We start from the raw sequence: 67,809 nt of genomic DNA on the forward strand, positions 1-67,809 counted from the left end.
AGGCATAAAGAAGCCTTAGCAGGCCCCGAGAGGCCCTCTGCCTCTTCCCCAGCCGCATGGCTGACAGCCGCTGGGAGCCCCAAGCATGGACCGGGGCCTGCCGGTGCTGTTGTGAGGCCCCATGACTGCCCGGAGCAGTCCTATGAGGCTGGACGCTCCAGAGGAAGCCGAGCCCAGCAGGACAATTCTCCACCCCGCGAGCCCTCAGCCATGCCCTTCACTGTGCTGCTTCTCTTTTTGCTTCCAGAGAACGGTCCGGTGGGCCTCAGCTTCCGTGGGGACAGACCACCGTGGAAAGGACGCTCTGGATGATTGTGCCTTGCTCCGCCGGATGGAGGCCAATGCTGCTGTCGTGGTGAGGTGCCTGAAGCGCCTCTACCAGCTCCGCCTGCAAGAGCTTGGGCTCCCACTGCCGAGGAAGAAGGCACAAAACAAGCACAAGAAAAGAACAGTCCCCTTGCATACCCTCCGCAAATTCATCTAGAGCGTGCATGCCGTGTACCAGTGACAGGAAAGGCAGTGCAGTGAGTGAGTGCTGCTGTCCATGGGTTTGGGGAGGCTGATGCTCCAGGAGAAGGGGGGGAGAGGCGCTAGGAACCCATGGCTGTGGGTTGCCCCGTAGGAGCCCATGACCCAGGAGAAGGGGCCCATGTCCCTGTAAGATGGCAGTGGCCAGGGAATGCCCATGACCTGTTGGGTTAGCCCTCGGACTTAGGACCTCCAAGGCCCATGCGAGGGTAGGCATCGCACCGGGAAAAGGGGCAGGTGGAAGGAAGTGCCTGGCTAATAATTCTGGCACAGCATTTTCACCCATCTGACAGCCAATTCTCTTCAGATTGACAGCGAGCCGGTGAGGCAGGACACACCTCAGCCCTCCGAAGGCTCCTGCCGTGAAGGCACCTCCCCTGACAACTGGATGCCAACATCGCCCTGAACACCTCCTCCCTGCACGGGCACCACCGACAATGCCAGCTGTCCCCTCCCTGGTGGGCTGCCCGTGCCCTGCCAGCACAACAGCCAGCGAGGACTCGGCATTCATCTCATGAGGACCTCCGAGGAGAAGTCCCCTTTTCCATCCTCCCAGAGGCACCGCTGGGACTGCTGGCATCCCAAAGGACATGGCTCTGCTTTGTTGCTCCACAGAGGACAGCAGGAGCATGCGTGTGCAGCAGAGCTGGCTGGGGGACTCCTGAAATTTTCTGTTGGTAGCAGACCACTTCTCCCAGCTGAATAAAGATCATCCATACAGGAACTTGTGTCCTTTTGGTACCAAGGGGCTTGGGGCAGCAGCCACACGGGAGGCAGTGGGGCAGGTGAGGGCTGCTGCGTGTGGGTTTTAGAGAACACACCTGCAGAGGAATGGGGGAGCTGGGCTGGGAGAGAAGAGCTGCGAGGTGCCGCCCAGGCGCCCATGCCCCAGGAGGAGAGACCGCATCCTGGCAGGGTGCCCGTGTCCCACTGAGGTTTCCTTGGGGGTGCCCATGGCCCTGGGAGGTGGCAGTGGCTGGTGAGTGCCCAGGACCCTGTGAGTCATGTCCCTGGGGGACTAATTCCAGACTAACTCCACTCCTGCTTCACAACACTTTACATTTGAAGGCTCTGCATAGGGACCTGGAAAGTTTGGATCAATGGCAGAGGCCAAGGGGATGAGGTTCAACATGGCCAAGGGCCGGGTCCTGCGCTTTGGCCACAACAACCCCATGCAGCGCTACGGGCTTGGGACAGAGTGACTCGAAGGCTGTGCAGAGGAAAAGGATCTGGGGGGCTGGGGGGGGTCAGTGCTCACCTGAACATGAGCCAGCAGTGTGCCTAGGTGGCCAGAAAGACCACCAGCGTGCCTGGCTTGTATCAGGAATAGCATAGCCAGCAGGACCAGGGAGGTGGTTGTTCCTTGTATTCAGCTCTGGTGAGGCCGCACCTCGAGTGCTGTGCTCAGCTTTGGGCCCCTCACTACAAGAAGCACATGGAGGCCCTGGAGCGTGTCCAGAGAATGGCTAAGAAGCTGGTGAAGGGCCTGGGACACAAGTCCTTTGAGGAGCGGCTGAGGGAACTGGGGTTGTTCAGTCTGGAGAAGAGAAGGCTCAGGGGAGACCTTATTGCTCTCTACGACTACCTGAAAGGAAGGTTTGGGGAGCTGGGGGTTGGCCTCTTCTCACAGGTATCTAGCGATAGGACTAGAGGGAATGGCCTCAAGTTGCGGCAGGGGAGGTTCAGGTTGGAAATGAGGAGACATTTCTTCTCAGAAAGAGCAGTCAGGCATTGGAGCGGGATGCCTAGGGAGGTGGTGGCGTCACCGTCCCTCTGGGGGTTTTTAAGGAAAGGTTGGACATGGTGCTTTGTGAGTCATGTCCCTGAAGATAAGAGAAAATGTTTTTATAAATAGATTGACACGAAAAGGAGGACTAAGGAGAATCTCCGTCCTTTACTGGATGCGGGGGGAAACTTAGTGACGAGAGATGAGGAAAAGGCTGAGGTGCTTAATGCCTTCTTTGCCTCAGTCTTTACCAGCAAGACTAGTTGTTATCTGGATACCCAGTACTCTGAGCTGGTGGAAGGGGATGGGGAGCAAGATGTGGCCCTCACGATCCACAAGGAAATGGTTGGCGACCTGCTACAGCACTTAGATGTACGCCAGTCGATGGGGCCGGACAGGATCCACCCGGGGGTACTGCGAGAACTGGCGGAAGAGCTGACCAAGCTGCTTTCCATCATTTATCAGCAGTCCTGGCTATCGGGGGAGGTCCCAGTCGACTGGCGGCTAGCAAATGTGACGCCCATCTACAAGAAGGGCCGGAAGGTTGACCCGGGAAACTATAGGCCTGTTAGTTTGACCTCAGTGCCAGGGAAGCTCATGGAGCAGATTGTCTTGAGTGTCATCACACGGCACTTGCAGGGCCACCAGGTGATCAGGCCCAGTCAGCATGGTTTTACGAAAGGCAAGTCCTGCTTGACTAACCTGATCTCCTTCTATGACAGTGACACGCTTGGTGGACGAGGGACAGGCTGTGGATGTGGTCTACCTTGACTTCAGTAAGGCTTTTGACACAGTTTCCCACAGCATTCTCCTCAAGAAACTGGCTGCTCTTGGCTTGGACTGGCGTACGCTTCGTTGGGTTAGAAACTGGCTGGGTAGCCGAGCCCAAAGAGTTGTGGTGAATGGAGTTAAATCCAGTTGGAGGCCGGTCACTAGTGGAGTCCCCCAGGGCTCAGTACTGGGGCCAGTTCTCTTTAATATCTTTATTGATGATCTGGATGAGGGGATCGAGTGCACCCTCAGTAAGTTTGCAGACGACACCAAGTTAGGTGCGTGTGTCGATCTGCTTGAGGGTAGGAAGGCTCTGCAGGATGATCTGGACAGGCTGGACCGATGGGCTGAGGCCAAATGTATGAGGTTCAACAAGGCCAAGTGCCAGGTCCTGCACCTGGGGCACAACAACCCCAAGCAGCGCTACAGGCTGGGAGATGAGTGGTTAGAAAGCTGCCTGGCAGAGAAGGACCTGGGAGTATTGGTGGATAGTCGGCTGAATATGAGCCAGCAGTGTGCTCAGGTGGCCAAGAAGGCCAACAGCATCCTGGCTTGCATAAGAAACAGTGTGGCCAGCAGGTCTAGGAAAGTGATTGTCCCCCTGTACTTGGCTCTGGTGAGGCCGCACCTCGAGTACTGTGTTCAGTTTTGGGCCCCTCGCTACAAGGACATCGAGGTACTCGAGCGAGTCCAGAGAAGGGCAACGAAGCTGGTGAGGGGTCTGGAGAACAAGTCTTACGAGGAGCGGCTGAGGGAGCTGGGATTGTTCAGTCGGGAAAAGAGGAGGCTCAGGGGCGACCTTATCGCACTCTACAGGTACCTTAAAGGAGGCTGTAGCGAGGTGGGGGTTGGTCTATTCTCCCACGTGCCTGGTGACAGGATGAGGGGGAATGGGCTAAAGTTGCGCCAAGGGAGGTTTAGGTTGCATATTAGGAAGAACTTCTTTACTGAAAGGGTTGTTAGGCGTTGGAATAGGCTGCCCAAGGAAGTGGTGGAGTCACCATCCCTGGAGGTCTTTAAAAGAGGTTTACACGTAGAGCTTAGGGATACGGTTTAGTGGAGGACTTGGTAGTGTTAGGTCAGGACTCGGTGATCTTGGAGGTCTCTCCCAGCCTAGATGATTCTGTGATTCTGTGATTCTGTAATTCCAGACTAACTCCACTCCTGCTTCACAACACTTTACATTTGAAGGCTCTGCATAGGGACCTGGAAAGTTTGGATCAATGGCAGAGGCCAAGGGGATGAGGTTCAACATGGCCAAGGGCCGGGTCCTGCGCTTTGGCCACAACAACCCCATGCAGCGCTACGGGCTTGGGACAGAGTGACTCGAAGGCTGTGCAGAGGAAAAGGATCTAGAGGGCTGGGGGGGTCAATGCTCACCTGAACATGAGCCGGCAGTGTGCCCAGGTGGCCAGAAAGACCACCAGCGTGCCTGGCTTGTATCAGGAATAGCACAGCCAGCAGGACCAGGGAGGTGGTTGTTCCTTGTATTCAGCTCTGGTGAGGCCGCACCTCGAGTGCTGTGCTCAGCTTTGGGCCCCTCACTACAAGAAGCACATGGAGGCCCTGGAGCGTGTCCAGAGAATGGCTAAGAAGCTGGTGAAGGGCCTGGGACACAAGTCCTGTGAGGAGCGGCTGAGGGAACTGGGGTTGTTTAGTCTGGAGAAGAGGAGGCTCAGGGGAGACCTTATTGCTCTCTACGACTACCTGAAAGGAAGGTGTGAGGAGCTAGGGTTCAGCCTCTTCTCACAGGTATCTAGCGATAGGACTAGAGGGAATGGCCTCAAGTTGCGGCAGGGGAGGTTCAGGTTGGAAATGAGGAGACATTTCTTCTCAGAAAGAGCAGTCAGGCATTGGAACGGGTTGCCTAGGGAGGTGGTGGCGTCACCGTAACTCTGGGGGTTTTTAAGGAAGGGTTGGACATGGTGCTTAGGGACGTGATTTAGTGGGTGATATTGGTAATAGGGGAGTGGTTGGAGCAGATCATCTTGGAGGTGTTTTCCAACCTTAATGATTCCATGATTGTATCCAACCAACAGCCATTTTGGGGCTTTCCTCTTGATGGGGGCTTCCACTTTGCCCCCAAGAGGGGATTTGAGGAGAACCATGCCACGGCTGCCCAGCTTGGATGTGGCTCCGGCCACGGCTCCTTCTCACTGAGAAATCCAGGGCACAGTCCCAAACATGGGGGGCTCAGGCCCACCGCTCTGCTGGTCAGACAGTTCCCCCGTGTGGACTGCAGCGGCAGCAGCAGGCTTCGAAGAGCGCCTGCCCGCGTCCTCCCCAGCCTCGCCGCGGGCCTTTGTCGCCTGCCGGTCTCCCGGCGACAGGCCCTGTGACCTCACACAGGGCCGGGCATCAGAGCAGGCTGCGGCTGGGCACCACTGCCAGTGCTGGTGGTCACTGCCGCTAGTGCTGGTGGTCACTGCCGGAGCTCTGCTCAGCGCGACTGCCATCTCCAGTGTAGTTTTGTGTTCATCAGGAGAGAGCAGCATGAAGTTCGACCTGGCTCTCCTCCTGGCCATGGCTCTGGCCGTGGCTGTGTTCCGCGCATGTGGCCTTGGCCTCTGCGGCCACCGCTCTTGGGAAAGGGTCAGGGTCAGCAGGAGCCTTGGCACCAAGCAGCTGGTCTCCAACTGGCCCTGCAGCCTCGGCCTTTCCAGCTGCCCCAGCCGGATCCGGCTCAGGCTGAACCCCATGGTCCCTTCAGAGGACCCAAAGCAACGTCCCGTCGGCACCGAGCGCCAGCCGTCCGAGCTGCCCTACCCCCTGGGCCACTTCTGGGAATACCTTGCCCAGGGCAGGAGAGTCTGGCTGCTGTGCAATAACTGGGACGCCATCTGCCTCCTCGGCGTGGGGCTGCTTGCCCTCAGCCTCTGGAGAAGTGTGAAGAGACGCTGCAGACAGGTGAGTGGTGGAGACGCAGTGTGCAGGAAAGGGCCAGCCTGTGGCGAGCAGACCACAAGGACCCTGGCCACGAAGGCTTCCCAGGAAAGAACAAAACCCAGCAGGCATAAAGAAGCCTTAGCAGGCCCCGAGAGGCCCTCTGCCTCTTCCCCAGCCGCACGGCTGACAGCCGCTGGGAGCCCCAAGCATGGACCGGGGCCTGCCGGTGCTGTTGTGAGGCCCCATGACTGCCCGGAGCAGTCCTATGAGGCTGGACGCTCCAGAGGAAGCCGAGCCCAGCAGGACAATTCTCCACCCCGCGAGCCCTCAGCCATGCCCTTCACTGTGCTGCTTCTCTTTTTGCTTCCAGGGAACGGTCCGGTGGGCCTCAGCTTCCGTGGGGACAGACCACCGTGGAAAGGACGCTCTGGATGATTGTGCCTTGCTCCGCCGGATGGAGGCCAATGCTGCTGTCGTGGTGAGGTGCCTGAAGCGCCTCTACCAGCTCCGCCTGCAAGAGCTTGGGCTCCCACTGCCGAGGAAGAAGGCACAAAACAAGCACAAGAAAAGAACAGTCCCCTTGCATACCCTCCGCAAATTCATCTAGAGCGTGCATGCCGTGTACCAGTGACAGGAAAGGCAGTGCAGTGAGTGAGTGCTGCTGTCCATGGGTTTGGGGAGGCTGATGCTCTAGGAGAAGGGGGGGAGAGGCGCTAGGAACCCATGGCTGTGGGTTGCCCCGTAGGAGCCCATGACCCAGGAGAAGGGGCCCATGTCCCTGTAAGATGGCAGTGGCCAGGGAATGCCCATGACCTGTTGGGTTAGCCCTCGGACTTAGGACCTCCAAGGCCCATGCGAGGGTAGGCATCGCACCGGGGAAAAGGGGCAGGTGGAAGGAAGTGCCTGGCTAATAATTCTGGCACAGCATTTTCACCCATCTGACAGCCAATTCTCTTCAGATTGACAGCGAGCCGGTGAGGCAGGACACACCTCAGCCCTCCGAAGGCTCCTGCCGTGAAGGCACCTCCCCTGACAACTGGATGCCAACATCGCCCTGAACACCTCCTCCCTGCACGGGCACCGCCGACAATGCCAGCTGTCCCCTCCCTGGTGGGCTGCCCGTGCCCTGCCAGCACAACAGCCAGCGAGGACTCGGCATTCATCTCATGAGGACCTCCGAGGAGAAGTCCCCTTTTCCATCCTCCCAGAGGCACCGCTGGGACTGCTGGCATCCCAAAGGACATGGCTCTGCTTTGTTGCTCCACAGAGGACAGCAGGAGCATGCGTGTGCAGCAGAGCTGGCTGGGGGACTCCTGAAATTTTCTGTTGGTAGCAGACCACTTCTCCCAGCTGAATAAAGATCATCCATACAGGAACTTGTGTCCTTTTGGTACCAAGGGGCTTGGGGCAGCAGCCACACGGGAGGCAGTGGGGCAGGTGAGGGCTGCTGCGTGTGGGTTTTAGAGAACACACCTGCAGAGGAATGGGGGAGCTGGGCTGGGAGAGAAGAGCTGCGAGGTGCCGCCCAGGCGCCCATGCCCCAGGAGGAGAGACCGCATCCTGGCAGGGTGCCCGTGTCCCACTGAGGTTTCCTTGGGGGTGCCCATGGCCCTGGGAGGTGGCAGTGGCTGGTGAGTGCCCAGGACCCTGTGAGTCATGTCCCTGGGGGACTAATTCCAGACTAACTCCACTCCTGCTTCACAACACTTTACATTTGAAGGCTCTGCATAGGGACCTGGAAAGTTTGGATCAATGGCAGAGGCCAAGGGGATGAGGTTCAACATGGCCAAGGGCCGGGTCCTGCGCTTTGGCCACAACAACCCCATGCAGCGCTACGGGCTTGGGACAGAGTGACTCGAAAGCTGTGCAGAGGAAAAGGATCTGGGGGGCTGGGGGGGTCAATGCTCACCTGAACATGAGCCGGCAGTGTGCCCAGGTGGCCAGAAAGACCACCAGCGTGCCTGGCTTGTATCAGGAATAGCATAGCCAGCAGGACCAGGGAGGTGGTTGTTCCTTGTATTCAGCTCTGGTGAGGCCGCACCTCGAGTGCTGTGCTCAGCTTTGGGCCCCTCACTACAAGAAGCACATGGAGGCCCTGGAGCGTGTCCAGAGAATGGCTAAGAAGCTGGTGAAGGGCCTGGGACACAAGTCCTGTGAGGAGCGGCTGAGGGAACTGGGGTTGTTTAGTCTGGAGAAGAGAAGGCTCAGGGGAGACCTTATTGCTCTCTACGACTACCTGAAAGGAAGGTTTGGGGAGCTGGGGGTTGGCCTCTTCTCACAGGTATCTAGCGATAGGACTAGAGGGAATGGCCTCAAGTTGCGGCAGGGGAGGTTCAGGTTGGAAATGAGGAGACATTTCTTCTCAGAAAGAGCAGTCAGGCATTGGAGCGGGATGCCTAGGGAGGTGGTGGCGTCACCGTCCCTCTGGGGGTTTTTAAGGAAAGGTTGGACATGGTGCTTAGGGATGTGATTTAGTGGGTGATATTGGTGGTAGGGAGGTGGTTGGGCCAGGTGATCTTGGAGGGCTTTTCCAACCTTATTGATTCTGATTCTGAGTTTGCCCAGAGAGGTATTGGAGTCTCCCTCCTTGAAGACATTCAAAGCCTGAGTGAGCAGCTGCATCAGGGTGACTGCTCAAGGGTAGGGACCTGCACCAGACCTTCTCCAGTAGCCACTTCCCACCTCCCCAGCCCTGAAATTCTGCCTTACAACCCCACAAGCACTTCAGGATGGACCGAAATTACAGCTGAAGGCAGTTAAGACCCATCTTGCCCTCGCAGTGGAACAGCCTAGCAGTGCTCACACCATCTCCAGCCATCGTTTTTGTTTCCAGCTGCTGCTTTTGTTGTGCTGCTTTTTGTATTGTTCTCTCCCTGCAAGGTTCAGCACAGGCAGGTCTCCTCACTGCCCCCACCCCGGCCACATCCAGTAGGGACAGAGCCCCAGCCCAAGCATCAGAGACGTCAGGCGGAGCCGGGCATGTGGCATGACACACAGGAAAAAAAGGTGAAAGGAAGCTCTGCCCTGCCAAGCCTGGCAGAGGAGTGGGCAGCTGCGTCACCACTCCTCACTGCCTGGCTGGAAAGGCAATTTTTTAATTGTTGCTTCTTCAATGAGCCGTGAAGGGGGAGTCAGGATTATCAGTGCTTCAGATGACGTGAGTTAAAGCTTAGATGTAACCAACTTGGAATGTACCTATAAGAGACTTAGGAGGCAGGAAAAGCATCTGATGGCAGGAAGCGGGAGGGATTTCAGGCACCGCAAAACCCCAGAAGACTATTCAAGCTATCTGGCAACATTTCCCTGGCAATTTTACAGAGTTAAGAGGACACCACCCAAGAGGTTTTACTGCTAACATTTGTGCAGGTACTTGCTTCTTGAAATGCAGTTTTGTCAAAGCAGACACGTCCTTAGTGGTAAGTAATGGCTTTGGAGCTTTTTGCAAGGCATTTTGGATGCCAGCATTCTCCAGAATAAACGAGGACACCTGAGGTTGGAGCAGGATGCATAAAATTGCCTTAATTCAGGCTTCCTCCCAATTCCTTTACATGCTCTAGAAATGCTGAATTCCCTCAGGACTCTCCTGTAGCTGAGCTCTCCCAGACTAAATGTAAGGCTTTGTACTGCTAGCAGTGCATGTGCTGAACCACTTGTAGGGTTGTGGTCAGTCTGTGCCCACCCTGGAGCAGATACCTAGAGAAATGGGCCTTAACTTCTTCAGAAAGGGCAGGGGTAGCAGAAATCTCTGCTGTTGGGCAAGCATCCCCAGCATTGGGTTGTTGTATGATGTGTTGATCCCAGCTCGTGCTGGGACATGTGCGCACAGGAACTTATTTTTGTGTTGAAGTGTTGTCATTTTCAGGAGATTTACAGCTAGATGCTCTGTTTGTGGATCCTGCACCAGTTTCCAGTATCCTGGAGTCGGTCCCTACCCAAACTTCATGTGAAATGGCTCCTGGGTGTCCAACAGCAGGGACGTGGGACTCGCAGCAGCAGCCGGAGGCAACGCTCCTGGCTGGGACTTGGCACGGGCTCTTCTATAGGCATTTTTTTTTTTCTCTCCTCGGTCAAGGGCTTAGCTACCACCTGACCTCCTGGAATCACCCAGCAACCCCAAATATTTCCCTCAGCCAAGTATTTTATGATTTAATCCACTGCCCACATGAAGGTAGAGTGGAAACCCCTGCAGATCAGCTGAAAGTGCTTGGGACAATGCTTCAGGACTCAGCGCCACCTGGAAACCAGGGCTCTCATTGGACAAAGGCGAGGATGCAAAAGCGTGCAGGGCCCCCCAGGCAGGTGCATTGGCAGAAATGGCACCCGGCACGGTGGGCAGAGCTGCTGTTCTCCATGCACTCTTGCCCAAGGATGCTGGAACAAACTTTCAAGCCTCCTGTTAGCACTGGAGGTGTGACCACCACCTCCTCTGCTCCCTGCTCTTTCATTCTCAGCCCCAGTGGATGTTAGGTTGCAGGTGACATCAAGGTGAAGCAGCCTCACAAGGACCTAAAGAAGAGTTTGCATCGACAAAAGCCTCCCAACCCAAATGCCTCCCCTGTGGCTGCTGCAAGCTAAAGCAGCGCGGGCCCCCTCTTGCCGGTGGCAGCACTAGGGGGACCCAGCTGCTCGCTGTTGCTTCGCTCTGGCTCGCTCCGCGGTTCCCGACGTGTTTCTGCATTCCTGCTACGTGCCCTACAGATAACAGCTAATGCGGGCAGGTTTGCTGAGTCATAAGTGAAAATGATCACGAAAAAAAAAAAAAAAGCAGAAAAAAATGAACACTATGTGCTCTCCTGGTTCTGTAGAAGCATAATTTTTACTGTAAATACATTCCCTTACAGATTATTTCATACAAAATTGTGGCTCTAGCTACACAAAGTTGCTTCCTACTTGTGCTGTTTTAAATTAAGCTTTAAAAAGAAAAAAAAAATATTCCCATAGTGCACATGAAGAAAAAAATCTAACCTAAGAAGTTTAGAAAGTGTTACCTACATCCCTTTAGAGTTCTACATAGAACAAAACTTTAGGTCCAAAGAGAGTTAAGCTACTACTACAGTTCTTGCTTGTTCTTTAAAATATGACTGTGCAGAACATGCACCCATTATTAGGTTGTGGCTGGGGAAGGGGAAGTGAAGGGAAAATAAATATGCCCACTCCGGCAGCTGAAACTTTTTGCGTTTTGCTGTTGGCACACCATCTTCGCTGAAAGGAGCAGTGTCAGCTGGGTTCTCGTCTCAGAAAACAAATTCGGTTATTACACGTGGCCCTGCGTCCCTTTACCAAATGTTAGTGGTTTCCAGAACCACATTTTCCTTGGAGAAATGGTTACTCCTTGATGTCCAAAGATGCTGCCAAGTGCTCAAATAAAAACAGTTCTGAAATATCTTTCAGCTCCAGGAACTCAAGGTACTGCAGTCACCAACAGTTGAGATTGTATTTGTCAGGTTTGGGGCTGGTCATGTTTAGTTTGTTCTAAAACTAGGTGGTTTTGTTTTGCCTTTTTTTTTTTTTTTTTTTTTAATGCATTCATTCCCATTCTCACTGTATGAAAAACCTTCTCTGGATTGCAACAGCAATTAATCAAAGCCCCAAATTCTAGTTTTCCTACATTTTTAGCCTTATGTTTCAACATGTCATCTACTACAATGTAATCCTTATTACTTTTAAAACTTTATTATTTTTAAAGCTTGCTTACATGTACTAATGCAAGCAAGATATATTTATAACACACGATTTATGCTAGTTCTGATTTTTTTTCTCTTTTTTTTTTTTTTTTTTCCTCCTTGGACCTTTGTTTGACCCTTGCTTTCTTTAGGCAGTGAAATACCAACTCACAACCCAATTCAATATGCTGGTATTAGGCTTTCCATTTGTGAGTAAGAATCAAATTTCTGCATTTTAGTTAATGCTAAGTTTCTTTTTAAAAGCAAAAAGAAAGCTGAACCATGTCATCTCTTGAAAAGAGCACAGGCAAGGAAGTGGTTCCATCCTAACAAACCACCCCAACACCCAGACAGCCCTCCAAGGAACACTGGATTCACACAGAATATTCTGAGATGAAATTTTGTTTCCCATGTCCAACCAAATTTGAAGACAAAAATGGGTTTCCAGTTTGGACACTGCCCCAGAGCAGCCCACCTGTGTATTTTACAACCCTCAGCTCCCAGATGTGAGCCGTGCCCTGCAAACCTTCAGCCACATGAAGATGCTGGTATTGGGGCTTATAAGCTAAACTACCCGATCCCTTTTTCCAGCATCTATTGCCACGTTGTACACAAGATAGTTGTAATAATCTCTCCCGAAGAATGAATGAACTATAACCAGTACAAATATAACATTTGTGCTTGGTTATATTCCATATTCCTCTCACCCACTCCACGTGCCTTTTATTTTGGGCTCAAGCATCAGTCTCTTCCTGTCCTACTTTACTATTTCTATTAAACTCTTCCTTCCTCCCTGTCATGCTAAGGACTTCAGTTTATCCCCAGTGGGTTGGTGATTTGCATCTCATGTGCTCCTTCCACTTTTTTACTTCCACTTCTATGGGAGGGGGGGAAGCTATGGGCTTTTTTTTTTTTTTCTTTCTCATCTTTTTTTAGGAAATGGATAAATGTGCTTACACTCAGTCATCTTCAAAGCTATGGGGAAAAGCTCAATGGAACGGAGTAAGTGGTTGCAAAAGTCAACACAGCAAATTCTCTGGAACTGGTTTTGTCTGGTAGGGCAGAGGACCTCGAACCCACTTCTCTCAGCTGCTGTCCGCTCCCACCTGGCAGGGTCAGGCAACTCTGATGCAGCAGGCACCTCGCAGAGCTTCTGCAGCAGTGTAATAGCACATACAGGCTTCAGTGCATTTGCAGCAATCGTTCACATTTACTTCACATTCCCCCCAAAAAAGGCTAAATTGTTATTTTATATGAAAGCCGATTGTCAGAGCCCCAAGGTTTCTGCAGATCCATACCCACCTCCCAAAAATGCAGATGAGATCCAAATCCAAGCAAGTCCCATGAATGTCTACAAAGTCTTTGCTGCTGAGTACTCATAAATTCCCACTACGCATTTGCAAGTCCATGCAGCTATCTGCAAGCCTACAGGCAAAGTACATGTGCTAGACTTCCGGATTTTTCAGATTTTGAGTTTGCTTTTGTCATTTAGCAATCTCCCCTCTTCTTCAAAGGATTCAGCAGGCACAAAAGCGGTACTTTCCAGGCTGATTATACTTATCAGCATGACTTAGAGATGTGGTCTTTCCACTCCTGACCTTAGAGTGGCCAGCACAGCCAGATGTTTTACATAAGATACTTGCCTCCCGTGCTCGGGCTGTCAGCTAGCTTCCTGTCAGATTTGCAAGTGGTTTTCTTTAGAGCAACAGCCAAAAGACTTACTTCATCGTTCCCTGGTGTGGCGTTCGACTTTGCAATGCAAACTGATCCCCCTGCATACTGTGCGCAACAATGTGATAATTAAAAATCGCGTCTGCACAAGATGGTTGTGAGTGCTATTAGACTTGTAACTTGTTCAACAGAAAAGAAAGACGGGGAAGAGAGTATTTCAAGAGAACCTAAGCTATATGTCACTGAAGCATGGAAAAGCCTCAATCCACACTGGACCAGCTGAGTGCTGCTGCACTTAGGCGTGAGCCTAGCACACTGACAAAAGCCACCTTAGAGCAGAGCTGAGCCCAGCAGGTATTAATAGGTGTGCCAGAATGTGCACTACGGCTGGCAGACTCATCCAGAGATCCAGGCAACTCTTCCTGGGCCTGCAAGGACAAACAAGGGCACGTAAGAGTGCTTCACAGGAGCTGGAGCAATGGCTCCACTCAGATGCTTCCTTGATTACTGGATAGCCCTTTAAGACTCAATTGAAAACTGTAGGAAAATGGTGTGGCATCTTGTATAGGCTGCCTTCTTGTAGACTCTACTGCTCTCCGGCCATCTTCAGAGGGCTCGCTATTCCCTAGGAGCCACGTAAAACTGAAGAGCTCCCATTAAACCTTACTAAAGCCTATCTGACGGGGACTTTCATTTCCTACCTCTTGCACATATCAGAAAGTGGTGAAAACCAAGAACTGTCTCTGTGTAGGTCATTACTCCAACAGGTCAAAACCTGATGCTGTTTTTGATGGAGAAAGTCCATCACATGAAAACTGATCACCACACCCACGTAATTAGGACAGTTCAAAAAGAAACAGACCCTCCTCTAGAGTAAAACCAACTCTGATTTAAAGCACAAAAATCCATATGCCCCTTTACGCATTTATAAATTAGTTACTATGGAGTAGTTTTTAAAAGTCACATAGATCACAAATAACCACATTGTTTTCAAGAACCTTTATACATCATCTTTTTTTAATTAGATTAGCTTTACAAGCAACTTGAGAGCTCTTTCATAATGAACACTGCTTTTCAAATTACACAACTTTATAGGCAACCTGTAAATGAATCCTGAATTTCTTTGCCTGCTATAGATAAAGGTCTCATATTTTACAGCTGGCTAACATCATGAATAAAAATAGCATTATGAAGCTTTATCTTTAACCAGGACTAGACACATACAGATCATAAGACAGTTTAAAAAATATTTTTAAAACAAGGACCTGCTTGGTGATGCTCAAGACTGAATATTCAACCGACATGAAATGAACAGTTTCTAAAGGACATTGAAGAAATGGCTGACCTGATTTGTTGACCCTATTGCAATGACTTACATGGAGTGAAAAGTTAAGCACTTTTTAAACCTGTCTGGCAAGCTCAAACCTACAGTGTGATTAGAATTTGATACGTTGTGTAACTGCAAAAGTTTGAATTACAGAGGGACTGAAAAGAGTTTAAAGGCTTATGCTGTACATTTCTAAATCAAAACCAACCAAACCTCCATTAAAGTAGTATTAAAGAAGACGAAGTAGAAGAGGTGGCTTTTTTGCTTGTCTCATTGATAGCCTAAATGCACGGCAGACAAGACAGTAACGAAGATTTGCACTCCTTGGCCAGGTTGGCAGAGGCACTTACAGTAAAGGAATCCTGTCTTTTTTTTTTTCTTTTTTCTTTTTTTTTTTCTCTCTCTGGGAAGAAATGAGGAAAGAGGAAGGGTACTGTAAAGGGCAAGAACTTATTAAAGAAAAGGAAAAGCAAAATCAAAACAAAACTGGGATTTCTGTTGGTTCTCCTAAATGATATACCAATACTGAATTTTTCCCCTTTCTGTCAGTTTGTTATTAAACAATTAGCTTTTTCATGTTTTACATGAACAATAGTAATCTTTTTAATAAAAAATTACTGAGCTTTCCATAGAAAAGGTCTCTAATTGAATACAAACTATACAGATGCTAAAATTGTCACAAGTTGTAATATATACAGAAATATTTCTGTACACTCACATTGTTTTGGCTAAGTAAGGAAATAAGGGACAGATAGAAAACTGCAGTGGGTAAGTTGATGAACCCCCAAACTCCTGTAAATATGAATGCTGTCTTTTATAGGTTTGCTTTTGTTTTCTGAAGCTTTTAAAGCTCAGGAAAAAGAAGAAAAAAAACAGTGTCCAAAACATCTATTTCTTAAAATTAAGAGTATCAAAGTTTCTCACGTCATTTTTATTCTGTGATGTCCCCTTCTCCTTCAAAAAAATGAAAACAATGTAAAAGAAAGTAAAGGTTTTCTTACTAAATATATATCTCAGTATTGATCAAAGGCCAGCGCCTTTTTGGGGAAATCCTTCAGCACAGTGAAAATCTAAAGGTGTATTGCACAAGGAGCCTACAGTGATGCACTTCAGCTTCAGTGTGCCGACCATTTCCTTGATACTATATAATAGATCAAGGTGTCAACTTACAGACTGCACAGGACACCAACATTTGGAAAGGAAATTTTGTAAAAAGTGAATTTTAGATATTCTATTAACTTATATACAAAGGAAAAGGGGATGGCAAGTATTCTTTAGAAAAGGGAGAAAGCTCAAAGTTTTCTGTCAAGTACATAAGGAGGTTCTGGGTACCTCTAATAGCCTAGGAAAGCCCTTGTATGTTCTTGTAACTTGATGGTATTTACCAGGTCCCCAAAGCCAATGACAGCAACCGATAGTGTCAAGTTCACTTAGTGCCAGTCACTTAAAAACAAAACAAAACCAAAAAACCCCAACCCAACAACAACAAAACAAAACCAAAAAAACAGAGACTGAAACTTCCCCTCTGTGGATTCAACATACAAAACCACAAACTGAATGTTACTAATAGCAAGATACTGATTTGCTTCTGTTAATAAGGTTCAAGAGGACATAGTCAAAAAACAATACAGCAGCAATTTTTAAAAGTTAAGATTAGTGTGAGATATGATATAAAACAATCAGGTTTTTAGCTGGTAATTAAAGTGCTCCTTTTCTGACTTAAGCTGTAAAGAAAATTAAAGTGATTATCAGTTACTGGCAACCCTTATATTAAATTAGGTCTTTCATGGCAGAGGAGAACAGTATGAACAGTTTTACAAAAATAGATTCATGTTATTTTGGAGAATACTGTAATTTTTTTTCCCCCGTTTTTAATTTTTTTATTTTTTTTTGTTTTTTTTTTTTTTTAAGACTCAATTTTGATAAACTGTACCTGGTCATACAAAAATTACCCAAAATTCAAACTTTTACCATATAAAAAAAGGGAGAGATGAATTGGATTCAGCTGGATGACAGGTCTGGCAAAATATAAGGATGAACAAATTCTATGTAGGGCACTTGTTTATGTCCAGATGCATATGCTGTTTCATACTGATTGCTTATCTTCTTCACATAAGCAGTCACAGGCCTGGAGTCACAATCACATAGTACAATGCTTCAGCAGTCAAAAAATCTTCTATTTGATGCAACATTGAAACACTGTTTGCTTCTTTATTAAAATGTTGGTTTGTTGTTGATTTTCCTTTATCTTGTTATTCACATTCAAAAGTTAATAGATAGCATCAAGATTTATCAGGGAGAATAGCAAGGGGAGTTGCTAAATCATAGACTTATAAAACGTCTTTCCCAACCGAGTCAGAAGGTTTATTAAGTTCAACCCTCACACCTTTTTCACCTGCAGAAACATGAAAAGGAAATCAGTATTATTTTTCAGCATTTATCAAAGTATAGTTTACAGAATTGCTACACCGCTTTCCAGATTAGTTCTACAAAATTATCTACAAGGATTATCTAGCACACATGATCTATCATTTTTGCACATATGCTCTGTATGCTCAATGAGCTGTGATTACTCATCACCTCTGAAAATAGGCAATTATTTGGCTGCCCAAATAGAAAATGGAATACTTCACGTCATATGTGCAGTTTGAAATTCACCATCTCAACGAAGGTGAACTTTAAGAACAGCTGTGTAAGAATCCGAGGATTTGGTCCATTGTTCTTGATCACCATATCCATAGTTTCTGGGTATTTATCCTTTTAAAGAAACTCTGAGGGATTTTTAAATTGCAATGTTGCATTTGACTTGCTCCTAAAGAAAAAATACACCTCTTCTGTCCATTTTTTCCTAACAATTAACCTTAACAACTTCAGGTACACACAAAAAAGTTCAGCTATCAAAACATTAACAGACAATATTCCATATCCATGAAAAATTCACATGTATTATGCATGGCTTTGGTAAGACTGACACTAAGCCAAAAAGTTAATAGCTTTCAATTTTTTATTTTATAACTTTATACTTTCCTATCAGTACAAAATTAAAAGATTCTTGTACAATTCTTGCTATGGACACAGAATAAAGAATGCAATTTTAATTGCCAATGAAACCAAAATCACAACAATATGATAACAGGAATAAGTTATAGAGCAAACCAGTACCAAAACTTAAATTTCTTCCTTCCTTCCTGAAGTGCCTGCAGTGCAGGGGGACACTGGAGAGGGAGGGGAGCAGCAGATACAAGCTCACCTGAGCCATTTCTGTGCATTTCTCCAACAGTAGCAGCTGAAGCTACATGGAGACGACCAAAAGGGCTCCGGCCGTTCTCCAGCTGGCTCAGAAAGCTGCAGGGTCACACGTGGGTGACACGAAGCCTGACTTACAAACACCGACACACTTCACGCGGGGCCAGGCAGGCGTCACCCGGCATTCTCGATGGCCTGCAAAGTGCCACTGCCACCCCAAACGCACGCAGGCCTCGGGGCCAGAGACTCGCTAACAAAGCACTTCAGGCACCAAAAAGACATGAACAGGAATCCGATTTGGAAGCGACTGGCCTAACGTGTTCAAAGTCATCATTTTCAGAACATCTGATGAAACTGTCCAGAAACTGGCCGTCTGTGTATGTGCACCTGCAGTACACCTGATTGTGGTTTATTTTTAAACTATCGCAGCAAATGCAAAATCATGATGCATTTACGAGTATGACAGAAGTCCGAGACCATTTCTACTTATAATGCTAATTTGAACAGGAAAATTAGATCAACTTCCTCTTGAGGGAGAAGCCAGAAAAGGAAAACAGATGCTAGATATGTGGAATTGGAAATAGAGGAAGTCACTCCATTCTTTGATTCCAGACTTTAATTTTAGGCTTTTGTTTTTCCAGTACAGAAATTCTAGTCAAGTTAAGTTGCATTCACCTGTCAGATCACTGTATCCTACCAAAAGTATTTACACGGCTCTCAGTTCTGCAGTGCCTCACAAACTCTGGTGTATTTGTTGTGTTCCACACCTACTGGAGAGACACGAGTAAGGAGAAGCTGTATCCCCCATATGAAAAGCCTGACCAGCCTCAGGTCCCACAGGAAGTGTGTGCAGAACAAGGAGTTGACCTGGATTTCCCAAGTCACAGGCTAGCAGCTTAACCACTGGATCACCTTCCCTGTAAAGCCTATATGAGTTAAGTCTTGCTTTTTCCTCCTGCTTTTTTTGCATAAGGGAGATGAGGTTGGAGTGTTATTATTCCAGGGAAAAAAATAAAGAAAAAAAATAAAGAAAAAAAATAAAGAAAAAAAAAGAAAACAAAAAAGAAAAAAAAAAAAAGGAAAAAAAAGAAAAAAAGAAAAAAAAAGAAAATAAAAAAGAGGAGATATTAATGAGAGATTACCTGTTAGATATTTTACTTTAGCTCGTGCTCTTTCATCTGCATCAAAATACCACACTGTTATTGCGTACCTAGGGAGAAGGATGAAAAAAGAACTCCTGAACTATGAAGGAAAACAGACATACTACAGTGAAGCACTTGACATACAATTCAGACTAAATGAGACAAGATTTCTGCAGTTCAACAGATACAACAGATGAAAGCTTTCATAAAGCAAGCAATTTTTAATTTTTTTCCTGCTAGTAGGCATTGTCTGACCAGTCATTGAAAGGGTGACACTGATGCTTTAAGTGTACAGTTTTTTTTCTTCCCCCAGTGAGTTGTTATTATGGTTCTTGCCCAGGAACTGTAATACAGTCTCTGCCTTGTGACCTCATCTTTGACTTTACGCAACTATTGCTTTACCTCAGCTTTTATTTTACTTTGTCAAGTCCACCTCTGAGTCACACAAATCTTTTTTGGACGTTTGCCATAAGGGAAAATTAACTACCCCCTTCTTACACAGTTCCTTTGGTTTTCCACGGCCCACAGAGGATTTGAATATGAAATGCCAGCTATTGAGAAAAGACTTTAAGGAGCTTTAGTAAATGGCATTTCACCCTCTGCCTCTGCCCAGAGCGTGGAAGGGGGAAGGGAGAGTGGGGCAGCCTTGGGAAAGGCTCTGAGTGCTGACTGCAGTTTCGAATTACTTCTTGCAAAGGTACTTGTGTTATCTCACAGCCCCAGTTAATGTTCAGTGCTCTGACCATCAAAACGTATTGCAACATGTGCAACAGGAAGTTTGGATTAACGACTCCAATGATTTACCTATTAACACTATCTGATAGCATTAGTTAAAATGTCAGGCAGTGAATGCATTCACATTTAGCATCATCTTCTCCCCAAAACAGGGACAAAAGAGGTTTCAAGTTCCATCCGTGACTCAGACTGGAACGAACTCTTGCAATACTCCAAAGAAGAGTTTTGTGTATCAATGGTTATTACCGCCCCACAGCCCTCTCCCAGTTCCCAAACTAAGTCACCTGTAGAGTAAAGAAAAGGGAGAGTGAACGTACCTATTTGCTAACAACTACCTCCTTCCCAATGAAAGCAAGCATAAAACTGAAGCTCCCGGTCAATCTTTAAAAAACACAGAACTGTGCTAATGACAGTGGGAAGGGACCACAGTATAAAGCCATTACACAGAAACAATGCAGACCATTAATCAATATTAATCAATCAATATTAATCAATCAGTATTAATCAATACCGCTTGGCTGTGCATGGTGTCATCCAGCTCTGTGAATTACACGCTCAGAAATTTCTGAGGATTCAAGTACCTCCCCCTATCCACCTTGGCTAAGAGACTGTTCTCTCCAAAATGAGAGATCAGACATTGGTACCAACTCAGCAGCACAGCATAAGTCTATCCAACCATTAGGAAAACAAAACCAAACCAAACCCTTTGCCATAGTGTAACTGGAATTTGGGATGTAAAAAACTAGGATCGGGTTCATAATTCACAGTTTAATACATTTCTTGTTAGGAATCCCTCACCTTTTGATAAAAGAAGCATCGTGCAATGTATCTGAGTCCATGAGCCCTACCTTGTAGCAAATGCTGGCTGTACTTCATGAGGGTTGCGGCGATCAGACCAGAAGAATAGCAGTCTATCAAATTTGGGTTCAATATCTGCGAATTGGGCTTTACCTTCTGGAAATATCCGGAGGATGCCTCCACTTACCTACAAATTAAGTATTTAAAAGCAGTGCATTAAATATAATGAAATATTATTTTCAAAGTACTGAGTATCATATTTAAAAATATTTCAGATGTATTGAGCTGAAATAAAAGCCTTTATCTTTATACATGCTACAGAAATAATGATTCTATGGCTTTCCTGTAAATGCACTTCATGTAGCAAGTTTTACATATTTTTCACCAAGTAATTTCAAAATGCTTGCAAATATTAAACCTCCATTCCTATTTAAATAAATGGCATGGTTTTTAGATTGGTTGGCTTTTAGTTGTATCACCTACTTGCAAAAAATAAATGAACAAAACTGAATGATATGATGCAGGTGGCTAAAAATATGCCCATACAGTACAGAAACATTGTATTTCACATCTGAGTATCACCCATTCCCATTAATGGGATCAATTCATTTAACAGCAGCAGAAGCAATAGTTTGATGTCTTATTTCTATAATTAAGATGAGGAAAGACTAGGGAACTACAATTCAAAGCTAAAACCTGTATTACTCCAATTTAGATCCCTTACAGGCTTTGAAAAACAGTTGGAGCTACCTATACACACCTAGAAAGTATCACGAGATCAGACTGTTTTTAAGTCACGTTAACTTCTTCCTACTGACAGTATTGATGTTGTTAAATGCAAAAGAGGTTTTGCAGGAAATCACATACCTTTGTTCATAAATTAAATAACCAGCTAGTAAATTTTTAAAGTTATTGGGAAAATGCAATCTGTTTTAATTATAGAGTTTGAAATGCATCCAATTGTTCCAGGAGAGAAACTGTAATCCATGCACGTTAAGATGTTCTGTCCAGCCAGTACACTTGTGAAATGTACAGGGGAAGTACACGTCAAGATGCTGTCATAGCAAAGAAAGTTAACAATTTATTTCCTAATTGAAGGATGAAATTTGACATTTCAAAGAGCAGTCAAAAAGATTCAAGTGCACCCATTTCTCACTCAGCTTTCTGATCTGCAAGTTTTATGTGAGTATGTTCTTGGTCTCATTTTCTCATCCAGCTCTTGTAAGAAATGGATTGCACCCGTAAGGAAAAAAGAAAACCTCCTAGCTGCAACTTGCTATCTATATTTGGTGCCCCCGATTCACACAGAAACTGAATGCTCAAGCGCTCTTCCACTTTTTATTTCCTAGGTATTATGACAGAAATATCACTTGTTTTATTTTTTTTCCCCATATACAATGAGAATGAACTTCTGTACAGCTGACTGCACAGCAGTCACAGAACAAACAAAGCTATCTTTGCATTACTCTCTCATGCCATCAACACACCCAGTTAATTATATCCCTTCTCCAAATCTACCTAAACCACTGGATTGCAAGGATAATCCTTATTAAAAAGTTAGTCATCACATCTATGGAGAGTTTTAAACCGATGGCAGTAAATTCTTAGACCACTCTAACTGTTATAAATGCTCATCTATTCTACACCTTGCACCCACAATAACATTAAGACTTAGGCTGATTTGAATTATACTGATACCTTGAAAATAAATGCCTCATCTATAAAGCACCTCACTAACTGCTCGATCAACAAGGCAAAGGACATCCACAAATAACAAAATGTAAGAACAGTATTAAGCACAGACGTTAGGAAGGACATGAACAAAAACCTACAGCAAAGATGCATTAGCAAGTACATTTAAAAAATTATAGAAAGAAGTTGCATACCTTGGCATCCCAGTCTTTATTAAGGTAATATATACATGTAACACATCTTCCATCTCCATTTGGGTTATCAACATGGCGCACATATCCTGTTCCATTGCCTGGATAACAAGCCACCATAGCCTAGAGTCAAGGAAGCAAAAGTGATAATTACTTTCTCTGTGCTGGGGGAAAAGTCTATATTTTATCTGTATTGGCTCCTACATAATCCATACATAAGCAACACAAAATTTAGATAAAAATTCTTTTACCGCTATTTCTAATGAAGTTTTCTTTGTAGTTAAGAATAGCTTTTGAACACGAGCAGATGTCTACAACAAAGGCGTGAAACACATTGTGAGGAACACTGTTAAGGTATTGGAGGTGAGGTTGCTCCCATGTTGCTCAGACTTCCCTCCCTTGACTGAGATATAGGAGAGGGAAAGCATCTTGTTTATAATTTAGTAGCACACGCTTCTTCTTGTGATAGAGGTACTAGTTCTCCAGACTCAAGTTCACAGCTATCCTTTTCATGTTTTTTTCTTTTTCTTCTGTTTCCAATGTAAAGAGTTCCTCCTCAGAAAGTAGTGCCAAACTTTATTGTAGGAGACTTGTTAGACAACACAATTAGCCCATCTTACTCAATCACTCCAAGTGCATTCTTTGGCTTGTCTTTTGTCCTGTACATAGGAGGTCTTTGAACCTTTGTTGGAACAAGTCTACATGTACAACAAAAACATATCTTTCAGTCAAGTGAGAAATTGAAAATAGACACTGAACAGTAATATCAAATAACCTTAGAACATCAAACCATTTTCAATACAGTAGTATATTTAACTTCCTATGCCGCACTTATCCAAGGTGACTGAAAGACCCCTGGAAGGTGGTTTAGCTCGTTAGGACTTGGACGTGCAGATGTGCATGTGCAACAAACTGGCCGTCTTGCTCACTCATGGTCTGATTAGCTTGATTAGCTGCCTCTTCATGAGCATGGCCGGTTGTGACCAGCACATCTGCACATCTTTATAAATTTCCTGGAAAAAGTAATCATTTCAGGCTTTTGAAAGAGATCAGAACAAAGTTTTCCAAGCCAAGTTATTTCATGTATTAGTATTCATGTTATTTCACTGCCACAATACCCAAATGTCTACAGAGACAATGCAACTTCTGCAAAAAGTCATAACATGAATTTCAGAGAAAAGCAAAAAAAAAAAAAAAAAAGTGGGTTTCTACCAGCAATCCAATACATTACGAACCTGAACGAATGTGTGTTGCCAAAAAAAAAAAGTTTTAGCACAATCATTACAGTACAAATTTAACCTGGTTTCCTTAGAATTTGAAGTCAGACCCCCAGATGTTCAAAATTCAGCTACATTACTCTTATGTAAAATATCAAAAATAATTTTCCCATTAGAATGTTAACTGTGAAAATGTAACACACCAGATTAAAATAATTTCAAATACACTGTTTCAGTGCATTTTTTGCTTCTTTATACTGATTTACTTTTTTTCCCTTTTTAAAAAATTGTAATAAAGTGAAGCTTTCCACAGTTTCCAATACTTGCAAGAAACTTCTTTGAGCAGGCTGAGAAGTAGTTTAAAGTACTTGTGTTTCAATCAGGAAAATATCTGTATATGATATGCAAGTAGAATGTATTTTGCTATAGCAGTAAACTTTTATAAACTTTATTTCCAGATACACTCTAGTAAGGGAAGAAGCAATTTTTTACTAAATCTTTGTAGGATCTATGAGAACATGTTTTTTCTAAAGAACAGCATAGTGGCTATAAATAACAGTAAAAAAAATAGGCCAAACTATTCACATGAAATGGAACTAACTACCCTGATTGGGCCTTGCACAAAAATTACTCAAAAGTATAATATTAAAATATATTTGTAATTTGGAGATTAGGCATTTCAGCTTCCAAGTCCCTTTACTGTAATCATAGCGCAGTCATCATTACAGGTCTCCCATTATGTAAACATATTACATATATCAAATAATGTGACCTAATATTTGGCAAAGCTATTACTTATCAGCTTTGCAGGAAGATAAACCCACAAAAATCAAAACACTGAGTTAAAGATACCAAATAATGTAATAAGCGTTCTGTAATTTCCTTTCTTAGGGAGAAAAAGGGAAGAAAACAAAAGCGAAGCTGGCCTGGAAGAGGAAGATATTTGGTTTCCACTGTAAGCCAAACCTCTTGAAGAAAGGCCCATGTACCACAGAGCCCATGCCAGGCTCCCATGGCACGTATGCGGTGCTGAACACAGATCCTGACTTTTCCTGGATCCAAGCCTGTACCAGCATTCCTAATAACGTGAAAACTTAAATTTAAAAGTTCTGCTGTGAAGTATCACGAAAGTTAAACACTGACATTCACTGCTCCTCAGCACCCGTGTGAAACAGCTGCTAAATCTCTTTCAGAACGAGGAAAAGACTGAGGCCAAGCAGCCACAGCAACTTCAACTTTCACTGAAATCACGAGTTGGACTCAGATATGAAAACATCTCCAGGCATGTAAGCGACCTCAATATCTGTCCGCGCGTTAAAAGACCCTACAGTAACAAGTTTAGGAAGCACTGTTCCCAGGTCACCCTACTCGACACCATATTTTTTCCAAAGGGCATGATTGCCTGCCTTCTGTTTCTCAATAAAGTTAATTTTGCAGCTAGTTGAGCATAAATTTGCATCCTGTTTTTCTCATCTCCTTCCAAGGAAGGCACTGTTTTCTTCACTTCAGGGAAGTCCCCACCTGCATCCCCCAAAGCTGAGCTCTGCCCAGGAAAGCAAAAGAGGATCTTTTAACCTCAAACCTGCTGAAGGGAGAGGACTAGCAGCTCTTGTCAGAAAGTCTGGGGCAACATCAGCTGCTGTCAGCTTAACATCAAGATCAGCCACAGAGATCGGTGTTAGAAACGTTTCGTACCATTTGAGTCTAAAATACAGTCACTGGAAGGAAAAAAAAAGCACTTGTTTTTGACTTTGGAGCCTGAAACTTCTGCTATCGTTAACTGCAAGAGAGGAGAAGCAGTGTTGCAGCGATAAGTTAACTATATGTGTTTGTTATAACAGTAACAATGACTCAGCCTTTAGCCAGAAATTGGAAAGCAAACAAATTTGCACATCAGCCAGTGCAGCACAATATACATGGCGTTGTTCTCCAGCTAGTGCGGCAACTGCCTTTCCCCAGTTGAACTGTGATAAGAGAAGCTACAAACTTAACAATTTGCAGGACGTGAGAAACACATTGCTTTGTGAAACAATGCAAACTGAGCTCGTGTCAAACTGTCATGGACTGCAAGATTAGTCACGTTTCTGTTCTGTGGGAAAGGACAGAAAAGTTACCCATGTAAATAATGATACATTTTTTAAACCATTTTACAATACACATAAGCGTGCAAATATGTATGTCAGGCAGAGAGAAAATTTTGGTTTTGTGGCTTTTTTTTTAAATATTGTTAATGGCAGCCAAAAGAAACAGGCATCTGAGACCAGAATGTCCAAAATTCCTTAACATTTTAGACTATGAACAATACAGTTGTTAGCTCTCTGAAACAAAACTACCTGTCTCATTCGTTCTCCCATAAAAATAATTAGCAAATTTAACTTAAGACATTACTTCCATTTTTATAATTGACAAGGTCTCCCCTTTTGTGCTTCTCAGGCATTACAGCTTTTAATTGTTCAGCAACCTTAACTTCTGCACAGAATGTATTTAAGTCACACACAGGATTTGTTCACCCTCTGCAAAACACTTCCAGTGTTAACCTTCTTTAATCCAGCAGCAGCATTCCCTCTGCCCGAGCACTCATGCCTAGCACATGAGCGCTGTCCTAAGATACCCTCCGGAATTCATGAGTAATTGAAAAAGTATGGAAGCACCCTAGCAGCTCTGCGATCAGCACAACTTGGGTCTGTCAAATGAAATTAATCACACACTTAAGCAGCTGTTGATCGCTCATTCACACACGTTCTGCTTCCAACTGTTCAGCTCTGGAAAATTAACTTTAGGCTTTTACCCCAAACAAGCAACACTAAGTTGTTACCAGAAGAATTAATTGCAACCACTTTTTTTTTTTTGCAAAGCATCTTTATCCTTAGTGTGTCAACCCTTACTGTAATTAGGGATTAAATGAAGGTAACAGAGGGAATAACCCATAGTCCATACAGTTTTTGTTCACTACATAAAGAGGCATCAGCTAAGACACCCAACCCTGGCAGGCACAGCACATCAATTCAGCAGAGTTCTGATGAAAAAAATGAAAGAAACGTGAAGTTGAGTTCAAGGGGAAGCAGTCTCAACCACCTTCACAGAGAAGAATGAGAGCCTAACCCATATAAAAAGAAGGAAGAGTTGCAGGTAAACAGACTGAAGCTTTTTCTCTCTCCTCTCCCATTCCTCTCACAGCTGGATACTGACACGTTTAGATACTTGCTATTCCTTCCTTCTTTTAAGGAACAGTATCAAATTCTTAGGAAAGGGATGAAAATACCAGTTACATGACAACATTAAATTCTTCCAGGAAAACAAACAAACAACAACAACAAAATAACCCACAATAAAATGAAGAGCGGATGTGTGTTATGTCACATTAATTTATTAATATAAAATAACTTTATTGTTTAGCTCAGATTAAAGAAAGCTGCATCAGTCAAGGAGATGTCACTTTTGCTGTTTGCTGGAGGAACTGCAAATCCCAGTGAGCAAAACAAGATGTCTAAATGCAAGACCGATGACTTCCTAGCAAAATTTATCAGACGCTCTCACAAAGACTTCACTGGAAATCCTTGGCGTGGGTAATTTGACAGATTATTCGAAGAAAAAAAAATACACCACTGGAATGAAGAACCAAAGTAAAGAATAAAACATCTGACTTGTCTCTTTGTGGTCGATCTAATGCATCTCTAGTTCAAGTATTTATTTGTTCATCCTGGAAAAACAGCAGTCCCAAAGAAAGACATTTCAGTTTGAGCACTCGTCAGTCTGAGATTTTTCACAAGGTGCACAAAGTAACAACTGATTGAAAGAAAAAAGACTGCATTGGTACTACCTGGTGTGAGCACAGTCAAGATTACTGTTTTAGCATGCTAATGTGGTACAAACTGGCTTGAATTCATAGCTCTTCTACTGCAGGTTCTTCACAATCTGAGACGGAAGCTTTCAACAAAGACAATATCAACTGGAGAGAAACTCCTACCAGTTCTACCCAAAACAGAGGAAGTTGAAAGTGGTAAAATAAACTCTTTGGGTCACAGCTAATCCAAGTATTTCAATACTGACTTTCATCCGAGTAAGACTTTACGCTGATATACTCCATGTATTGCAAGTACTCCTGGCAAGTAAGGCCGGGGCACCAGGTGTTTACAGAAGTCAGAACTGTGAAACCAGAAAAGCCGGAGAGAAATATCAACTTTGGCAAAGATTCCCTCAGTAAAGATCTACACCTTTTAATCACTGTCAACCGAAGAACCTAAAAGAAGAAAGCAATCTTACATGTTATGGGCTTAAAAAATAAATAATGGTGGTTCACATATCCACAAGTGAGAATGGGAATCTCTAGATTTGAGTTAGAAACTAACAAAAACAAGAGATTCACCCACTGCAGCAGCTTTGAAGCCCTCACTGCCTAAACCACCAGCTATCTGGATCCTATTCTGGCAAGCGCAGAGCAAGCTGCTCTTCTAGGAAAAACCAACTGAGGGTAAGGATGAGAAGCAGGGGTCACCCCAGGCCACAGGGACGGCTCTCGGGTGGCCGCAGAAGGCGGTGGCAGCAGCAGTTTTATCAGGAAAACAGGCTTGGCAAAGCTGCCAGCCCTTCAGCTGGCACACCGTAGGCAAACCGAACGGAGAACAAAGTTGAAAAAACAAACTCAGATAGGTGGGGAGAGAAGGAAAACAAGAGCTGAAATAGCTTCTTGCTCTATAAATAGAGTCAAGCACACAGCTATGTGGGAGGTTTATATTTTCCGTGAACTTCCAGGCAGTCCAGAAAGTAATGGCAAGCTGACCTGTCTCACCCTTCCCCAGGCCTCTTTCGGTGCAACGCCCATTGCAAGCTTTCTAGCTGCTCTGACAGAAGCATACTTGTAAGTAACTTTGGCACAACAGCTAAATGATTTTACCACTTCACTTATTTCTCGCTTTCTAGTCATATTACAAAGGCACATGAGGAATCATATGATTTCTCAGCTCAGAGAAAGCTTTGCCCAGTTAGCAGTATGTCTCTTTAGCACCAGACTCCTCAGATTCTCCTCAAGTTAACTCACTGCTTTACTCATTAAAATTGCCTTCAGTTTTAAGTGACAATTATGGACTTAAAACATCCACTTCACCCATCCTAATAAACTGACACAAATCAGCAAGTAGAAATGTTCACGCTGCTTAACTGGCCATGTTCAACTCCCCCACACCTACTCTGAATTTACACCAAATGCCTTCAATGTAAGCAAGATGCTGCTTAGCAAACGAGCTCAGGCATCTTTTGGGGTACTTTCATGAAGGTCAGTGGTACCCCCTCTTCACCGTTCAATAAAAATCACACAAAGCTGATTTCCAAATATCATCCCTTTCATTCATGCATGTATATAGGCTCTAAGAAACTTTCATAGGCTCTTAAATTGATGAATAAATTTCCATACAAATTTGTATAACTCAGCATTTTTTCCAAACAGCACTGGAAGAACTGACGTTGCTCAAGTCTGATATTCAGGAGTCGACTGTGAACACAGGATGAGCTCACACTTTAACGAATAAATCTAAAATAAATTTTTAAAAAAGCATACCTAGGAAAGAGAAGCTCCCTTAAAACAATCAAACAGGAGCCATTAACCTTGGGGAGATCTTGAAGGTTCTTGGAAGCTTCGACAGAGAGCACTTGGACAGAGCCCTGAGGAAACCAGGGCAATCAGAGAAACATATCTCCAAAGGCGAACTGATAAGCAACTGAAACCCACATTATAGACAGAAATAACAGGAAGACCTAAAATACGCTTCCTACCTCCCAGACAAGAATTGTAATGTTTTACAGCCGCCAACTAGTCTACTACTTAACTGAGATAACAGCATTGAAACATTAACAAGGTTCTCTCTGCTCTCGCACACCTGAGCTTGGAAAGTTACTAGTCTCAGATCTCCAAATGCAAAGAGAAGAGATCACCAAGCCAGCTTACAAGCTTCAGGGGAAAAAATACAGATGGTATCTTCCTTAATAGTTAATGCACTGGCACTTTCCAGGCTGCTAGCCAAGTCAGGTAAGTCTTGCCTTTTCTCAAAATTATGCCAGTTTAACCAAAAGGCATTGCTTTAAAACCAAGTCAGTGAAGTGAGTGCAAATACCCTTGCAGTCCTTCAATCTGATTAAGATCTGTCTTCCATTAGCTTAATCTAACTCCGTATTAGAAAAATAAACTGGTTTCAAATCTAATTAAGAAAGTCTACAAATAATTGTGCATTGACTTAAACAGGATTTTTAAAAATAAAATAAAAATGTTTATCTAATGCAACTCTGAACATAAACAATGTCTTCAAGCTTAAAATGCCCATATCCCCTTAAAAAAAATTACATCTGAGTTGTTATTTTCTGATGTGCTTCAAAACACTAGTAGTTTCCTTGATGTTCAACATATACATTCTGAGTTTTAATACTAGCCTACTACAAACTTAAAATTCAACAACCTAGAACAGACAAAGAAAAACTAATTGAAGCTTCCCAAAGAAGGTAGACGAGAATTGCTGTCACCAAGGGCAGAATGTTCTCTTTAAAATCCTAGGCTCAAACACAAAATTCTACTTTGCAGCTGAGAAAGGTGTTTAAAGCATACTCTGAATGGTAGTAGCCTAAATCTCTCTACAATATGGTTAAATAAATTGACCAACAGACTTCAGATTCAAACAGCTGGTGAAAAATGTAAAATGCGTTTCTTCAATTGGCTGGCCTCCATGGATAACTCCCCATTCACTCCAAGAGAAGCAGACTAGTGAGTCAGTGTTTTGGCGCTATGTAAAAATTTGACAGAGAAGTAAGTCAATCAACACAAATGTTAAGAGTCTGCTTTTAATTTAACATCATAATTGCTTTGAACAGAATAATACCATCCAAAAAAAAAAAAAGAAGAAACTTTTGAAACCACTTTTTTCCAAGAAGAGGCAGAACGTTCTGCTCTTGCATGACTCCAGTCAACTTAATTCATCACTAACCATACAGAAAAACTGCAGGAAAGCAGCATCTTTATGAACTAAAAATAACGCAACACTAAAACCAATTATGATAGTGCACTAAAATAGTAAGAGGTTGTCTCATTCAACTACATCACTTAAAATATATTCTTGCAGTGTTTTGTGCAGACCAGATTTTCAGATCTAACCACATGACACCAGCAGACACACTGATGACTTCACGTCTTACTTGAAACTATCAATTTGTTTCCACTTTAAGGAGCAAAATAACCATGAAACAAACTCAGCTTGTATGAAAGATTTATTTATATATGTAGATGAATAATGATTTAAAAAATCTTTTTCAGTGACACTTGCAAGGGGCCATACGGTATTCAGCAACACCCACAGTATCCCAACTTGACAAAGTACACTAAAGCATTCACTTCTACGTTTAAGAGTTCAGACTCATAAACTATTTATTAAAAACAAACAAAATAGCTATGCAGTGAAATGCTAATAGACAAAGTGCTGCTTTAATTCGTATTAACCTTCAGTAGAAGCCTTACTGAGGTTTACAGCCAAATAACAACAAACAGCCCGTAACATGCTCTCAAACCACCTACAACTGAAACCCAAGAAATGCTGACTCTGTCCATACTGGTTTTTATGGGCTTTCACACACAAACTGTCTTTACCCAAGCTCTTCTTTACAGTCCCAGCATCACAGCGTAACAGGGCCTCTCTCACAACTGGTATAAACAATACTTAGGGTTTTTTTGGTTTTAACCAGATGACCCAGTGTATGCAGCTCAAACATAAGCAGGCATCATACAGATCCATCTGTGCTCAACTCCCACTAGTGACGGTGGAGAGTCTTGAGAAATAGCTATGGCCACACAGAATTAAAGGCTGATCACAAATGCCACGAGCAGGACTTCTGATGTTAACACACACGTCATTATTTCAGCTTCAAGAAGCGCTCTGCGGTAGCAAATCCAGCCCTGACTGCCTGAGAGATGATTTCCACACGAGAAATCAAAGCAAAAGGTAGAAACACACCGGCCACAGACACCAAGACACGCAACTTGTTTTTCATTACCAGTTTCAGACATGGAGCCAAATGCCACAAGCCACACCTGAGCACACAGCGCTAGGCCCACCAGGCCTCACATTCATTCACGGCGTTTGCTTGCTGCCCTACCACCAAGCCCACACAAGCGTGTGTTGTGACGGGAAAGTTAGGCAGGCACAATGCAACTCCCGGACAAGACTGTCTCAGGAATGTGATTTATTTGCTTTACGAGTACATGTCCGTGTGCACATGAGAAAGATCTGAATGTACCAAGCACTGACTCCAGGCAGCCAGAAAAACTTGAGAGAATTGCCTGCCCTGGCCTGGTTGATACAAAAGCCCCACCATTTCCTTAAACTCCAATTCAGCTGACTCTACAGTAAATTTAAGTTCACAGCAACAATAACATCTCTACTTTAGGAACTGGTGCTGCTCGAACAGGATTTCCCAGTCCTCCTGAAAGTCACCTCCCCAGCCGCGGCAACCACTTCTGCCCCAAGAGAGCAAACAAGCAGCGTGGTGGAAAAACACATCACCCTAGTGCCTTGGGAGAAACAAAATGTGTTGTATTGCCCGCTATCCATTGATTAAAAGGAACCCATCTGGCTTGTTCTTTGTCCATTTATAGATAGCATTATGAAACTGCTAGAAAAAAAAAAAAAAAAACAATCCATGAAAAAAAAAAAAGACAACTTTCCTCCTTCCCACTATAATGATAATGAAAATAATATTTCATATCATCATCAAATTGAAGTATTTGCCCTTCCTAAAAGGCAAGCAGACTCCTCCACAGATCTGTCTTTCTCTGTAAACAACAACTAAAAAAAACCCTGCTGATTCTGTCAAGATTCCCATCAAGCACCATTGCTCTGACTGGATCTCCACAAGCACCGTGTGCAGAAGCAGGGTGCTAACCTCAAACTCAAACTGCATTTTCCACTCTAATACTCAGAAGGTAGCCGAACTGGAACTCTGCATGAATGACAACGTAATAAGTAAAGCTATGGTGTACAAAACCCAAACCTGACAGGAACAACAAAAAACCTCCCTAAAACAAGTTATCACTGAGATTTTTTTCCCCTTTCTCAAGGCATTCAGAAGAACCCAGAACCAGAACCCCTCTCCCTTTCTGCCCCATATTACCATACAAAATGTTAGAAAAGCTAACACCTGGCTGAGTTAGCACATAGCCACTGCTTACTTTACACTTCTTAAAAGCACTGCATTTACTAAAAAAAGGGAAATACATTGTTCCAGGTTGCACCCAGAAATGATGAATTTCAAGACAGAACACATACCTCTATCCTTTCAAACTGTGTGCTTCTGCAGAAAGGTTTTTATGTGTGTCCCAGAAATCCAACGAGTAACATCTTTTTTGGTAAACCAAGTGACAGTTATGGTTTTACAATATCCTGTACTTGCTGGGGAAAGATTGCAGGGACTAGCAGTAATAGCCAGAGGTATCACGTCAGCCCACCAGAACTGATCCGTACGATGTATTTATGCAACCTACATGCAAAATCTGCAAAGCACAAGGTTTATTTTTCAAAGCCTGGTCCCAACTTTAAGCTGTAACTAAGAAAAGAAATCAAAACTGTATTTAAGAATATAAATCTGGGAACATCCTGAAATAACTCACAAACTCCCCATCATCTTAAGAAACAGCAGTGGAAATTAGTGCTGTAAAGATGTACAGTGAAGCAAAAAGAGCTACCAGAAGTAACAGCAGCACTGCCACAAGCAGTTACCAGAAGGGTGAAAATAATGCTGAGCACCACAAGAGCTAAGGAACAAGTGAAACAACAATCAGTTCTGCAGAATGCTAGATTCCAGATTTCTATACAAGAAACAAATTTCCTGTCCAAGTCAGCAGGCAACCAACACAGATTTCAGGGTTGGCAGAAGTGAACCTTTCAGACACAGACCATATTTTACAAGGAAATTTCTCCATCATTACTGAAAACGAGCAACAGCTCTTTTAAAACGTGCACGTATTATTTTACACCACTGGTGAAAACATTTCAGGAAATTTCCTGCTGACAGCCAGGTGATTTACTAACTTTGGTAACACATAGTGATGGACACATATTTTTATAACAATGCTAATACAGCTCCCAAAACTTCACTTTGCATCCTCTCCAGGTGTTCCTTTGATCCAGGGTACACAACCAAAGAAGAGCAAAAGCAATTTCAAAACTAGAGCATGACTGAAGGGAAAGACAGGGAGAAGGAGGAGCGGGACAAGAACTCGTGGAACGCGGTGGCGCTTGCCAAACATGCGCTGCGATAATGAAAGGGAGCAACTTCCAAAGCGCGGGGTTTAATTGTGACTGCCCTGTTACTAACCCCATGAAATCGAGTTGCAAGCACTAACAACTGAGATACCCCAGAAAGCCTCAGCTGTAATTGCTTCTCTGCGTCCTCCAGCCCCTTAATCAACCGCACTACAACACAACTTGGATATTGGAGGTTACTATTAGCACACAGAAATGTGATTGAAAAAAAGAAAAAAAAAGCCACCACACGCCTAGCACACTACTGTCATGCTCATACCCACCCACTGTATGCAGAAGGCTGTTCACGTAATCTGTCTGACAGATAAAATGTTCTGGCCTTGCAGAAAGCTAACTAGAAACAAAAAAAATCAATTCAAGTGGCAGGTGCTGTAACAGCCGATAAATGCAGTGTTCCTAACAAAACTCTTCCATTAGTTTTAGCTGAAGCTGACTTACTTAGTGTTCTAAATAATTAATTAGCTTTTGCTGGAGGCTGGGTAATCACAGAACTGCTGTATGTAAAGACTGAACTAACACTGAATTACAAATTCTTCAGGGAAGCTGTTGCTTTTGTATGGCAAAATAAGCAAAATGGGATTCAGGCCTATAGGCAGTAACACATAGCAATGCTAACTAGTTACTAAAAAACATTTTAAAACTAAATTCTCCAATAGGAAAACAGAGCTCAGGATGCCATGTGAAAATGACACAGCCCAGGATGCTGACCAGGAGCCAACAGCAGCCATGGCAGCGGGGAAAGACAGCATTGTATTTTGTTCCCAGAATCAGCAAGCAATGCTATGCAGTTACCAGAAAGACTGCTAAAAGTTGCTCCAGAAAACAAGAATTTTCTTCCTCTGTAAAGACAACCTCAATTTAGGGTTCCAAAGCCAAGATAACCCTTTCCTGGAAATCAAGGAGACTGGAGGGTGGGGAAGGAAGTATAAGATTTTTTCAAGGGGGAAAATCTCACAGGGACTGCATCTTCCTATCACTGGCCAATTCTGTTCCCCGCTGAGTCCCTGAAGAATTCCATCACTTCCTCTGGAAAGCTGTCCCCAAACGGAGAAAAAATGTGCTTCGGGTTTTTCACTCCCTCAAAGGCTATTTTTTCTCTGGCGTTTATACCATGCAGCTATTACTAACTGAGCTGTAGGAGCTGAAGCCTTAATGCTGAGGAAGGGCTATGTGTTACTAGCATTGTCTTTCCATGGGTGTATCTTCAAAGTAGCAGGATGTGTGTTTACAAAAAGACACAGTAAAAAGTAAAACTCAGAAACAGCACATCTGCAACATTTCTCTTGAGATGGGATAAGATTAAACTGAAAATAAAGCTAGTTGATAGTATCTCCATCTACACTTCTTGACCTGGAGAAGTGTATTTATTTCCCAGGTTTGCAAGGCTCCTTATAAAATTAAGGGTCTAGATGGGTAAAAAAACAAAACCATCTTAACTCATTAATACCAACATAACTTACAATACAATTTTGGCCTAGCCTTTGGCTCATGAGAAATTACCACTCCTGTTTTCTATTTTCTCTGAGGAAAATGACAAAGTCAGGACTCCAGTCTAGGAACTCCTGTGTTGTTCTTGAGTCTGTGCCAAGTGTTAGGAGGCCTCAGGGAGTCACTACTTGTCATTTTCTCCGAGCTATAATGGAGATTTACTCAAGGCATTAGCTTTAATGCAAAAATTAGAAAATTTTAGGTATAAAGCACTTTAAATATGGCCCTTACTCCCAAGGCGTTCCAAAATACTGGAACAGGCAAATGCAAATAGCAATAAAACAGTAAATTGCAGTAGCAATTTCATCAGAGCAAACTAACCTCCGCTCAGTGAAAAAATGACAGCTGCCATCAGGATCCCTAAGGGGTCTGTACTTTTCACATGACCTGGGAAGAGGGGGGCGAGTGGCGAGCTGACAGTGTTCACATGCAATACAGAAATACATTGCAGAATCCTTTCTAACACCGACTGCAGAAAGGTGCACAGAATAGGATGATACCAAGCACCAGGATGACAAAATGGCAGGTAAAATTCAGTGAAGAGTTAAGTGCAAAGGAATGCCCCCAAGAGGGGAAAAAAAAAAAAAAGGCCTTATACACAGTGCTATCTTGTAAGCTGGATACCATCACTTTAGAAAAAACTGTAGTAAATACAGGCAGAATATAACCTCAGCACAGTGGCAGAGGCAACTAGTGTCACAAAACAGAATACAACATTATGCCACTATGCAAATTCATGATTTATTTGTACGTTAACAATGCAATCCTGGTTGCCTTACCTTAAAGAAGGGTTAGCAGAACCAGAAGAGCTGCATAAAGGGGCAATAGGAACATTCAGACTGCATGACGCAGTACCCAACTGAAACAATACTAAAAAGACTATGATTCTTCAGTTTAGGAGGGAAAAAGTGTCAGCTGAAAAATGTATGAAAGCAATTGTCAGACTTCTTAAAACCATGAAAGATAAAACTACTGGGAAATGAGTTCTCACAATAAAGAATCTCTAGGACATTGAAATCATCAGGCTGTAGGCTTTAAACAAAAGGAAGTTCCTTCCCCATCTAATCAAACGGTGGGACTCATTGTTACAGGATGTCGCAGAGGCCAAAAGTACAAATGGCTGTTACAACACGATTACATAAATTTAGAGCAAGTATGTCCATCCATCTGTGGGCACTAAGAGCAGTGGTCCAGATGCAACCTCTGGCTCAGAAAGTTCCTGAATTGCTGGAAACTGGACATATATAGGAGCATCGTTTTGTCAGTATTTTGAAGCTTTATCTACACGCTGATTATTGATTAATTACAACAAATGCATAATGGCACAACGAGTTCACATACTTATGTGAAAAGGAGACATCTGGTAAGGAAGAACACGAGAAGTTAAGTCACTAGAACTTGAAACTAGATCACTCAGCCCGCGAGATGGGGTAAGATCTGAGCAGAAGGGATTGCCAGCATTTGAACACTAACAACGGCTGTTTTTAACCTCTTCACAGGAAATTTTGTAGCTTCAACCTACAGCTCAGGGATGGTCTAGCATCGACTGTATATAAACAGTTCCTTCAGATGAGCACAACTCCATCTGGCTTCAATTTACGGATAGAGATAGGACACGGATGGTCAAGTGGCACCTCACGAGAGGCACGCAGCTCTTATCTTCCCCACGCAGTCCTTGCGGAGGACAGCTGGCAGGGTGTCTGCAACTGCTGAACACCCAGCAGAGCCCAGGAACTGAGCACAGCCTCGTCCTCTGCACCCAGGCCGGGCAGCCCTGCTTGCGGCGCCTGCTCCTTCTCCACCCATTCACCAGGCAGGGGCTCCATCCTGACTGCCCTGGGCCTCGAGGGGATCACGGGCAGCAGCAGCATGTGTGGGAAATATAGGAGGACAAAAAAATGGCTAGAAATTACAAGGGGGAAGGGTGGAGGACCGGAGCTTACAGCAGCATAGCAAAACACATGAGCCTGACTCCTGTCAGTGCAGGGGCTCCCTACGCACGCTTCTGCAAAACTGCTTTTTATGTGAAGTGGGTGCCATTTTTCTTAGGATAACTAAAACAGACTGAAAAAAACCTTTGTCTAGATGTTTGTTACAAGTTTACCGCACAAAATAAAGGTAAGTAAAAATATGGGAAATAGAGTTAGTAGAGTAGAGTTGATAGTGGCTATGAGGCAGTGTTAACACAGAGAAAATCATGAAGAAGCAGCAATAGAGACTACAGCACAAGTGACCACCTCCATAACTAAAAGGATCCAAATCAGGAACATTTCAGACTGTTACATTACTTAGACATCCAACAACATTTCTTTAAGAAGCAAATGACAGCAGGAAGACGGACTTCTGGACACTTCACTCCAGCAGAGATGCAGTAGGCAGGACTTCCAACTGGCCGTACCATTGCTGGAAGAAAACTACTCTGACAGACTAAAAGTTGGCTTGCTGAGGCCGGCAGGCACCTCTGGAGATGTCCTGGTTCAGCCCCTGCTCAGAGCAGGGTCACTGGGGCAGGTCGTCCTAGGTTTTGAAGACCTCCAAGGAGGGAGACTCCAAAACCTCTCTGGCAGCCCATCTCTCTGTTGCATCACCCTTCCATCGAATAAGTTTCTTATACATAACTGTAATTTCTTGCATCCCGATGTGCACCCTTTTCCTCTTGCCCTGTCACTGGGTGCAACTGAGAAGAGCCTGGCACCATCTTCTGTACTGTCCGCCTCAGGTACCTGTACACACTGATTTGGTCCCCCCGAGACTTCTCTTCACCCCAGCTCTCTCAGCCTCTCTCCGTATGACCTGAAAAAGTGACTCCACTATTACAAAGAAAACTACTTTTGACTGGATGATGCTCTCTAAAGGAGTCAATAACAACGTTAAGCCCAAAAGAGGCACAATTAGCCAACATCTATTTCACAGGGCATCATATCGTATCATATGCCTGCTGAAACTGAACCAGTTTGAGATGCCCTTATCAACTGGCCACAGTTTCCTTTCTCACAGTGGCAAGGCTGTGTGCCAGCTGCTCAAACAACAATGCAGCAACCAACAGCAACTAGGAGGGCCTGACACCTTCAGCTGAGCGCCGACCGAGCGCTCCTCACACACGGCAGAAGCTGTTCACACAGGCTGGTGTCCACGGCAAAAGTTCGCTGAGCAGATGTCTGAACAGGACAGAAAGCAGCGACAGGAAAAGTACATTATTAGTCAACTGAAAACTGCTCTGAAATCCTTTCGTGTGCTACATCACTTTGTCTTTTCCACAGTGCACAGCTGCAGAGAACTTTAATATATGAGGATTTCTGCCTCAAACTGAGTATAGACCAAGTTTTTGATCTACAGCAATTTAAAGTACACATTATCATATCAGTCAGGTTATTCTATTATTATAAGTTTTTAGTTTAATTTCACTGGTAACTTCAGGACAGTTCTAGATACCTATCTGCTGCTTTCTGAATGATGGAAGCACACAGATAACAGACCCTGGCACACCAAAAGGTCAGCAAGTCACAGGAAGAGTATGCCCAACAGAGAAGCCTCCATCCTCTGACACTTCACCAAGAATTTTGGGCTACCAACAAAGTGATGTGAATTGACGATACAAGCTCTTCCTGTAAACAGATTTTAAATATATTTACATAAAAAGAAAAACAAGCAAACAACAAGAACAACAACAACAAAAAGTAAATACATTAAAAAAAATCAAACCTTCAGCCGGTCCATTGCATATTAAAACCTCATACAGTCATCTGACAATCATATCACCAGTTCCTTCACCCTATTACATCCAAAACAGAGACAGGCTTCCTGAACTCCCTCAGTGCCTTCACCTTTGTATTCTTTTCAACATGACGCCTGGTTTTGCTGCAACAAGGCAAGGCAGTTTCACACACAGTGCACTGGGGCCTCATGGCACCATCTCCTCAAAATACTAAGTAATCTGTAGAGTTCAGAAGGTCTTCATTCATGGTCAAAGTATGTGCTCCAAGCTGGTCTAACACTAAATTAACGCGTAAAATTAATCCTTGGGTGGAAAATTGTCTTTTTTTTGTAAGGCCTCATTAATTACCCTACAGGTATGGCGTTTGCGTATGCGTTAGGGCTCTGTGCATACAACACATATATCCCTGCCCTACATTCACACACAATGACCATATAGACAGGCAGGCACTCACATTCCTACCCAATCCCTATTTATAACATTATGCACGAACAAAAATACTCTTGAGTAATTTCAAGTTAAATACCAAAGAACAAGAAAGTCTTCAAGTGCAAGCAGCTGTTACGTGCATGAAAGCATTGCTCTATTTTTGACAGACGCTGTTCTGGAACAGCGAGTGAATTAGCTTTCAACCTGACGCTTATGACTGCAACTTACCAACCAGCTCTGGCACAAGCCTGCACTGAAAATGTGCTTGATCAGCTTTGGCTAACCAATAATCTCTGGAAACAGTTTACAAGGACTTAAAGAGCACCAAATGACTTTTGAAAAAGGCCACAAAGATCAGCACTGGTATTTCTTATACCCTTCAGAAGGAGGAAGCCGTGAGAGTGAAAGACAAAAAGGATATCATAAATAATACTTACTGCATTTAGGAGTGGCTGGGAAGTCAAACAACCCCACTGCTCTGTTCACTAAAAATACTGCTTTCGTTCTTCGATTTCATTAGTGCAGTGTGAAAAAAACATGCCAATGACTAAAAAACTTAGATTGATATATTCAAAGTAAATTTATTCAAAAAAAAAATTACTTGCAGAGTCCTTAGATTGTCCACAGTCACTCCCTTACTGTACAACAATAAAATACAATGGCACAAGAGAAAGGGACCCCACCAGCATCCCACTGAAGAACTAACTAACCAACCCAGTCAGACAATCCAAAAATCAGTTTTGAATCAAAAAATAAAATCTGATTTTGTAGTAGAGGTCTCCAAGTGGCCTAAGGAAAATTGATTTATCTAGTTTCTGGGTGAACAAGAAGCTGATTGCTCTATACAGCTTATCTATTTCCCCTTATTAAACAAGTTCCTTTCTAATGCTGCAGAAAAGCCTTCCTCTAAGCTGTAAGGTTAACTGTAGCTTAACTGGCAGATACAAGTACGTACATACATACATACTGACACTCAGCAGAGGGCAACAAGTAGCGAATTCCAATAGCAACTAGCCTGTTTAAACCAAAAGCTGTCAGAGATTAACTGCAAAACACCTCAATTTAATCACAAACCTCATGAATGCAGGTAACCACCACGAAAGAGAATAATATGCTGTTGATTTATTTGCAGGAAACAGCTGGCAAACTATTCAGAAATTAAGCGTGAGCTAGAAAATGGAAAAACATCTCCCAGACACGCAGTCAAGGTCACAGACGCAACTGACCAAGAAGTTTGAGGAGAGCTGCACTCGGACGGCCCCACGACTTGGCAGGACACCGCTTTCAAAGAATTCCAGCCCCAGAGGCCGCTGGCAAGGGAAGGGAGCTCTTCCTCTTGAGCTGCAGAGCTGCGATGCAGAGCACTAGATTTTGGGGTGGAACTGCTGCACTGAGCCCCTCGTGGCTAGGACGGGCAGCATGGTACATGAAAGCAGCAACACTGTCAGAAAACCAGTGATGCCACTGAGAGGAACAAATGCCATGCACAGAAAGCACTGATGTGCACAAACCTCAAGGCTACAGGCGCTCTGAAACAGCAACAACTCGAAATCTAACTGCAGCCGCACGGCCCCAGGCAGCTGCCGATGGGAGCAAAGTGCTCGCAGCACAGGGGATGCCAGCCCAGCTCCGTCCCGAAACAGGGAAACCAGGACCTTCCTTGGTGCTAATAAAACTCTGTGATAAAGGAGAGGGGCAAACGCTGAGCACAAGGAACCTAACTAGCAGGTTGGCTGGCTTTGGAGTTTTGTGAGTGTGTTTGTGTGTGGCAGAGATGCGGGGGGATCACGTGGAGAAAATACTTTTCCTTGTGCAGGTTCCATGGGGTAGTTCAGCAAAGCTTCTGCATAAAACTGTCACAGGGAAGATGCCAGGAGGACAGAACAACACGTTTCTGCTGGCAAAAACAGCCTCACGCTGAGCATGGGAGAGCAAAGAGAAGAAAGCTTAAGAAAGAAAAAAAATTACACAGCAAGCAAAGATTTCTTAACTGTTATTCAAATTTTCACAGGCGAATTTTGGGATAATCAGTCCCTAAGTGTTAAACTAAGGCTGTAGTTTGGCGAATCCTTTAAGCTGGCATAAATTTGCATTGCTGCTGAAAGAAAGTCTCACCATCTGCCAGTCCCCTGTGCCAGCACAAACATCCGAACACTGAACCAGGAGCACTTCTTTTGCCAGTTTACTTTTTCAGATGGATCGGTTCCCCAAACCAGTTCACAGGATGGCCATGTAAATACTTGTACTGGCAAAGAAGTGTGCCTACTTCTCCAGCAGCACCAGCCTGAAGTATTCACTGGGCTACAGCCTAAGTCACGTCTGTACTGAAACGCTGGTAGGAGTCACAGGCAGCGCTCCCCACCCTCAGACACATTATATTTGTGCCACACTTTACAGTTATAATCACCAAAGAGAAGGGTGGGAACTTCCCAGAACCTCAGAAATGCCCATCTTTTAGTTTTCACTGGCCATAAACAAGCATCTTTTCTGGATACTCTGCTTCTCAATCAGAAGATCATTTGTATTTAGAAATAACAGGCTTCTTCTGATCGTTTGCTCATTTCGGGCCCCAAAACACTCGTACATGACTGGAAAATGAAACCGTACTCAGCTCAGAGCTCTACCCCAACAGGAATGTAAAATCTGTGGGCTGCCCTGAGTATCCGTGAGTCACCACACAATCCTTTGCTGAAGAGCACACACGTCTAGAAGAAAATGCCATTGCCAACAAAAACACCATCAGGAAAAATCCTTAAGCGTAACTATCTGTAATACTCTATCTGGTTCGAGCAATTGAAGCAAATACTGAGAGACTGAGAGAGACCTAGCCGCCCTTTCCTGCAACTCAGGGACAAATTCTAGCCCAGGCAAGCACGCACGATGAACCAGTTAGATCAGCAAGTTGTATTGCTCTTGCCTTGAATTTATTTCTGGGTACAGAGCGATCTCTACAAATGGACATGCCACAGGCAAACGGAGGGGAAGCTCCTCTGCTTCACAGCTGCTCCTCAGGCTTAACCCCAGCTGCAGCTCTGGGCTTCCTCGGGGCTCATGCAGGCAGCATCTGAGCCCCGTGCCCACCTCTGCCCTCGCTCCACGCTGTCAGCACTTTTTGGTACCGGCACGGTTGCCGAGTCCTCAGTCTCCACTTCTTCGTCCGTCGCCTTACTACTGCACAGACACCCACTGGGATATTCTGCAGAACAAGATCGAGTGGAAAGAACATCCAGAAGTCTTGCTCCAGTTTCCTGTACACTGTTTTAAACAGCATCTGCAAAACTCAGAGCTGTGTCTCCTTGTGCCTGCCCCCGTTCAGTGCTTCACCAGCTGCTGGCAGCTTCAGCCGTACCAGCTGATTACCTCTTCCCAGTTAAATTTCTACATCCTTGGCAACGTTAAGCCAGCATGTCTGTAGGAAAGCTGCTACACAAGTGTCCAGAGCAGAGAACCTCTTCTCTACGGTTTTTAGAAAAGCTAACTGCTGGATGCGAGAAATCCGCTCACTGTTAGAGGATTATTTTCTAAAGGAGCATTACTAACTCTGAAGGAAGCTAATTTAACAGGACACAGTCAGACTAGCCCAAATCCACAGCACTCTGGGTCTTCAGGAAACTCCAGGACATACTAGTATGCAGCATCACGTTGAAAATTGATCAGTACCCAGGAAATAATAAGCAGCAGTTAAAGTAGTTACAATTGGGTGAGTTTATTTTGAGATCAGAGGTGGGGAGAGAATTAAGAGAGAAGCACTTGGGTAATTCAATAATTTCAAGTAAAAGCACAGGTGCAGGTTTGCACCACATGCAGCCTGTACAGAAAATTTTTAAGCCACCAGTTGCCGAGAAGCAGTGGGTGCCACTGGCCTATTGGTAGAGACAGAAGAGCATTAAAATCAAGCCGTCTGAGTTCAGGTCTGAGTTGCAAGCTCTTCTGCTCGGTTACAAAGGGGTGGGAATGACACAAAGCCTCAAGGAATGTAACAGGGACTGTCAAACCATCTGTGTGCTCTCCTTTCAATAAAAGGCACAGGGTAGGGTTAGGAGACGTGGTGCTGGGGGAGTGGAAGCACGTAGGAGACGTGGTGCTGGGGGGAGCTGAAGCACAGACAGTTGGTGGATCAGATGCCTGTTTATACGGTGATTACTGGGTCCCTGTCTGTGGCTACGATCTCCCAATATTACTGCAGCACCAGTAAAGGAAGCAAGCTTCTGATTTATAAAAGGCTTGAAGTTTTAGATAATCAGCAGAGTTCACATGAGAGAAGGCAGACACGTAACAAAAAAACGTAAAATCTCTGCTTGGGACGGAGGAAAAACCTCACCTGGGAGAGATTCAGGAGTAGTTCACTCCCAGACTTTGGCGAGCAGGTTTATACCTCCAGTGGCTATCTAGGACAGGACAGGCAGGAAACAGAAATAAGCGCACGTACGAGTGTGATAACTGATAAGAGAAAGGAAAGAGAGTTAACATTTTGGGAGAAGATGGAAGAAGTAAAACCAGTAATAACAGGAAGTGGGAGAAAGACAGTACAGCTCAGGTATGCTGCTTCTGTATGCTGCTTCGTGCCATGTGCTGCTAGGAGAAAAAAAAAAAGCCACACAATCTGGAAAGAAAGAGAATAGCAGAACAAAAGCAAGGAATGTAGTAAATCAGGCCTCCTGAGATGAGTAAATAGTTAGCCATTGTGTTATACCTGCAACTGCACTGTATACTCATGCCAAAAGTAGTTTATACCTATTGCTATGCAGATACCTTTCAGCCTGGAGAGTAATCTGCTGATGGTCCGGTCTAGGCTGAACCACATCCGTCGAAGCAGACCAATTTCAGGTAGCCTAGTTAAGTCTAGAGAAAATCCCTAACAAGATGTTTTTAAATGTAAAATCTCGGATTTCTCACACTTAACCTTTCTTGGTGTCCTTTACCTTAAAGACTACCACTGGAGAATGTGGATCAGTTTAAAATAAAATAAATTTCATTGAAACAAGTAGCTTTTCCCCACACAGATGGTTTTACAGGCTAAGAGTGGAGGGTGTGTACTAAGACCTTCTTTTCCCCTTTCATAAACAACATATCTAGAATCAGTATAAGCAATGGCAAGTTCAAGGCCCTAATGCTCACAGGTACAGAAGCCGAGCTATAGCTAAAGGTGAAATTATAACCTACGTATCATCTCTTCCATTTTATCCACAGATATTTTTCCACCACTGTCAAAAACAACCCATGATCAACAGCGTCATTAAAACCTTTGGCCAACAATCCATCCATTCCCGTGAAAGTACCCAGCTGCCAGTTGAGGCTCGGAGAACAGAACTCTTTACAGGTTTATTTAGTTAACAAAAATGCTTTTGAATGCTCAGTCCAGAAAGAGGTTGGGAATTTCAGCGCACTGTGGAGTGGATGTATTTATGATTCATTCCTTCTGATAGGATATGCTTGTTTACAGAGCTTGAACTAGACCTGGTAAAGGCTGAAGATTCACTCCTGTGACTCCTAGGACATAATGTCAACCCTTGCACAACATCCAAAAACAAAGCTAGTTTTCCAAGATACTGCAGTGAACACAAAAAAAGTATTTTAAAAAGCAGGCTGCAAGTGGTCTTTTTTTTTTTTTGATTGTTTTTGCTTGTTTTACATACAAAGGCCCAATAAAATAATAACAAAAAAAATAATTTACACTTAACAAACAGCACATCCCCAATTGCACAAGGCACCCAACCACAGAGGGCTTGCACCGTGCTGCCCCCAAGCCGCTTCTGCCCTAACCCCCCGCCTTCGGAGACAGCGGGGGGGCCCCAGGGGCTGGATTTCTTCTGCTGGTTTGGGTGCTCGTGAATTACCAGTCTCACCAGTGACACTGCCAACTGGCTTATTTAGCGCCCTCAGTGAAACTGTACGCCAAGTTCTCCACGCACCAGCTAAGCGAACTACAGGGTTATTGCAACATACGCTTGCAGGAGTAGTAAATTATTCGGTAGAGCTTACTCAGTGCGTGCGACATTTCTATCTGGTTTGGTCCTATCACTTGAAGTAACACCAGTAAGAATGAAGATTACACGTGGAGCATTCCTTTAAAAAAATGTTGCTGTGAGTGGCAAAATCTGACATACCCATAAAGATTTAGAAAAGGGCTGTACTTGACTAAATGAACTGAGCAGCTCACCACACAAAGTGCACCAACAGAAAAGGTCCAGAGTAACCTGTTGTGGCTATTACAGTATCTCCACTGCATACTCCTCTGTACCGCTAAGAATAACACCCACGTACACTGCAACTCCTGGAGGAATGCAATCAAACCAAGATCCAGAAAAAGCAGGGGCAAGAAGCGAAGACAAAAAATGACTTCAGGTAACCCACAGGTGTCTCCACGTTCACTCCTCTTCCTCCAGCCCCCTACAGAGGGCCAGGAGCTCTGAAGGGACACGTGGAAGAAGTTTGGGCTGACAGACTGCTGCCCCCTGCCACAGCCCTTGGCCTAAACATACAATGACAGCAAGGGCAGAGGGAAGGTACAGCAAAAGGAGAGAAGGTGAAGGCTATCACATTGCTGTTGTCCCTGCAGACCTGATGAATCAACACTGACAAACCCAGTAGAATGCTACAAGCTCCGACTTTGCTGGGAGATCAAGGGAACACGAGAAGACAAAGTGATGCATTTCTGTACCACTGAGCAAAGGACTGCACCTGTTCTGATCCCTGAAATACACGGGAATTTCAGCAGTGACCGAAAGCCAAGCAGTGCTAAACAACCTTTGTTACTTTACCGTTGCTCCAGAAAAATGTAGAGCTATCTGTACGAAGGGATTCATCCCCATCCACAGACATTCTTTGACAATTAGCAAAAGTATCAGTCACCACTTAGAAAGGCAAGATGCAGCAGCTCAGGAATCACGCGCGTGATCCGGCATTACAATGCCAAAAGTCCTTTTCTAAAGCCCTGGCACGTATCATTTACAGAAGCATACCGCTGCAGATAGAAACACAAGCAGTATTCCTCTTTCCTGCATAAAACTGAAACCCAGTAAAGCCACAGATATTTTTAGAGCGCAAGTTTCAAGCGCTGGGGCCTTAAAGAGATTTAGAACCGTCTGAAAGATAAGTTGGCTTAAAAAAAAAATCCAACCTAACGGGGATATGGGGGAAATCCAGACCACGTCCCTGCTGAGAGTTTTAGCACTGTACCGGTTCAACCAGAGGTACACAAAGACCTCATTTCAAAAAGAAAAAAAAAAAAAAAAAAAAAAAACCACAAGAAAAAGGAAATTCCCACCCACTTTTCCGTATCGGAGGAGCTGGGATTTAGCGCACCCAAAACAAACCCAGGGCTGTTCCTTCTCTCCTCCCTGCCAGGCTCCCCAGCAGCTGAGGTCCTGCAGCTGCAGCAACAACAGCCTGTCTGTGGCCGGGCGGCCCCGGCGCTGGGATGGTGCTCAGCAGCTCACTGCCTCCCTTATACTGCACCGGGGGTAGCAGCAAACTGTGCAGGGCTCCCCCCCCCCCCCCCCCCAATCCCTTTTTTAAAAGTGAAAAGCTACTGATGAATATTCATTGCTGGGCCTTTACCAAGGGGTGTGAATTTCATTTTCAGGGCTCGGGGAGAATTGCAAATTAGCCTGACACAATGGGCGAGCTTGACTGGCTTCTCCGGCCTCAAGACACGGCTACAGAGAGAAAAAAAAATCAGACTTTGGCAGGAAAAAATAAAATAAAATGAAAAGCGTGCTAAGACCTTTCCAAAACCCATCCCAGCTCCAGCACCGGCTGGGCCCCGTTTTCGGGACCCAATGCGTGCGCTGCTTTCGATTTTGTTTTATTTTTCCCTTTTACACCCCTCCCCCTTTTTAGGGGGAAGGCCCAGCGGGCCCCCCGGGCCCCCCCGTGCCCCACTCACTTTCGTCCTGCCGTTGATGCGGTAGTTGCCCAGCTTGCCGCTGCAGTGGCGGATCAGATCGTCCATGCTGTTCATCAGCAGGCGGATGGTCTGGCAGCCCGGCTCCTTGCCCTCCACCCAGGTGATCTTGTCGCCGCGGATGTCCTTGGACGAGTCGCTCTTCTGGCTGACGAGCTGCCCGTCGGTGAAGCGGCCGGTGTGGTGCAGGGCCCGCACCTCCTGGGCCACCAGCCCGCCCAGCTCCTTGCCCAGGAAGTCGTCCACCACGCAGATGCCGTGCTTGTTCATGCAGGGCACGATGTACTCCAGCGCCAGCCGCTGCGGCACCAGCGACTTGGTCTGCCCGTTGGGGCGCAGCGCGGCCCCGCCGGGCCCCGCCTGCACGCCTCCCGGGTACAGGTTCGACTTGTCCCGGTACAGCAGCACCGCCTCCCCGGACGGCACCGGCGACGGGGCCGCCGCCTCCGTCTCCCCGCCGCCGGCAGCGGCAGCGGCAGCAGCAGCGGCGACGCGGTTGTGGCTCAGCGGGGCGGCCTCGCCGGGGGCCTCCGGGGCCGCCGCCGCCGCCGCCCCCCCCGGGCGGCCGCCGCCCCCCGCCGCAGCCGCCGCCGCCCCGGCGCTGTGCGCTCGGTGCGGCGGGGGGAGCCCTCCGCGGGCCTCGGCAGCGCCCCCTGCTGCGGCCGCCGCCGTGCCTCCGCCGCGGCAGATGAGCTTGTGCTTCTTCCAGTCCTGGCGCTGGTGCTCCTTGCTGCAGTAGAAGGAGCTGCGGCAGCGCCCGCAGCGCAGCAGGTTCTCCATCTTCCCGCACAGCTCGCAGTACTGCCGGTCCCGCTCGCTGCTGCTGCTGCTCCCGCTGCTCCCGCTGCTCCCGCTGCTGCTCCCACCGCCGCCGCCCTGCCCGGCCCCGCCGCCGCTGTCATTCGCCATGGCGCTGCTCGGCCCCCGAGGGGTTATGTAAGGAGGCGGGCCCCCGGCCGGCCGCGCTGGGAGGCAGCGCTCACTGCATCATGGCCGCCCGGCGCCGCCGCGGCCCCCGCCGGCCCGCGGCCTCCTCCGGGGCGGCCGAGGCGCGGGGCTGCCGCGGGGGCCCCCCGGCGCCCTGCCGCCTCCTCCTCCTGTCCTCCTCCCTCCCGTGCGCCGCGATCGCCGCTAGCGCCGCCTCATCGCCGGCCGGGCGGGTGCCGCGGTGCGGTGCGGGGGGCGCCGCTCGCTGCCCGCCGGCCGCTCGCTGCTCGCTGCGGCCGCCGCCGCCGCCGCCTCCTCCTCCGCCCGCCGCGCCTCCGCCGCTGTGTCGGGGCGAGGAGGAGGCGCCACACTCGCGGCCCGCTCCGCACGTACGCCACTTCCAGCCCCACAGCGCCGCCGGCGCGTCAGGCGGGCGGGGCCGCAGCGACCGGGCGGGCGGAGCCGAGCCGAGCCGGGCCGGGCCGGGCCGGGCCGGGCCGGGCCGGGCCGGGCAGGGCCGCGTAGGCAGCCCCGAGCCGCTCCGAGGGGCGCCCGGCTCGGCCGTGCACCGGGCGGCCCCCCGAGGAGGGGCAGCGGGCCGGGCTCATGGGGGACGGTGGGCGTTTTGTCGCTCCTCTGTGCCCCAAAATACCCCTGCCGGGTAAATAACGTGACTTCTGTTCGACCTGACCAGGCCGGGGGCAGGAGGCTTAAATAAACGCCGAGAGCAGGAAGAAGGAGCGGGTGATGTGGCCGCTGAAACCTCAGGGAGTGAGGAGCTAGGGCCACGATGAACGCGACAAAGCCCCTGACGGGGAAAAGGAAATGGGTTTGGCAGAGCAGCCAGGAACCTCTAGAGGGTGAATGGGGAGAATGGCAAGTGCAGAAGCCACCGAATGAAAGGTGTTAATGCAGTCACATCAGTTATCAGAAGCCACGAAAGGACCTCTAAGATGACATATAAGCTCTGATCGATCCAGCTGAACCATAGCTGGTAGTAGGCATCAAGTAAATGTAGCATATTCTGTAATTTCCTGCCCAGCCCGGGGTGACAGTGTTTTATCCAGCACCTCACAGTCTCGTAGTAAGCTCCCAAAATGATTCCTCCTGGGCAGTGGGGGTTGCCGTGGCCACCCCTGCGAGAGCCAGTTCGCAAGCAAACCAGAACTGTTCCATCCATGGGTTTGCCTGGGCTGGGCTGGCTGGTGAGAGGCAACAGCCCTCAGCTGGTACGCACCACCTTTCTGGTCAGAAATCCATTCTAAAATCCAAAAAGTGTCAAAGAAATGAGTCAATATCTAGATTTGGAGGGAGAAAGGTGAAATTAGTCCTCTGGTTGGTAACCCAAGATGAGTAGCTTGGGCTTTCTACCTCTATGTTGCCACAGGCTTTCATGTGATTTTGGACAATTCAGTTTTTCTTCACCTCTAGAAGAGAAATACCAACACTTTCACTCCTCACAGGCTGTTGTGAGGCCTAAGACTGTAATATAGTCTAGTAAGATGGCTACACTTATGCTATCAAAATGGATCATTCTCACCATCTGTGTATAGAGAACTAGATTTAAAATTAACTGACATATTAGTAGGACTCAGAGGAATGTTAGGCACCGCGTGTGCTATGTGAAGGATGTCAAAGGAGAAACAAAGTGTGCCAAGGCTACAAATGCCTGTGGTACATACACAGAAAAAGGGAAGGAAAAACAGGGTGAATTATGAGGAAGGCAAAAGGAGGGACTGAGAGGACAAGGTCATGTCATGTCCATGAAATCTCCTGAATGTGATCAGCAAGTGCCAAGGCTGAATTAAAAAAAAAAAAAAAAAAAAAAAAAAAAAAAGAGCTGAAAGAACTGGAAAAGCTGGGAACTGAAAACAGAGTCACAGGTTAGTAATTTCTTTGTTCATGGCTCTTAAAGGAAGGAAAGTATAATGGTAGAGGCAGAAGGAAATGGTTTAAAAAGATGTTTTAAGTCCAGAGCATAAAGGGGACAGATTTTTAATCTAGGCTTAATGGGAGTTGTTCTTTGACTATAGCAATATGAGGTACGTCAGAAATACTAGGCATTCCTCTAGCATGCTTTAAGCTGAGATTAATACAGCTAAATTCTTTGGACTTAGAGCATCGTTAAACCAGGCTAAATGAGAAAAGAGTCAAGCCTGTTATTTTCAAAAACTTCAGAAATGCAAACAATGCCAGGGAGAAACTGAAGAGTTAAAGACCTTTTGCATTTGTTGTGTACTCCTTCGGCAAACATAATGGAGATGAAAGTCACAGGCTCAGAACTCAGTAGTCCAACCACGAAACAAATAAGGACCAAGGCACGAATATGGTGTCTGGCTAAAACCAAACGATAGTTATTAATTCGTGGGCTAATTTGGCTTCAAAACGCCTTTGTTCTTTCCCTCTTTCCCACATGTCTTTTGGGATGCAATTAAAGGTTTTGGTCTTAATTTTTACGGTTACTAACGTGCTGAACTACTTCGAGTTGTCTTGATGTACTACTGTGTTCCCAGCGTGGTCAACAGAAAAAAACAAGATCAACAAAATCCAACTTCAAATACGCAAAACATTTGCCATATTTTATGGTTATAGCACGTCACCAGGGGCACAAAACAATTCCATAGAGGTTGTGATCCAGTGACAAAACTGAAGAAAAGAGCGGTGGTAGGGAAATTCTGAAAACAATGACTATTTATATCACAATTGTGTCTACAACGTGCTAGAAATGTTTTCCAAGCATATAAAGACTCTATTCATTGCCAGAGAGCTTGTTCCTTAAAAGACAGCATAAGGGCAAAGCATGACAGAAAGGAACATACAGTATACAAAGCAAAATGACCAACACGAAGGTTGCCAAAACAGAGGGGGAGGGTACTGCCTCCTCTCTTGCCTGTGAGTTACTCTCCACTGGCTCCCTAGCTTGGCATTTCCAAGAGAGCTAATTTCTTGTGTGTGCCAGTGGAGGCTGGAAAAGAGCTTGAAGGGTGACTAGGCAGTGATGAGACATAATTGATTCGCAGAGAATGCAGATAAAAAGTCTCTAAAGTTGTACCAGTCATGAGGAGGAGGATGTGGGATAAACTTAATGCAAGGTCAGAGGGTTTTGTTGTTCTTTTTTTTTTATCACCACTTAGATATAGATCTGATGTGTTTATTAGAAATACCTAAAAAAAAATAGGTTGGTCAATGAATAACTTTCCTGTTTTCGTTAAGTAGTAATAATAGCTGCATTTATCTATCCTTACATGTGCTTTATATAGTTCAAGTGCTGCAGTTGTATGGTTGTACAAGCAACCAAAAAGAATCTTTGAAGCCCAGGGGAAGGGAAGAATGCAGGACAGCAAGACTACAGGTGTTGAATTCACAGAACAAAATCAGCTTAGAAATAAAGTTAAATACATCCCATTTTCAGATAGTTTTGCCGTGACAGTGTCACAGTTCGTATTTAGGACTGGTGGGCCTGTAGCATTTGCTCTGTCCCCCCCAGACCACTCCACTGTGTTCTTCAGCCTGGCTGCCCTTATTCCACGTAAGCCATTATTCATTGATCTCGACAGTGGCATTTTTCAAGCTAGCTTTCATACTAGCAAGTGAACTGTAGCAGGTTTGCAGCTTTTCCAAATAAAACCAGAGAACTGTTTGTCTCAGTTGGATTCTCTGTTAAGCTCACTTCCTTTCTAATCAGCACAAACTGTACAAAGTACATCCACGAGGCTGTGCAGGTGCTCCTCTGCTGAATGCACACTCTTTTTCCGAGGCCCTCAAAGGGTTAGCGTGGTTTATTCACCTCTCAAGTATTGCCCCTGTTTCTGCAGAGCCGGGAAGGGTTCATGCAGTCGTGTTGGTGCTGAGCACATAGGGTGCTGCCTGGCTCTGACCCGTGCAGAAGAGCACACCTGGTTTCCTTCTGTGACAGCTGGGACACATCAAGGCGCTCTGCGGCCAGCCCAAGCTCTGATACACTGAGGGCTCGATGCTATGCTGTTGCAGGTACCGTCCCCTTCAAGCGGAGTACCAGGTGCTCCTGCACTGTCCTGCACCAAACGCACGCTGCTCAGCACCGTGTAAGGTGGCACACGGCCCTTGGGACAACGCAGGGTCGGGCTCGCAGCCCTGGGAATAATCCCCAGTACTCTGGGCCACGTTGCACCCAGCCTTTTGCTTGTTGACACCATCACAGAGTCTCCCTAAAAGTTTTTGCTGAAATTAATGAAATAATTTGGTTGTTTATCACCGAATATCATAATGTTGTAATGTTGAAAGGAAAAAAAACCTTTCATTATAATCTGAGATTATAAGGGTTGGGCTAAATTATAAGGAGAAGTATTCTCAATTACTTTGTGTAAACCTGAAGTGTTTAATACTGCGGGATTCCTCCAGGCTCTTCAACCGAAATTGTTTTTGCTGTCCCTGAATCTGTCTGAAATGATATGCATTTGCTTCTCTGGGAATGTAGCCTGTTTTATTACACCAAAAATACAGTTGGGGTTGATCAAGAGAGATTTATGCAGATTAAAATGTTAGACTGCTTTAATAATTGTATTCGTATTTAAAGAAAAGCGAGTTACAGTAGTGAGTTACAGTATAAGACAATGTTCTTTTCTTTCTTTTTTTTTCTTCCGAAGATGCTGCTACGAGACATCTATTTCTGTAAAGCTACGGCAATGCAGCAGGGCTTAGAAAAAGCTCAAGACTGACTTATTCCAGTCTTGTCTTCATTTTAAAATTTGTACCATGAGAAGTTCAAAAGCTTTTTCCACATTGTTTGTGAGGTTTCTCCAGAGGGAGTATTTCTGGCTCTGGTTAGAAAAGAACTCCCTGTCTCCCTAAAGATTGACAATTATGTACATTTTTGGCCTCTAACTTAAGCAAGCCAGCAGGCCCTCGGGGTGCTTAAAGCCCTGTTATGGACAGAAAGTTACTTTTAAAGAACATTTTTTAAACGCTATTTGAAATCTAGGCTCTGATACAGCGATAAGCAGTTTTGAAAACAGAATTCATGTAGGTCATATTTATCTTAACTGCTCCACACGTTGTTCTCGATTTTGACACAGGCACGTCTCCTAGCTTCAGAACAAGGGACTCGGAGGTAAAGAAAGTCTCTTCGATGTTTCAGAGGGCCACAGCCATTACATGACCTTTTTACTGTGCATCTGATATGTGCTTCCTGGCCCTGTGTCATCACGGTTCAGCATCGTGACATGCTGAAAGATCATCACGGTAGAAACAATGCAGAGCAGCATTCGGATGGTGTGGCGGCCTGCCCTGGTTATTTTGTGTGTGTACCTGATTTATTGCACATCATATTTTCTCTTTCCTCCTCTTCCAGCTGCCAGGCACGTAGTTCTCTCTTCTGCCAGTGCCTTGCCTTGTACTTGGAAAAGGGAACAGGGACGCCCTGGGGTGTGGGCAAGAAGGGCAGTTCGCTTTGTGCACCTGGGGAGACCCAGAGAGCCTCAGCTCATGGGTTACAATATATGCTGCTATTAGTCTCCATGTTTTTCTCCAGATTGCCTAGAAACTATTATCCAGTGCACAACAGAGGAGCTCAAGAACTGTCCCTGGAGCCACAAAGATGTGTTTTATTAAAGGACTGGACATTTTATCTCTGGGTGGAGATGCAGTTTCTTTTCCCTTTCTCCAGCTGGCTAGCACAATTTTTGATATCCTCCAAGTCTTTTTCTTGTGAAGGCAGTTGTACTAGCGAGAGAGATTCCAAGAAAAAGCTTAGGACACTTGGTGCTGTGAGAGGAGAAACCTGCCTCGGCAATTTAAGAGAGGAAGGAAAAGACAATAGTGAGGGAGTTTTTGAACTGATAACACCAACTATTGAGGTGTTATTCCTCAACAGACTTTGGGTTCTGATTTTTTTTTTGGATGAGGCAATTTCTTGAGAAGAATGGGGGTACGCTTCATTTTTATTTGTTTTCTAAGTGAACAATGGTGTCCTCCCTCCCCCTTTTATCAAACAATGGGAATATGATATAATAGTTGATGTTTTGTTAAAACTATCAAGCTTGCACATCTGTCCTGAAGAGCTCACCTTTGCCAGGGCTGCCTACATATGTGTTCACGTGCATAAGCATTGTGAGCCTGAACCCGAAAGAGTCATCCCAATTTAGGTGAATTCAGCACAGCTCAGGACTTTGTTCTCCTGCACTCTGTTTCCCCTTGTCCCAGGACTGCCTGGGACCTCTCTGATGCATTGTCAGGATGTCCTATTGCTCTCCTACATTGCCCTCCTCGCAGTCCCCCCTATCCCAAGGGCTTTCTGATGCCTTTTCTTGCTTTCCACCCTTTCTAAAGACACAGGCTTTTATTCCTTGCCATTCTGTTTTCTGTCAGTGCTCCTCCTGTGCCCTCCTGCTACATTTTCTGTAGTCTGGGCAAGTTTAAGTCATGGCGTTGAGTTGCTGCCCACCAAAAGAGGCTGCTTCCAGCAGCATCTTCCTTCACCCTGCCTTACTTTAGCACCACGCTCGTCTAGCCCTTTGGTGAGTCAGTTGAAAGAGAATAGTTTTCTGTTGGATTAACAAGTTGGATCGGCTTACTGTGTGGTTTGATGTGGTGCAAGAGAGGGTGTGGACCAGCAGGGCCAGGAGTTAGGGAGGGAAAAGCAGGACCACCCAAGTCAGAACAGTAAGCTGACTCAGTCAGGTCATGAAACTTCACCCTTATTTACTTCGTATTATATAACTTGACCCATTTCTACTCCGTCCGTAACAGAGGGAAGTCTTTCCAAGTGACCTGTTAAAATTGTATGGAGAGAATCAGCAGGTCCAAAGTGCGGGATATTGTGATATACCAGGACACGGTAATGGCTGGCATCAGCCAATTCGTCTGTCTGAGAATGTGGGGAGAGGTGCTTTGTGCTTTTGGCTCTGTGAACAGCATGCCAAGGACTTTTACAGGTTATTTTACAGGTTATTTTTCAGATTTTAGCAGTTGAAAGGTTCTGTCTGTTGATTAAAATAGTTCTTAAGATTTTAGAACTGAGCAAATAATGGTATTAAAAATTGTGATCCTGATAAATACTCAGTATGTTGGTGCTTCTACATCTCCTTGTCTCCTGTGTTAACAAGCACGACCCTCTGTGCAAATACTCCAAATCCAATATCAAAGTAGGAAATTTCAACTTGTTTTAAAGTACTTCCTGAGCAACTTAACTTATACCAAGAACAGATATTTACTAAAATAGGAGTGCAATGGATGTGTGGTAATTTAAATTCATATATTACTATGAAAATTTGTTGCTTTCCCCCTGCACGATCTAAATTGACACTATTCATTTCATCTCTGTCAATGGGCATGGTGCTGTTAGTGACTAGTAAAACATAACGTTGATATTGTGTGCATTTATACAAAGTGGTACCTAAATACCAGGTCCCGGAACATTAAACTTAACAGGAGTTCCTGCAAACACACAGCTGAATATGAATTATTAACATCTTTGGTTTTCTCTTGGAGCAGTAGCATGCGTTACAGAGCTGTAATTAGGGCTGGGTTGCGTCTGAGTCTTCCTATCACGCTGCATTGTTTTGTCACTGCTAGAAGTATTACCCCTGAACCTGTTCCTTGCTCACCCAGCTAGCTAATTAGTGACCTGGAGATAAGGTGGCAGTTATTGGTAGTAGAAGAAATGGCCTTTCATTTTTATGCAGAAGCAAAAAGCAGGTCAGCAAGCGATTTGCACATTCTTCATCCACCCACAGCGCAATGGAAGACGATAATGCTTATCTTTGCAGGGGGCAGGTTTCACTTTTTTCCTTACTGTTCTATTAGGCTTACGTTTTCTCCCCGGCATTATTCTTTCTTTTGGTTGTTGTTGGGTTGGTTGGTGTTTCATATGTTTGTTTTGCTTTGTTTTTAATTTCAAGCTATGTCCAGTGCTAGGGCCTCGTTTAGGAGTTTTCATTAAAACAGATTCATAGAAGAGTTCCTCAGATTACAGTTTCCTCACTCTGGGATATAGATGGAGATTCGATCGGAGGGAATAGGCAGAGAATAGATAGCGACTGCCCTCACCTATTTACCAAATTGTAAGCATTGTCAAAATTTGGGTGGGAGGCAAAGCTCCTCCCTTGTGCAAACACAGCCTCCAATAAAAGCCATGTGCTGTGGGCAGGAGTAGTTAAGGGCTTTCATTTTAGTTGTTTTGTTTTTTTTTTAAACAGCAACTTATCAATGTGGGAGGCCATACGTGGCCAGCTCATATACACACAAAGGCTCGTGTGTCTGCGGATATGCCTGCTCTGCACATCCAGCCTGCTCCTTACCTTATTTTAGCCAGGGTGACCATTTCTCCCCTATTTTAAGAAATATTCCTCATTTCGTATGTCACGAGTAAAAGAAACGCTGAATCATATCTCTGTAGAGCAACATTTTGCACTGCATTTTCTTTTTAATTGAACCTTATATTTGATTTAAAAATATTGGCCTCGAGAGACTGAATCTTTTTCAGAAAAAGCTACAGCATGAAGCTAAAAATTCTCGCTCTATATTATCTTAAGACAGCACTGAATCACAGACCTAGAATAAAAGTTAATTGCAAATGCGGGCTCGTGTTAGAGGGTCTGATTTTGCATTTGTGATCCAGATGTGGAGGAGGCACGTAAGGAAGAAAACGTCTTTGAAGGTTCATAAATGCCAATGCATAACACTGAATGCTTGCCTCATGCACTGAATATTTCGCTGCAGAGGTCTAGTGAACGCTCCATGCAGGGCAAAGCTGTGAAGCAAGGTAGCAAACTAGTTTCCCTTGGTCAGCTGTCAGCACAGCCAGACGGGAGCCCTTCCAGAACGACCTCTGGAAACACTCATCTAGCCTCATCAGCGGTCTATAAATAGAGGAGGTTTTCATCCCCAAGGAGGTTCTGCAACGCCATGCCGCGGCTCAGCGCTGCGCTCCCATGGAGGCAGCAGAAGGGGTGTTACAGAGCCATGTGGTGGAACCGGCGCCGGGCCCTCTTCGTGTCAAAGATGAGGCCTGCTGGCAGGTGGGGAGGAGAATTGGGCTAGAAGGCTCTTCCCAAAAGCCTCCCAAAACGGGAGAAATTCACTTAGGTCCTACACAGAAACTGCTGCCTGCAGAGTGACAAATCCAGCCACCGTGACCTTCAGGGGAAGTGACAAAGACACCTGAGAAAGGAAACTAGAAGTAGCTTCCCTTTCTGAAAGATGTTTCATTTCTCGTGAAACAATACTTTACGTTAGAACATTTAAGGCAGAAGGAGCAACTTGGAAAGATGAAAAAGTGGGAGCTGGAAATACATTTCCAGAGCAGCAACTTAAAATAGCTGCACCACTATGTGAGCCTTCCTGGTACTGAAGGCAATTTTACACCATGGGCATAGGTAGGGCAAGACTGGCTTGCCCTGTGCAGGGGGAGTTCAGAACCAGCAGTTCCTCTCCTCCTGTACGGATCCAGCGGTCAGGAAGCGCTCCTGAAGAGGAGAAGACATCTTTCGCTATCCAGAATGAACAGAGAAGTGCTTTCACTGGGATGAATGAAAATAGCAATAAATGCTGTAAGAATTATGTAGCATTCCCTACTGCGTTAATTACCACGTAGATTTTTTTTTTTAGTTGCTCATGGACTGTCACGTGTGAGATAATACACCGACAGGGTAACCACAAATGTAACTCTAGAGTAAGTTCTGAGAGCAAAACACTTAGAGCTTTGTGTCTAAAACATATGTAAATATCAAAAGCTACCAGCTAGCTGCTACAGAACCAAGGGAAAAAAAAAAAAAAAAAAAGGTCCTACTCATTTTCATCAACATAGGTCTCTTTACTGAGACAGCAGATTAAAAAGTGTTGTCTTACAAAAGTTAGTTACACTATGTCTTACAAGATTTATCTACAGTTTCAATGGGGACAAAAATTTGTTGGGGTCAAGCTTCATGTAGTATTTGCAAAAGAAGTAACTTTAAAATTGTGATTGAAAAATAAAATTTGAGTCCGACTTCTGATACCTCAGCATCACCGAAATATCAGTATCTCTATTATGCATCTGAAAGAGGAATACTCTATTATCTGTTAGATTATTTGGAGGGAAAATCTGAAAATATAGGACAAAATGCCATATTTTGGAACCAACATAGCTAATTTGGGAGACAATGTTCTGGCTACAGAAGAATGAAAAATGAAAAATCATTTTCCTGCTCACAGACTGCATATTGAGCAAAGTGGGCTGTAGGTAAGTTAGTATTTGAGCCCAAAAACCTTTGATCTACAATCTTTAAACCTTTTTTCTTTCTGCCAGCAGAGTTTCAGCATTAAAAGAGATCTTTATTCTGTTGTTATGAAATGGTAATGTAGGAGCACTGAGCCATTGCCCGGCAAGATTGTCATCCTTCTGCCTTCCTCAAAGTGTCATCCACGTACAGTTTCTTTACAGGCATGGGAGATGTGCTGTCTGTGTCAGAACTGTACTTCTCTCAGTGTGCTAAGGTTTTATGGTAGAGTTTTGAGATCAGAACAATCTGATCTTACATGTGCTGGGGTGTACGATGTGTACTAATTAAATGGTAAATTGCAAAGGAAAAAAAAAAAACAACTGATCACAGAAAACTTGGTCATGTTTGTGGCTTTTAAATACACCATGACAAAACATAAAAAGCGGAAAGGGATTTCATGCAGTAGTGTGCATGAGCTCCAAACCCATTCCCTTTGCTTTCTGATTCCAGCAAGCAAAATGACCCTAGCCTGCTTACCTGAAACTAGGCTGATTTTTCTGGGAACACTTGGCACTGCTGAAGGCCTACACCTTAACAAAAGTCTGGATTATGCGTATTGAGGGATTCGGGAGAGCCCACGCTCTTGTGAGAGGAGGTGTTCTAGGACACAGCCTTAGAGTCCTGGTTTTCTGCCTTTCTCAAGATGTGTGGTTCCTTGTCTACTGTGATCTCAGATGCCAGAGTGGGAAGAGTTTATGTAAACAAACCTGCTTACATGCACAGAAGAGTAGTCACCCTGAAGCTGGTGTAATCCCTCCGAGCAGCTTCACAGAAACCTTAAGGCTGTACTTTTTACGTGCTGCACACGTAGCTGCGATGTGTACCGTGCGTGGTTTTCAGAATATTTTGTTACCCTTTTGCTAAGTGCTGCAACGCGCTGCTCAGAAGTTTGTCTGGCTGCACACTCTGTCGTCGGGAGAGTGCCTGAGAAGGAAGGGAGCGGCCAGGACTTGCTTCCAAGTGGTTTATTGACGATTAAACTCTTATAGCCAGATAAAAGCAACAGCAAATAACCTGATACGTGTGTTACAGCAGTGCACCGTCTCACCGTCTCCCTCCCTGCATCGTATTTCCTATCTAGGTCACCGTGCAGCGTGAGGCTGTTGGTTCACCAGATAGTGTTTCCTCACGGCGACCCAGACGCAGCCACGACAGGCACATTTTCGGTCTGTTTATGCAAACTGCCAGTGTCCTGAGCCTGTTCCTGGCACGTATTTCACCTTCTTCCTTGCTGGTTCAGTGCCTGGTATAGCTTGCCCAGCCTTACGGATGGAGTTGGCTACACTGACATCTAAACAGCTCTGGAGATCGAGCCATCTTTGCCTGTCAAACAGAAATTCCATCACTGTCCTGCAACTGCCGTGTAATTAAATCTTCTCCTGCTAAGCATACTCTGGTTTAACGAGTTTAATGAGTCATGGCGGCAAAGGGAAAGGAGAGTCCCCAAAAACAAGAATGGGCACAAACACCCCCTTGATAATCATCTTATTTAGAGAGAATAAGGCTCTTGCCTTTCCAAAGAAGCGAACACCAGATTCCCTCAGATCCTTCGTCAGAGTACCTCATGCTGCTGTGCACCAGGGTACCTGGAGAAAGTGATTCTGCACGTCTGAATTTCATAAGCTGTTGTAGCGTAGATGCTCGCAAGGAAGCGGTTTGGTTTGAGCGTGTGGCATACTGGTTTGCGAGTGCTTGAGAAGGAAGGAAGAAGTGAGAACTTGCCAATTCAGGTGTTTGCTCTCATTAACTCAAACCCAAACCAGTCTGTACCACAGGACACTACTACGTGAGTGAGGAGAGGATTTCTCCTTTCCATTGCCAACGCCCAGCAGTCAACATCCCAGCACTTAAAGCAGCATCGAAACGACTCCTTCCTAGCTGCCAGAAACCAGGTGCATGAAAATGGCTGATGCGAGGATGTCGCTCAGCAGCACCACTCTCTCGCCCTTGCTGAGGCAGAAGAGTGCACACTGTGCATCGCTAGGACCACCTGCACCCTGCCCTGCCAAATTTTGTTCCAGCAGGGAGAGACTGTGCCCCTGGCAGTGTGCAGTGGGCGGTGTGGCATTGCCCCCAGCAATGGAGGCAATGAGCACGGGTGCGCTCTGGCATTCACCCCTCCAACTGCAGCTGGAAGAAGACGGGTCTCCGGCCTGGCCACGGCCATGCGGCCAGGTGCAGGCTATGGCAGCCCAAGCAGGGCTTTCCGCAGGGCTGTTCCCCCTCTTCCTTTGCGATGCTGCCCCAGGAGGTGCTGCAGCTGCCCCAGCAGCCAGCCTGCTCCTCCTGCGGCTGCCCTGTGTGTCTGAGGCATCTCCAAGGGCCAAGCACTGCATCCTCCGTGCTGAGCCAGCTGGTGTCCTGTGCTTGTATTGATGCTCAGCACCAATGCAGGGCTCTGCCATCCCCCAGAAGGGACGAGGACCGGCCTCTGCTGCAGCTCCTCTGCTTACCTTGTCCTTTCACCTTAAGCTCTTCACCTCTCTGGGTCCCGTTGCAAATGACGAATTAAACCCTTAATACCCCTGAGCAGGGATGCAGGGTTAAATCAGATGAAAGATTGGAGCACCTGAGCAGGATTTATGCTGAATTATGGGTCCTGAGTCTACAGCCGGGATCCCAAATGCCCCCCAGCAGGTAGCCACACCGCTGGTGGTGCCAAGCCATACATGGCACCAAGTCAGCACAAACTGCTCACATCTCGTTCAAGAACCAGCCGTTCTCTCGCTGCACACCTCACTTGGTGGGCATCCAAATCCATTGGCAGGAGAAAGTGGCACGGGAAGCGCTTTGCAGAGCCCTGCAAACCTGCGACCTGCAGAAAGCAGTGGGATTCATACACAGCCTGCTCCTCCGGACACAGCTGGCTGCTTGCTTCTCCCCTTTTCAGTCCTACGGGTGTTTTTTTGAGGTAGTCATGAAATCAGGTGCTCGAGGTGCTGGCTGAAAAGAGAGGCCTGTGCGAGCAGGAAGCACGGTTCGTACATGAGAAGGTCTGGCGTACAGCGCCTTCAGTTTGCACATCCCAGGAAAAATGAAAAAACAGTAAATAAAACTGTGCTTGTTTTGGCTCGGGTGCCTGGAGATTGTGATGAGGTAGTAGGATTTAGTGTAATTCACTTATTTCTCTTTTATGAGCTGTGAAGTTCAGGCTGATTTTCTCTAACTCATGACTTTCTCATTCTTCAGAGGCCTGAGCCCTGATCCCTTTTTAAGCCCTGACATCCACGCTATTTTTAGTCTGGCAGACTATTTTCGGACAGCATCTACAAGACATGGTCTTTTTTCTGGCTAGCTCCACAAGCCAAACTGTGTTAAGCTCTCCTTGTCTCATACCTTGGTTGCTGCAGCATCCTTCCTCTGGCTGTGAGAGGCACGCACATGCCTCTTCCTTGACATTTTCTCACAGGGCTGCTCTTTCCCCCGACACCCTTATCTCAGTAGGAGAAGCTCTCAGCCCGCGTATGTTGTGATGAACGTATGCAAGCAGGTTGACTTTTTGCACGCCCAGAGCAGGCCGGGTGGTTTTGCTGCCCTGCAGGTTGCTGCAGGAAGGAGCACGGCCCTCGGGGCTCCGTGTGAAGGAGCCGTGGGCCATTGAATTGCTGACGGGGGCTGTTTGTCACCAGCACCACCTTTCCCTGTCCCGTGTCCCGTGGCTGTCCCGGGGAGGATGCGCACCACTCCCACGAGGGAGCAAGGAGCCCTGGGGAAAGGCGGCCGCAGGGTGCCAGAAGAGCCTGCCAGCCCTCATTAAACTCCTCCAGCCTGCAGCCTAATTGCTGTGAGCTCCAAGTCGCCTCAGGAAGCAGGTCGTCCGGGGGAGGCTCGTGGCCAAATGACCTGATTCTCACTGGTGTAATCCATGACTGGCTGTGCAGAAGCAATCTGCATGTTCAGGTAGCTCCGAGCCCTTCTTCCCTGACAGTGCCTGCCTGGAGCCTGCAGAGACCCCTTCTTCTCCTGCACTCCTGTATCTGCTGTGATGCTGTGCGACTTATCTTGGGGCTTATTTTCAGTAACAGTACAGCACCGATCTGTAGTTTTTATAAAGTACATCTTGTATGTATAGAAATACCATAAAGCTGCTCTCAGCAAGCACAGATTGAGTTTCCCCTAATCTTAAGCCATCAAACACAACTAACTGCTTGCCTTTGCTTCCCCAAACCTTCAGAGCCCATCTCCATTCTCTCACTGGCAAAACACAAGGTGAAGTCTCACCTTTGAGGAGACATTGACACGAACCCCTGTGCCACCTTTGATTTTATCCCTGCAACATCATGCTCTCTGGCACACTGACTTCTCAGGAGATGCTCACAGTGAGCATCCTCTTCCAAAACTTCTTTAGGCTGTCCACAGCCAAATTGATGTTGGCATTGCCCCTTGGGCTGGCAAGGCAGTGACAACAGTGACAGTGCTATAACAGTACGTACCACAGTGGTGATGTATTGCTAAATGGGTGTGATACCAAGCAGTATCACGTGCAGAATATCACTCAATTTCTCTGCATGCTGTTAACAAGATTAGCTCAGATCTTAGAAATTAGAATAGAAATACATGGGCTTTGGCTTCATGCAGCTGGCTATACATGGAGCTTATGAAATAAAGACTCCAAGCCTGGTAGAAATAGTGAAAAAATATATGAGACTTTTTGTGCCTAATGTTTTATTGACATCACACAGAATTTGCCTTGCAGACTAACCTAGGGTGTCAATCTATTATATTTTTTTTAAGATAGTAGTTTCTTTCTTCCCCAGAACATGTTCTAATGTGTTGTCTAGTGTTGTACAAAATATAGCAATCGTTTAGATGTTTTATCTTGCCTGTGGTAGAAAATGGTGCTGTTGTGACAATGCAGAAGTGGTCATCCCCACCTATTGTGCAGACAGCATAAAGACATTTTATAATAGAACAGCAACTCCCAAATAAGAACTGAAAGAAATTTAACAGCGTAAGTCACGTCTATCATCCAAAGCAGGGCTTTTGCCAGTATAAACTAGTTTGGTTACAAAACATCACAGTTCTTACTGCAATTATTATACTAGGAAAACTAGTAGATCCAGACTGCCTACAAAAACATGACTGCAGCAGCCACCGATATCCTGAGGACTTGTTGTGCCAAAGCCAGTGCAGTTGTAACTCCTGATTTCATTGAAAGTTATTCCAAGAATGAGTTTGTCCCACTAGACTGGAATCCCTTTCAAAACAAGAGCGCAAAATGCGCTTCAGGTAAAATCGCACATTCTGGGAAATATGTAAAAAGTAGAACTTTTTTTTTTCTTGTACAGTTGGGGGAGGGGTTGCAGGATGAAAATGAGTCATTTATGAACTGTAGGAATTCTGCCACTCTACCCAGTACCCAGCCTCCCACGAGCACGCTACCCTCAGTATGATTTTGCAGCTCCAGGTGGCCTCTTTTTTCCTCCGAGATAGTGCAGCCGGGCCTTCCAGCCAATAAAACAGCTAAACAGAACTTTTTTTAGCTTGATAAATATATCTGCTGTGAAGGTATTGCGCAGTGTATGTGGATCCAAATGGGGCTGAGGTGTGGGCTAGGCACTGAGCAGCTCAGGACTTAGACAGTCACATGCTCGGCAGGACAACTCGCTCCCTCCGAGCACGTAAGCAGTGGAAACTTACAGCACGTAGGGCACAGCAGCTCTAATCCCTCTCAGCTACACAAGTTCCCAGCCCCGTGCTTTGGTTTCCACAAGTGCTCAGGTGGCCTTGCGAGGGGCGTGCAAGGTGACCTGCCAGTGGACAGGCTGGGGGCATGCTGGGTGCCCAGCCCTGTGCTCAGCCCCACCAGTGCCCTCTTTGTGGGTCTTAGCTATGGGTGGATCTGCTCTGCTGTGGGTCTGCTCTGCTGTGCTGTGGGTTTGCTAAGCCTGGTAGAAAAGTGAAAACGCTGTCTTCATTTCACGAGGAAGAATGGAGCTTCTTCTGGGCACTGAGATGCCAAGGCACAGGGATTGTTACCACAAGTCAAGTTTGGCTCTCACCGGCGGTGAAGGAAGCAGCTGAAAAACGATGATGGCTTTGCTACAGATTGTAGCTACACCAGAGCTTGGGAAGCAGGCTGGGTAGCAATGCTGCAAGAGAGATGCTGGGATGGGAGGGTAGCAGCTACTGTCCCTGCTCCCACCCCTCCTCCGATGGCAGTGGAACAGCATCCCCGATGCGCCAAGGTCTTCTTCCAGCTCCCTGCTTCCCCTCAGCCATTTGTGTTTTCCCATGAGTGGCGTGAGCCAGCCCCAGCCCTGACCTTTTATCCTTGGAGTGCCAAAAGTCAGCCAGAGGAGGAAGTGAAGCGCAGAGCCCCCGCTGCGGCAGGACTCGACCTGTGTGCATGGGTTAAGCTCCTTTGCCTGCTTTTCTACAACACTGCAAGGGTTATGTGTTTCGGAATCTGCCCTATGCACACATTAGTCATTTGTCAAAAGCCTGCCAGATACTCATTTTCCTTCTTTATCTGTTGCACCAAACTGCTGTTTAGCTTAATTTGGCATTTGGAAAAATCTTGTCACCCAAATCACATTAGCAGAAGGTGAAAGTAAGCACAGAGGAAACAAGGACAACTGCATTTATTGCATGTGGGCAGATTACTTGTTCTTTTCCGGTGGAACAACTGTGAATGTTTTTCTTAGTAAAAACAAAAGAAAAGAAAACCCCAAACCCTCTGGCTAACTACCAGCTTCAGCTGTACCAGCTCTGCCCAGCTGTGTGCGTGCAGCTGAATGATGCCCCACAGAGAGGACATGTTCCTATTACTTGGCTCTTCGGGATTAACTGTCCCTTTCATCAAGTTGGCTTGGACTAAAGTTGCTGCTGATCAGGTAATGCAAATCTTCCTGAGAAAGACTCTTAGGCTATTGATTACAAAAGATAGCCATTTCAACAGCCATTACACAACGCAATTCAACCCCTAGATGTTGCAGGCAGTTGCTCTAATAGTTAGGAACTGTTTATTGATCACGGCCAGATATGAAAACATGCATCCTTTACCCTAAGTGATGCTGAATATCTAGTGCAGCGAGATGAAAGTCGTTGTTTATGCCAGTTGGGGATGGAGCTCTGCCAGAACGTGGGAGGACGTACATTATCTAACATCCTACCTAGCACGTAACAGCCGAGAACGACAGGCAGGAGGAGAACATGCAGTGCTTCTGCTTGTGAAATGCAGTGCCTGAGAAGCAGAAGGGCATGGACTTGCTCCCACCTCATGTCAGGTGTCTAAATGAAGCATCAGCGTCAGGAGCACGGGCATCCTGGGTGCTCTCTGAGAGCTGCAGTTCAGACATGACGAGGGATAAGTTGCTTTCTACAGGCACCCCCCTCCCTCTCTATCACAGCAGAAGAGCAGCCTCCAGGGACGAGTCCAGCTGCCGAGAGGGAGGCAGAGGGAAGATACAGAGGGGACGAGGGACACCCTGAATGCTGAGCTCAGGATTCCTCTGGGGTAGAGCCGCAGCCAGCAGAAGTCAGCATGCAGAGGAGATCCTGTTGTCTTCAGCCCAGAGGTGCATTCGAGAGGAAGGTTGTGCTGGGACAGTCCCCGTGAGATAAGAACCTCCCATGATGCCAACCCTGAAGCTATGCTGATTAACACTGGGACGAAAATAGCCCTCGGAGGTTTTACGCTAGCAAAAGGTCAGCCAGACTAGGACATCAGGACTAACATCTAAAGGAGTGTGATAAATAGCACCTTTTCTCCCTGCGTGCTGGACTTCTGCTCTAAAAATAGACTTCTGAACTATTTATTGGCACAATTGTGTGTCCCCTCTGCCCAGAAACAGGTTTACCTCTGAGTGCCGTCACCATATATATGGGTATCAGAATGTTTTGAGGAGGCCCAGGCTCAGGCCAGGATTGTACTCTGCTGACAGAGAATTTAAAATACAGCCCTGCCCCACATCCCCTTGCTCTCGGTCCGTCCCTTGTGAATGCTCCCTGTGAAGACCCACCAGGTCTCAAAGCCCACAGAGGGCCCCAGGCCCAGGGCCTCCTCCACACCAACAGAGCTTACATCCAAGCAAGCCGCAGACAAAAAAATTCAGCACAACTCCTTGAAGCAAAGGTGTGCTTTTACTTTCCCGGCAGTGGTTGCTCTCAGCGGGGCGGGGGAATGCCCTGCAGCTGCCCACTCCTTCCACTGACCGCAGAAAGCGGCAGCCAAGGAGCAGGGAGAGCGAAGGGGGTGGCTTCAGAGAGGCTTTGGAGACGCCCCAGCTGCTGCAAGGCCAGAAGTGTGCTGAAGGAAAACAGCGGGCGGTTCAGTAACCTGGTGTGGCTGTCAGTGCCAAGGTGACAAGGGGCGTTTTGCTGGTGGTCATCCTCAAGCCTGGGGGGAGCCAGTTCCGTGTTGAAGCGGTGGAGGTGGAAGAGCACACCTCTGCTAGCACGGGGACAAAGCCAGCCCTCAGGAGGTGACTGATGCCTTCGGAGGTCTGAGGTCCTCCGGCTGTGTGGGCACAATTGGCAACGCTCACAGTCCAGTGACAGGAGCCATGCTCTCCCCTGCCCCTTCTTCCAAGCACCGGCTTTGGGGCTCGTAAATATGGAAGAGTGCTCTGTGATGTGTATTAGCACCTGGCTGCCCACCACGGCCAATGTATTATTTTTAAAGCATCCAGGTGTGGAAAAGACTGTACATTAAACTGATCAAAATACACGTTCCTTTCTCATGGTGGTGACTGGCCCACCACGAATGTGTAGCCACAGCATGTATAACCTGTAGTAGCTGTACTCCTCCCCCTCTTCCTCTCCCTGTGAGTCTGCCTGCATTTTCCTGGCAAAAGCACTAGGTGTGTTTTGGCCAGGCCTGCTGCTTGCTGTGTCCCCAAAACCCTTGTGCCACTGCAGCTGGGGGCAAGGCGTGCTGCGGCCCGGTTGTTCCCTCCTGCTTGACAGAGGACGCACCTGGGCTGGAGAAGTGAGCCATTTAACTACCGCTGAAGATCAAAATGAAGAGCGGCTTTGGAAAACTGGCAAGTGTTAAGCAATGCCTGAGGCAGCAGGAGAAACAGAGGAGAGTTTTGTGTTTTGCACGGCATTGTGAGAAAAGGGAGCAACCTTCCTCGAGGGCTGGGAGACAGCGGTTCAAAGATTTGGTTCAAAGATTTGCCTCATCGTCTGTGCAACCAGTGAGGCACCTGCTTGTGTAAGATCAAAGTCCAGGAACGCCTCACCTCACTGGGACACCATCTGTGGCCGCTCTG

At 45.8% G+C, this 67,809-nt stretch overlaps 1 protein-coding gene and 1 long non-coding RNA gene across 2 annotated transcripts; one reads left to right on the forward strand and one right to left on the reverse strand.

Annotated features, from left to right (window-relative positions):
* Positions 1-14,248: 14,248 nt before the first annotated feature.
* Positions 14,249-48,451, reverse strand: EGLN1 (egl-9 family hypoxia inducible factor 1). The gene is made up of 5 exons (XM_040551597.1): positions 47,409-48,451; positions 22,380-22,499; positions 20,544-20,680; positions 18,961-19,028; positions 14,249-16,967 (listed from the first exon to the last, which is right to left on the reverse strand). Exons 1-5 carry the CDS (start codon positions 48,333-48,335, stop codon positions 16,903-16,905), a joined length of 1,317 nt encoding a protein of 438 aa, XP_040407531.1. The 5' UTR covers positions 48,336-48,451; the 3' UTR covers positions 14,249-16,902.
* A 437-nt stretch (positions 48,452-48,888) lies between these two features.
* LOC121067253 lies at positions 48,889-59,982 on the forward strand. The gene is made up of 2 exons (XR_005818198.1): positions 48,889-49,014; positions 50,192-59,982. It is a non-coding gene; the product is annotated as an uncharacterized LOC121067253 (long non-coding RNA).
* Positions 59,983-67,809: the final 7,827 nt, after the last annotated feature.

This window comes from Cygnus olor, chromosome 3 (assembly GCF_009769625.2).
Source record: "Cygnus olor isolate bCygOlo1 chromosome 3, bCygOlo1.pri.v2, whole genome shotgun sequence".
In the NCBI taxonomy this organism is placed as follows: domain Eukaryota; kingdom Metazoa; phylum Chordata; class Aves; order Anseriformes; family Anatidae; genus Cygnus; species Cygnus olor.

Coding starts and splice junctions, on each gene's coding strand:
- EGLN1 (XM_040551597.1), bottom strand. CDS start 48,335: ATGGCGAATGACAGCGGCGGCGGGGCCGGGCAGGGCGGCGGCGGTGGG. Junction 19,029..20,543: donor CAGCCAGCATTTGCTACAAG/GTAGGGCTCATG, acceptor CCTTCTCCCTAG/GTACGCAATAACAGTGTGGT. Junction 16,968..18,960: donor TAAAGTAAAATATCTAACAG/GTAATCTCTCAT, acceptor ATGTTTCTGCAG/GTGAAAAAGGTGTGAGGGTT.